The sequence below is a fragment of the Emydura macquarii genome, unplaced genomic scaffold (genome assembly GCF_026122565.2).
Source record: "Emydura macquarii macquarii isolate MOO-44397 ecotype Brisbane River unplaced genomic scaffold, CSIRO-AGI_Emac_v2 contig_3603, whole genome shotgun sequence".
NCBI classification, from domain to species: Eukaryota; Metazoa; Chordata; order Testudines; family Chelidae; genus Emydura; species Emydura macquarii.
The window spans coordinates 10,140,453-10,212,541 of record NW_027133740.1 but is presented as its reverse complement, the minus strand read 5'-3'; the positions used below and the strand labels follow the sequence as shown (position 1 = coordinate 10,212,541).

Sequence of the window (72,089 nt, the reverse complement as noted above, 5' to 3'; positions counted from 1 at the left end):
TAGTAGTCCAGAAGGAGATCTGGGAATTTACATGAGACTTTTTGCCTTATTGTGAGTTGCCTCTGGAGGATGGTTGTCCTGCATGCCTGCGATTGATTCTCTGGAGCCCATGGATGCTATTTGTTGCCTCTCTAATGGCTTTTATCTTGTAGGCTAAGGTGTTTATGTAGTCCTGGATTTTGCTCACGGAAGTCAAGCAGGTGAAGCTCCTCATGGAGGAAGATAGCTGACACAGAACCCAGAGAAGCAAAGCTCTACTTTGAGAGAGAGAGCTATCAGAGAACCCACACAAAAGGCACTGTGCGTGGAAAGAGGGCTGCTAGAGAAGTATTGGCTGAGAGAATGTTGATGCTCTTAATAGTATATCAGGTGATTAGGAACTGGTTTATATTTATTGTGCTTATATCTATTTCTTCAAAGGCTGTTTATTATTATTTATTTATTTGTTTGTTTGTTTGCTTGCTTTACTGTTGGATTTACAGGCCCCAACAGAGATCAGGGCCCCATTGTTCAAGGCACTGTGCACACATATAGTAAGAGACAGTCCCTAACCTTAAGAGCTTTCAGTCTAAATAGACAAGACGCTTAAAGGAGAAACAAAGGCACAGAAAAGTGAAGTGACTTGCTCAAGGTTGTATCACATTTTTTTGTAAAATCCTCTTTTTCCTACTGAAGATATTATAGTTCTGTTTTTGTTTTAAGCACTATGTTGAGCAAAAGTTATTATGGGAATTTGGGTTGAAAAGCTGCAGAAGGCACCAGCAATACCTGCCCATCCCACCATAGAACTTAAGCCCATGCCTATAGTTAAACATTTGCTTAAAATTATTTCCTGAATCCGGGTACATGTGGGAAATTTCCCGAGCATCTGGTTCTAGCAGAAGTATTAGTTCCTCAAATTCACGAAAGTTACATTCACAGTAAAATGTTATAATTTAAAATAAGTCAATGAAAAGGAACCATTTTAAAGAAACACTTTGTACCTATTTTTTCCATTTTCCTCAGAGAATCTTTATTGGATCATCATTTTTAAAACTGACTTGGCAATATAAGAGCCTTTGGAGCAAATTTTCAGAGTCAGGAAAGACTGAATCCATCTCACTTCCACAGTGATTGGGTTTTTGTCTCAGTCTATGTTTCAAGATAAGTATTTTTACAAAGGGATTTTTCAGTCATTTACAATCTGAAAAGAAGGAGTAAATTGCCATTGCTCCAGTCCAAAAAAGCAGCCAGACACAAAGAGACACCTGAAGGAAGGAAACAGTAATAGAATAACTAAGATGTTCTGCATGTTAAGTAATATTATAAATTATATACTTTTTTTTCTGTACTCATCGCTTGAAATACATTTTGTCTTTGATGTTTTATTACAGATGTTTGTCTGTTATCATTGGCAATCTCTAATTAAACCTTTCTGTGTTTGTATATTTGGGCCCTGGTGTGACATTACCAGTTTAGGGTCATTTGCTGCCTTCGAATCACACAGCAGTTACATACGCAGATGAAGGGAGGCCCCAACACAGAAAGCTGGCAGAACTAAAAACAGCAGGTTTTTTCTTACTAGACCTGTCTGACCTACTGAAAATTATAAAGGGAGTTCTCAAGGAATTCACATTGCAATAGTGTACTTAAAGAATACATATTCAAATATTCCAACTATAAATAGATCTATGACTTTAAGTGATCTGTCATAATTTATTTATTTTATCTTTTATATTCTGATCCTCCATTCCTGAGCACCTAAAGCACCTAAAGCTACTGGATGTTAACAGGGTACAAAGAATGCAGCATCCAACCTTCCAGTTTTTATTTACTAATTTTCTACCTTGATATTAAAATGGGAATTTAGGCCCAATCTAGACCCACCTCCCCAAGTCTGCAGAACTGTGCACTGAAGCAACTCCTGTCCCGCAGTTAAAATAGTCTCTGTGGACCTTTACACACCTGCTCCTTGAGGACAGAGGAGGAACATGGAAGAATCCATGCTGAAGCAGTTCCTCCCCACAGTCCATCGATACGCTGCCCATTCCACTTTCTGTTCAGTGTTGAACAGGAAGTCTACATTGTGTGGAGATTGTACACATGCCGAGTCACACAAATGTATGTGACCTAAGCAAAGTAGGATGAATATGTTATTGGTGAGTAACAACAGGGCATATAAAAGACCTGGATGAACCATGGATTAACCATGAATTAATACATGGATTAACCACATAGCTACAAAAATGTATGAAAGATAACAAGCATAACAACCTTTTGACAGTATACGAAAGACATTTCAACAGCTGATTTTCCTTCACCACTACCTCACATCCAACTTCTAAATTATTCAAGGCTTCTTTTATTCCACTTTATTACTGCCTTCTCATGCGCATTAGTAAATATGATCATTCTTGGTAGCAGTATTTATTTGTATGATAACAAGAGTGTGCTAAGTGCTAACAAAGGTAAATGTGTCCTCTCTATGAATTAATCCCCAGGAGACATTTAGATTTACTTTTTGCCTTGATTTGAAGATAGAATTATTTTGCGTGAAGGCCTAGTAGCATCCAAAACATGCTGTTAATCTACTAACTACAGGGCCTTAATCTAGTCATTTAATGTAGTTCATATTTGAACGTTTTTGTATGATATCTTTTTAATTCATTTTTAATCTTGTTATACATTTTTAATTATGTTATTAGAGTGCTTGTGTCAAAATTCACCTAAAGTGCTGAACAGAGATAATTAGTAAATGTATGACTAGAAATCCTATTGTATTGGGCACTACTGAGGATTACTGGAATTCAAAACCATCTGGATTTTTAACTTTTAAGATCATATGCACTATACTGTCCAAATATAAAATTCCATACAAAATATTAATCTGGCAAGTATGAATGGGAACGAACAAAAGGCAAGCATTTTTCCTATTTGTTGTATAGTGCTCAATATTTGACCTGAACCAACAATGACACTATAACTGAATCTTGATTCAAAAACCTAATTGCTGGGTGAGTATGAAAAAAATGAATAAAGCAAATGTGAAATGGCTTTCATAGAGAAGGAATTAACTGAGGTACAATTAATTCATAAATCCTGCAGTGTAGCACAGATTAATAAACTCTCAAATAGTGCTGGAAATCCAGAATGTTGTGTAATAATCTCCAAATGAAGCTCTGCTGACTACAGCAAAACCAGGGATATTCCTAATTTAAACATTAGGGGCTAAATTCTGCTGTGATTTATACCCATGCAATAAAACAATGAAGTTTCACAAGGATAACTGATGGTAGAATTCATTTTTTACACTATTTTTTAGTATTTCCAGGTGTAGACGTTTTGTTTGAACACAACTATGGATAAAGAATATTGTTCTGAGAACCTCTGATAATTATTATTATTTATCTGTTATTGGCATTACGGTAGCTCCTTGAAGCTTCAGTAGAGATCAGAGTTCCATTGTGCTGGGTATTGTACAAACACAACTAATGGGGAGTCCCTGCCCTGAATAATTTACAATTTAAATAGACAAGAAAGACAAAGAGTGGGAGGGGAAACAGGCACAGAAATAAAGTGACTTTTCCAAGGTCACACAATGGGTCAACGGCCATCCTGGGAATAAAACCCTAATCTCTTGACTCCAAGTCCCTATCCACAAGACAAAGCTATGACATCTATTAAAACAAATGTTTAGTCTAATTAGGATCTTTTGGAATCTCTTTGTGAAATATTGCCCTTGTGAGTATGAGGATCCGATTTACTTCATTGTGCTCCAGTGGATATACCTCTCTTACTTTGGTTACCTCACAGTGAATTGTGCTCACTGTGAATTAAAGCATGGAAGGTATATACACGGCTTAGAAGCTCACTTGCTTTCAGTACAAAAAATTTTAGTTCTAGTGTTCAGTTCCAGCATGCAGAAGACCTCAAAATGCTTGCAGCAGGGACAGAACCCTCCTTTGGGAACAAAGCAGCAATTTCTGAGAAAGTGGGGATGAAATTTTACAATCCTGTGGGGCTTGTTACTTACTGACAACAGTCAGCTTCAATAAAATATAAGGAAAATAGAAAACATCCAGAAAAGAGCTCATCAAAAAATGGAACTTTTTTTTGCCATAAAATAAAAAAAAACCCTGAAACATTTTGATTCAGAAATGCTGTGATGCTTCTATGGAGTTATAGTTCTGGTGCCTCATACTCCCCTATAGACTGATTGGACTACATCTCCTATGATGCACCAGCGTCTTTTCCCTTTGTTTAGTGGAAGTGATGCATCATAGGAGATGAAATATGGCTGAAAAGCCTGGCTTGTAGAGAAGAATGGGGACATGAAGCAACTAAATTACATCTCCCTGGAGACACCATGGCAGCATATCCAAATCAAAATATTTCAGGTTTGGTTCATTCATTTTTTAAATTAAAAATATCAACTTTTTCCAAAGACAGGCTGCCCATGTTGGATATTTTATATTAGTGCCCACTGCTGTATGTCTAGCTCACAGTCCACACCAACGTGGAAACCCAGGTTTCAATATTCCTGAGGTATCATAGATATTGATAATGTGACACATGTAATCTCTTCTGCACAGTATACAAAATATACATTCGTGCCTTGTAGCTGGAAAGTGATTATGAAAAATGTTTCCCCCTTCTCTACAGGGCCATCTTCATCTTTCACAAAACACCTGGCCCATGAGCTAAGTGGTAAAAGCAGTCAGGACCACGCTTCCAAATGTAGGGAAGCCACACTAAGCCACGTGCTGCCCCTTGAACTGAGGATGATCCCCATGAAGGGTAATGACACCTGAGGAAGCATTACCACATTTGGGTTTCATTGTGTCAGGGCTGGAACTCCTCATTCAAAATCCATGTGTCCCCAACTCCCATTGACTTCAGAGAAAGCCGAGGGATCTCACCTTATAGGGTAGGTTTCTAGATAGTCTCCACCATTAAGACTTAGAGGGCAGATGAGGGCTGGCAACCAGTGTCAGCAAGACTACTGGTCTTACTATATTGAAGTGATCTGTGGGGAGAAACACTGAAATGCAGAAAGGGAGATCCTCCATGTAGCTGGCCAGGATTTAGCTTCAGTTGACTTCAATGGAGCTATGCTGATTTATACCAGCTCAGGATCTGGCTGGAATACTTATTGTATATGCTTGTATACTGGTAAGTATGGGATACTAAGTGTATCTTCGTCTTACTGTCTCTCAGCCAGGTTCATCCCTGGGGTAGTTCAGATCAATTCATTCACATTACATTGCATTGAGCTATCATGAGTAGAAATAGTAGTGTAGATACAGTAGCACAGGTAATGGTACTGGCCACTTTTCAGGAGGGTTTGTACTCAGCATGGTTCAGCCGTGCCTCCACTGCTTTTACTCGCGCTACTGCGGCTACATTGCCCTTTATACTCACTCTAACTCAATGAGAGCTAGCTCGAGTCTGAATACGAGCAGGGGAATCACACCCCTTGCTTGTAGTACAGATGTAGCCTGTCTGTCCTTGAGCAGAGTGGGAAAAATAAATAGCTTGTTTCAGTTGTATAGTAAAATGTCCTTTACAAGGATTTTACACGCTTACAGCAAGGACAGAATTCTCCTTTGGGGACAAAAGGATATTTCTGAAAGCTCCAGTGGGTGGGGCTTATTGGTTCTAACAGTCTAACCTTTTTTTGGAGGCAACGTCCTGTGGATGGGCTTACTGGCTATACGGTTGCTCTTCAAGTAGTTGTGAAATTTCAGAGAGAATTTTCAGTCTATGCATGGAAATAAATTTGACTCAAGCTCTACTTTTGGTCTGCTGACATGAGCCTGATTCAAAGCCCAGTTAAGTCAATGGAAGGATGAATTCTGTATCTGGTTGAAAAACGGGATGGAATTTTTGCACAAATCTGTTGTAAATAATTCTTCTAATTTTTTCATTGACAAATTCAGAAAATGTCTGCCAGATACAGTTCACAGGTTGCTTAAAACTAGAGCAGGGCATGAAACATTTTCCCTTCCCACAAACATTTTTGAGATTTTAAGAAAAGTTACTATGTTGAATTGGGACAAAGATAAAATATCAAAAATTTTCATTAACTGAAAATCTGGAAGAAAAAACTAAGAGTTTTGATTTGGGTCAATCAAAGTGTTTTGTTTAGATATTTTCAAATCTTTCCAGTCTGATTTTGAGTATTTATTTATTTACTATTGTTGGCTTAAATTTTAAAACAAAAAGTTCAAACCAAAAACTTTTGTTCTGAAAATTTTGAAATGAAACATTTCAACAATTTCAAAGTGTCTTCTGTTTAAACTTTTCTGGGGGGAGGTTGCAAAATTCATCAGAACTGACCATTGCCTGTGAAAAGTTTTAGTTTAGATAAAATGATATTTTCTGAAGAAAAAATGTTTTATCAGAAAATTCCTGACCAGGTCTACTTATTACCAACTTGAACACCCTCTACTGATAGCATACACTATTCATGCCTGTAATGTACTGAAAAACATCTATTAATCATTTATTAACCCTTTATAAAATATTTATGACTGTACCCTTACTATAATTTGTGGTCCAAGATGTTGATCTTGATGGCAATGTTAGAATATGGTCAAAGTTGAAACCCTATCTCTCCTTTCCCTTAAAAGATTCTCATAACTAAACGCACCTCTGAAATGACACTTCTACAAAATCAGTCAATTGCTTTTATTCTTTGAATTGGCCGTGCTTCCATGTATTCACTGAGAATTTTAGACCATTCTCTCACTGCTGTTTTAGCACTGGTGAGAGCAATGCTAGCCTAAACCATCTGCCAGTGTATTTACCACCACGTGGCCTAGACCTGCTCTTGGAGCTCTTAGCAAGAGGCTTCCTAGTTAACCAGTTTCCTATGGGTTTTAGAGCGCAAGGGGACAATATAACACAATGGCTCTGATTCTGATTTTAGTTACACTCACTGATAACCTGTGTAACTCCAATAGGTGTGGATCATAATCAGGTCTGTAGTCCTAGCAAAAAGAATTACTAGAGAGAACAAGGGAAACAGGCAGCATGATGGTAACAGAGGAGAAAAAAACATTAGGGCCCAATCTTGATTTCTTTGAAGTTAATGGCAAAACTCCTTCCACAAGCTCAGAAGTTTAGGATACAATTGTTCAGATGTTTATCCAAATCACGTGGGTTTATGAGACTGGGCTAGAAACTTTCATGTGAAATTTCTAGTGCTCCTTGCTTTTGATTAGGTCAAATATACCATAAAAAAGGTTTAAGAATGGAAGCTGGGGAGGCCAAGATATGCATAAATTAGAATAATAAAACATAATGAAAAACTAACTTTCCCAAACGTCTAAAAGCTCAGACTCAGTATATGTTCTGTGGTCAGAGGGATTTTGTTTTACCCATATTTTACCTATCTCTTAAAAAATTGGAACTACTAATAATTTTACTATATTTCAGTGATCACTCAGAGCAGAAGTCAAGCTGAGTCTTTTCAGCTGTGCTGCAATTCAGTCATTAGTGTAACAGCATAGACTAAAAGGCAGAACCAAAACTTGTTTCCTAAGCGTAAATTAGATTGAAACTGTAGCCTAGATGTGACAATCTTATTTTATCCAGCAAGTCACCTGACTCTCAGTTTTTTCTAGAGCTTACAGCAGGGAAAGGACTATACAAGCAATTTGATGATTCTGGAAAATCCAAATAAAAAAAGTCCTCTAAAAAGTAATAGTGGTTTAACTAATCTACTTCACCAGTCATGTGAGACCTTAAAGCATGCCACTCTATAATCTCCAAGAAAGTAAAACATCAGTATTTATCTGTCAACTCTGCTTAATATATAGTCAGCAAAATGAGAAAAAGGCCTACGTAAAATAAAATCTTGCCAAACCACAGGGACTGCTTCCTATCCAGCACTTTCCAAAATGTCAATGAATGACATATTATCATATTTTTCAGCAGAAACCACTGCCATCCAAGTACGCTGAGATATAAACAGATATATATGAGGTATCTCTGATCAAATCCATCAGCTAATTAAAACGTCTCTTTTTAGAAATATGTTACAAAACTTTGGAAAATTTTGATTAATTTGCCTTGGTCTCTTTATCCTTGGAATATGCTATGGAAAATATAAATAAACCTTTTGGCTAAACAAAATTTCTGGCGAAGCATAAAAGCAATGAAAAAATAACACAGGCTTTTGAACTGCCAATCCTCTTCATTTAATGAGATTATGCATGAAGCACAGAAATTATTTGAAAACCAAACATTGTCTCCGTGTGTAATAGATGCAGAGTCATAGCCTTTTAGCAGATATAACAACCATCAATACCCCTGCTTTAGATTATAAACCTTCAAGGAAAATTCTGAGAAACTTAATTACTAATCCCCTCCTCCCCCAACCTTTATACAACATATGCATCCCAGGGAATCAAATAAGAACCTCTGAGGGGCTGATCTGGTAAATCTCTCTCTCAACCTAATTACCAAAGGCTAAACTGCTAAAACAAACCCCATCCATGGGTTTATTTACTATTAATGCAACTTCCTAGGATATACAATCAAGCTATGTGGATCTGGTGAGAAAGTTCCAAATCCCAAATTAATCTCTGTGAATTGATTAGGTCCAAAAGGATAATATTTGTTGATGATTTTTATTTTTGGAGATTTGCCCTTCTTTACCTCCCTTGCAAAGCACAGAGCTGATGTAGAAAAGAAATAGTGATAAGTAGTGATGCTGTCTGGCTGCAGATTGACCTTTTGCCACCCCATAGGAGACTCTTCTGGAGTCTATGTAGCTGATCAAAGGCACATGCTAATTTCATTGTGATGTTTCAACATTGCTTAGTGATGGTTTCATTGTGATATTGCATAAATATGTGGTAATGGTAAATCATCACTATGTAATATTACAGAGCACCCTACACATATAGTGCTGGGGGGGGGAATATCACAATGTTCTACTTGTAATAGAAAATAAAAAGAATAAACCTACAAGATCACCTCCATCCATCATAACAGTTGAGACTGGCTTGATGCTTCTGACTAAGAGTCCCTAGATTTGAACATCTAGAGGCTGGTGAGAAAGTACTCTCAGTACAGGGAAATTTGGGACCTCATTTTCACTGCTCTAACTGATCCTGAGTCAGCTGACACATTCAGGGTATGGAGAGACCTATTTGTTTTCCCATGCCTTTGTCTGGTGGAGGTGATCGCTAGACTGTATTTGTTTATGGTTTAATTTATATTGATAGCAGCATAAGTATTGTAATAGTTTATGTTCGCCATGACTCTTGAGACAACTTATGAGGGGTGCGTTGTTACAATTAAAAAAAATGAGGGCAAAGGGGAGAATAAAAGTAACCTTGGCTTACACTGAAGCTGAGGTGTAGGTTATTATCTGTGAAAGGATCCAGAAACGCTATCCAACTGAAAACAATTACAAATGTATTTTCTGGTTTTTGTCAAAAATAAAAGCCAGCAGTTAGCACAGATAATTTTTCATGGACTGGTGGATAAGTAACCTGATAAAAGCCTGTGAACTGATTAAATGCATTTACCACTGGTTAAAAAAACACAACCCCAAAACTGCAGAATCTAGCTCATCTATTTTTAGCACAGCAGAGCTGTATAAAAAACAGCTACAAAAATCTACGCTGCCCACATTGCTTCATAAACAGACAGCCTACACTTACAACAAACCAATGAAACCAGACACCATAAATGCAAAAAAAAAAAACCCCAAAACATACTCAACATGAAATGTTGGAATACAGCTATCTCTAGCATGGCACACAGTTGAACTATTAACATAACAGATTACTACTCAAGATAACATGTCCTGTTTTCCTGTCAGATTTTGAATCTGTCTGCCTAACTATGCATTAAAATACCAGACACAGATGCTTAATTTCATACCTCTTTGATTTGTCATGAGGGTGCTATATTGTAAAGTGAACTGATGAATATTAAAAACATTTGCTGTTTCACCTAAATATGAAAGCAGCGACACTTTAATAGAATATAATAATTGCATTGCTCTTTTTCTATATTTTTTTCTTGGTATCTAAAAAACCTCTGCTGATGATCACGACTTAATTCTGAAACTCTAACACTTACATTTAAGTTTTCCATTGAACTCCTTCAGCTGCCTGATGTTAATGTTTTTTATTATTAATTATTATTATTATTATTATTACTATTTGGTCTAATTTTAGTTGTTGGGTTTAGTGTGCGGGTGCTGGCTAGTGTTGGTGGCTTCTCATGCACAGGAGGTCGGACTAGATGATCTGGTAGTCCCTTCTGGCCTTAAACTCTATGACTCTGTTATTTACACATACAAGACCTTTATACCAACACATAGAGAGACAAAGATCCACCCCTAAAGAGCTAACAGCCTAGGGTCCAGATCCTGCAATGTACTGTGCAAACGTAGAGTTTGCATGGAGCCCCGCTGACTTCACTGAGCTGTATGTGGGCACAGCAGGCTGCCTGCAAGCTATACAATGCAGAATCAGGGCCTTGCTCAGACAAATGGTGTAAGACAGTTACTAGCGAAGGGGTAGGAAGATGCAGGAACATTTCCAGGAAGAAAATTAGAGTTGGAAAGCTTCACCAAAGCAGGGCTGCTCTCTCTGGTTCCATCTTCCTCTCCCTGTTGATTTAACGTAGTTTTTGAAGAGACACAACAAAACCCGACTTTTTAAGACTGTAAAGCTTTTTTTTATTATAATATCAGCAGAAAGGTGGTTTATGGCACTTTACCATTTTTTGTACAATCTTTCCTTCATCACTCCTACACAAATTCGTGCTGTCTATGGGGGAGTTCTGTAGATGAAGGGAAAGCAGAATAACCTCCAAAAACCCACTGTGTGTTCTGAGGAGGAGAAGTGAGCCCTTAGAGCTTAAATTGCTAAAAGTCAAGGGGGAGAGTACATTCAGCACTGAAGAACATGTTGCTAAGCAGGTACATTTTATCATTCAGACTAACTCCCCTGGCCTCCTCTGATGCAGCAAGGCTCAGAGCAACTACCTGCCAGGGAGTTTGCTTTCCACTAAGGATCAAAACAAGTAAAACAATATTAGCAAAGGGCTTGATGTTGGAGTCCTGGCACAAGGAAACATTGCCAATGTTACTTGAATATGGACTGCAGTAGTGTGTCCAAAGGCCGGTTCTTTCTCCAGCTTTTCTAGGAATCAGGAAAAGAAGGCCAAGGATCTGTTGCCATGCACCTTGTGAAATCACTTACACCAGTGCAAAAGCACGTGTAAACAGGGTGCAAAGAACTGCCATTGTGATTTGGTAGTGCTTTACACCCTCTCTGCACTCACTGGTATAAACAGCTCTGTGAAGGGTAGGCCCACAGAGAATGAGGAGTACAATCTTTCAATTTCAATTTGCACATGTACAACCAGACTGTGCATGGTTCCAGAGGAGATGCACTGGAGAGGTTGGCAGGGGGCATACACATCTTCCCTTTTAATACTTCCGGCTAAGGGCCAGACACAATAGCAATCTCTGTTCTCATGTCAACATGTGATTGTTCCCTCCTAGTATCTCGGGGGGTAAAAATTATACCAAAGAGGGTAAAGGAGGAAGCTCCTTTGGCATAGTCCCTCCTTGATCTCCACCTGGGGCAGTGCAGCTCCATGCCTCAGTTACCCTGGTTTCTAGGAAGCACTAATGAACCCACCCTGCAGAGTGATATCAATTCTCTCTCTAGATTGGGGGGTTGAATTTTAAAGCTAGAATTACTTGAAATATATTAGAATTTCTGCCCCATGAGCAGACATTTTCTAGTTTTGCTAGAGATTTATCATGTCACACTCTGCTGCATGAGCAGCACATTAGGTTCTGTTTGTTGCATGGGTTTGAAATATCTTTATAACAACATGCTGATCTATGAAATCTGAAAAACTGCAGTTTGCTAATGAACACAGCTAAAAACATGTCTCTTTTCTCCAAGTAAAACACTCTAAATAAATGTAAATTTACTATCTGGATTCCAGCCAGAATTTTGCAATTTGATTCTCTTCTCAAAAAGTATGGTTAATGGATATCTGAAAATTTCAAGGAGGACTTTTTTGTTAATTCTCACTTCCCTCAATGCTCATATCTGAATGTCTAGCAAAAAGTCAGGCACGTGGATGAATGTAATCACATTATTTTAAATGCTTATTATATTAAGAACCCGATCCAAAGCCCATGGTGTCAATAGGTGTATTTCCAAAGACTTCAGAGGGTTTTGGATCAAGGCCTATAAGAATACACCACTCTATTTTCAGATATATTTCTAGATGTGTTTTTGTAGGCCAAGCTCAGACTCTCTAATTCATAGGAATAAGGGGAATACTGGTTCCTATTACCATACAGGGAGATTCCTGGAAAAAGGGATGTCTTCACCACTGAGCCCATCGTTCCTGTCTGACAACTAGATACCATCCAATGCAATCTGCCTCCCCAGCTGTCACTGAGTTAGAGAAATTCCCTCTCCCCCTCCATTAGAATACCAAGGAGACAATTACTCTTCTAAAGTCACTACCAGGCCTCCAATGCTCAGCTGCTGTTGAAGGGGATCCCCCAGTTAGAATTCTATTGTCCTTGCAACCATAGATCCTGGACCTCAGGATTCAATTATTTCTCTGCAGTTGCAGAGCCGGGGTGGATCACAGTGATCCTGAGAGATTCCTGTTATGGAGAGAGTATGAATGAGGATTGGTGGCTTATGTTCAGTTTGCAAGTGGCTGACCTGATATTTAAAGTCAAACATGGTACTGTGGGATACCAGCCACTGAAATGGAATGCCCAGTTCATGTTTATTAGAGCTAGTGCCACAAACCTTTAAGCAGTGATGCGTGACCCTCAGCATTTCTGGAGGTTCCATTCTTATGACCATGGATATAAATTTGATTAGAATATTTATAAAATATTTCAAATTGGGCTGGAAATCTCATGACAGCAGATTTCCTTGTGGCACTTAGGAACTTCCATGTTTGGCCCAGGCTGGAACCCAGAAGTGAAGAATCATGAAAAAATAATGATATCAATGTAAGGAGAAAAGAACTGTTTGGAGTTCTGGATGATGCTGAGTAAGATGATGGTGGTGAGTGCACATGAAAATCTGAATCCAAACTGGTAATTTAATTTAATTTAAGATTGTTCCACTATCCCAATATGTTATAAAACATTGAGTGAACTATCCCCACCATTTTAAGTACAATTGAGGTGGTAATTTAAATAAAGGGTTAGGTGATTCCTTTTACTACCTAGCTCTACTTAATAGAAGAAATGAAGCACATCATATAATGTCCCTTTCAAATGGTCTTCATTCTCTCTCACCCTTTGTACCACACATGAAGAAAAAAAAAAAAGATGTGGCAATACTTTGCTTCAGTATAATGGCTAAAGTCCATATAATAAATTAATTCTAAAATGACAGGTTATTTGCAATTTTTGATTTTCTGCTCACTTACACAAGTTTTACATTGCTATAACTTCCTTGATTTCAGTAGAGCTACTCTTTATTTATGTGAGAGCACCAGGTGTTTGCAATAAATTCTGCTCCCTGCCTTAAGATGCTGCAGACAGAATTACATTTGAAGCAGGAGTAAGCAAAACTATCCTTTCATTGATTTGCAATTTTACCTCAGGTCCAAAATATTGTCTGCTAGCATTCAGCTTTAGGTCTTTAGTGAATTGCTGAATTTAAATCTTTGTTATTTCTCTCCACCGTCTAAACTGTCATTTTCATAGAAATTCACAATCTGCCTTGCTGAAAGGTAAAATTCTAAAGCTGGCAGGGGGTAAAATGTTTTCTAGACAGTTCACATATGCTGGATATTTGCTAGTCTCTCTGAATTGAGACACTGTGCTATTAGAAGTATTTGTATTGTTCCAATTGGATAGTTTTGCCTTAAACATTTGCCTTTTACAATGAGTATCAGTAATATATTTTAGAGCAAGTGGACCCAGCAGCTAGAAGACACAAAAGAGCTGTTCCTATGGACCACATCCTAGTTTTCTGAGAGATAAAAAATGAACCTAACACTTGCAGCCTTCTGGTTTTTATTTTATAGTGTCGGCCAAAACTGACAAAGGGAAATGCAAATTCTGCCAGACTGGAGCTTGATTTTATTGATGAACAAAGAGAACAAATGTCTTTGCTCTTTTCTTGATCTAAATAGCCTTACAATAACTTTTTTTCAGAACTGCACATTCCCCACATACATTCTGGAAATATAGGAAAATTAAAATATATAAGGGGCAGAAATGAAGAAAAAGGGCTAGATCGTCACATACAGAATTCTCATAGTCATGCCTAAATTACAAATAAAATGGATTTCAACCTTTCCTGACAGGCTTTATTAAAAGCTCAGTCTTCTCTTGGAGACAAAAGTCTCAAGTGCTTTTTGTTTTGCTTTCCCTGCTACTTCTTTCTCAGAGATATTTGCCATCTGAAAGTAGCTTGCACATACTATGCATTAAGGAAAGAAAGAACTTGAATAGTCTGCACCAGATTGTTTCTGAACCCAGGTAGGTGTGCAAGGGAGAGAGAGAAGAGATTGCAAGGAATTTGTCCCTCTCCACACAAGTGCCTGTCACAATACAGGCCTTTGCTCTTCTTTCCTGACCCTGGAGACTCTAGATCTATCACTTCTCTAGCTTCTAAGCACCAGTACACATCCAGCAGATGCTTCCTTTCCAATGATCAAAGTAAAGGGAGGGATGTGATAAATATTACTTCCTCTAATGGAAAAGCTCCATCGCTGAATGTTGCTAACTCAACCTTGCCAGAGATGACTGATTCCTTGGACTATGGATTTCACCAAACAGCATGCAATTAAAATAAAAATTCAGCAAAGGATACCCTTGTCTCTACATATGACATCTTCACCACCCATCTTCCTATTATAGAAATTGAACACAGGGTTACATCATCAATATTTTTCAGGAACAAAATGTTTCACACATAATATTTTTTAGCAGCTCTGTATATTTATGTCACCTGGTGAACCTGACATAAGTTTGATGAGCAGTAGTTGCCTCCTGTCTTAATTATTACTATAAGATAGCAGTTTTGCTCATAGAGGAAAATAATATCAACAGATTCCCCACTTTTCAGTCAGCACATGCAACCCTGGCATCTGGGGTTTATCCCAGGATAAGAAGGAACAATTCTGTGGGAGAACTTTATTAAAACATAGGCAGCAAATTTCTGTTCCCAAGCCAGTCAGCCAGGGCCAAGGCCATAGCATTGGTCAATGAAATGATCATTTGCAGTGATATTGATCCTGACATGGGATCTGAAGAGTGGATAAGTAAACACTGAAGAGGAACGCTAAGCCATGTGAACTAAGGTTTGTGGGAGAGAACTTGGTCTGAAGAAAAAGGTGAAAGAAAGAGAAGGTAAAAGAAAGTAAGCTGGTATGAAGGAGAGTGGGACCTTGTTCCATGTACAGTGAATGATGGGGCAGATAGTCAGAAAATGTAATTAATAGATCTTTATCAGGTATGCTGAGAGACCAGGGCTACATAGAAAGGTTCAGAAGTCTAAGAAATAGCAGCTTGGTTTCTGCTTGCATTCCTAAGTCCCTGGGTAGCCAGCCAAAGCAGGTTCCTCTTGAAACCTGACCCTCATTTTCCAATTCCTGCTCTCATGCTACAGACCTAGCATCAGACAGGTTGAGAAGAAAAAAATCAGAGGATCAGAGAGATAAACATTAATAACTGAGAGACAGTGACATGCAGGCTCACTGATGTTCAAAGGGAGAGGGATTTAGCATGAGAGAGAGAAAGCCGAGAAAAAGTTGGGGAGAACCAAGCAGTGAGACTCTGTATTGAATAGAGATGAACCATTGAGGAGTATCTTAGGTTTGGCACATTTCTTGCTTGGCCCTGATTGGCTGCCTACCCTATTCAAATCAAGTATGTTCTGAGGCTTCTCTAATATAGACTTTCTCAAAAAAATGTTTTTGCACTTCTTTTATTCTAAGATGCTTCAGAATTTGGAAGGCATAAAGACAACAACCTGGCTACTGAGAAGGACTTCCGTAAAGGCAGAAAAGCCTCATAGGTGACTGTCCAAACTTTTCCTAATCTAAAAATGGCGTCTGTGTCAGAGTGAGGTCTGGGTAAATATGACAGGGGATAAAGATACTGATCCTTCGAGAATCCAAAAAAGTACCTTCTGGTTCATGATAATCCCCTATGCCAGTTTCTCTGATTACCAGGGGCCAAAAACTGAGAAGCTAGGACACAGAGGAGTTCCTTCAGAAGGTAGGAGAGTGGCATTCAATTTCCAGGTGCACTTGGAGAGAGGATAGATCATTTTGCTAAATAGGGCTGTTGTTGCTATGGAGAGAACAACACTCAACTCCCTGTAAGGGTATTCAAGAAGATATATGCCTTTACTTTCTTGCTTTGTTGTGAACCTGCTTTTGAGTAAGCAGTTTAAGGCTATGAGTACCTGTTTAAGAACGTTTACTTTATGCTGACCGTGTTAAAATCAGGACTCTTTCTCTAAAGAGGATTTTGGTTTCTCCTCTTCTTCGCTGTTTTCTATTGTTTGTGAGAAGGAGCTTGGAGTTGGGCTCAGCCATAGCAGGGTTTGAGAATATTCAGTGTTTTATTCTCCAGTTTGCTTATCACAACATGTTTTAAAAAGGGAACCTCAAACAATCTAGTCAAAGGCCAAAACTTACAGTACCACAATGTTTTTCCTTTTAAAAAAAACAATGTTTTTCAAAGAGGTTCTAAACTGTTTAATAAATTCTTCATGTCTGGAGAGTGGTTACAAAGTATATAATATGCATCACAGTAAGAGTGTTTTAATAATTAAACTCTATTGTAATATACAGTATGGATCAATGGAAGAATTCTACAGAACTTAGATATAGGTTTCTGAATTTAATTCGCAGAATTCTTTCTTCATTTTCCCCCATAACATACAAGTTTCTGTGTAAATTTGTTTTCCACCGTCGCATTTTTGTTATTTCCTATGTTATTCTACATAATGCAGGTTTGTTATTTCTTATAGATATCTGTAATACAATTACGCTACTTTGCTTTCCAAATATACCTTTTAGCCTCAAAATGTAGTGAATCTCTTCAATAGTGATCCTTTCATGATGAAACAATATCTCAGTTATGGCATAGTACAAAACAAATTTCAACAAATAAATGCTAATGGAAATCCAGCTGTCAACATTTCTTGGGCACTGGGAAAGGGCTGCTGTTCTGAAAAGTACAAACAATTCCAAATCAGTAGTAAATGTGGATAAAATTTCAAGAATGACTAGGTGATTAGGAGCCCAAGCCCCATTTTCAAAAGGAACTTTGACTTTTAAGACCTTAAATCCCTTTTGAATATGGGACTTAAGTTTCCAGTTCAGTTACTTTGGAAAAATTCATCCTGTGGCTATAATACTTGAGTACTCATTATTACAAAACCATTCAGATGACAGAAAGAACATGTAGGTGATTAAGGTAATTCTGTGCCATACTGATGCATGGTTAGGTCTGTCAACAAACTTTTGCCAACCTGTCTGTTTCCAACTCCTGGAAGTGTTTTTTTGCTCCTTTCTAGTATTCTGAGCAGATTTTGGGAATGTCATTAAGAGAGGGAATGTTAAAACCAGATTTTAGAATATTTTATCTTTTATGATAAATTACTGAAAAATGGGAAATCAACTCAGGTTGGCCCAGTGATTAGATCAAGACACAGGAAGGGACTTTCCAAGATATCTATTTTAAAATATTAATTACAATTATTATTATGGAGGGCGGCATTCAGAAGTCATTTTGGAATTCTCAATTCATAGAGATTACAGAAGAGCATTGTGTCCTTATAGGAAGTTGCACAGCAAGACATAGGATGAGCACCATGTTCATGATTAGGTGTAGTAGACCATTCTGAGAGATGAAATTACAGAGGGAAGACATGAGGGGAAAGACAGCACAGAATTAAGGGATACATAATAATTTAGCCAAGTTAAAATACTGGTTCAGGCCATGATTCAGCAAAATCCTTAAGATTAAATCCATCTCTATTTTGCAAAACACTTAAGCACATGACTAAATCAGTCAATTGGGTTTAATGGGATTTAAGTCTATGTTTAAGAGCTTTGCTGAATAGGGATGGTTTGCTCAAGCCAGACCTCACTGCCCAAGGGATCTGCAGGATAATTTAGAATATGCCCTGACAGCTTTTCATGGAGCAAGGGGGAGAAATGGTCATATGACTAATTTCATGTACCCTCACACACACACTCTCAGGAAATTCATCAATGGAGATAATCTTTACTATTTAATTAGAAGGATTTCAAACCAAGATTTTACCCTCCCCAGTCTGTAATTTATGAATGAACTCTAAGCAACTGCTGTGACCCTTGAAGTCCAAGAAGTTGGTCCATATACATTTCTAGATCACAGTAATTCCTACTGAGTGTTACTTGCTACCCAAAAGAATACCTTGTTATTTTAATCCTATGTAGTTACATCTCTATAATTTGTAATCTTAAACCTTACAATAAGTAAAGAGTAAAGAAATTGTTAAAAAACAGAATATTTATAGGCTTTTCAGTTCATTTATAGGGTTGTATCTGGTGTCAAACAATGCTCTCTAGTAAATGGAAAAGTTAATAAAGGGTTAAAATACCCAGGAAAATACCCAGTGATTAGGATTACTATAGCGTCACTGTTTTCAGTACAGGCCTCACTTCAGATGATGCTGTTGAGAACTCTGTCTTGTTTGTGTTGTGTTGATGATGCCCTCATGTAACCATTAATCTTTCCTTAAAGGATATTAATGATATTTTCCTAATGGAGGAATTCATCATCTCTGATTATAAGAACCTGCTAGAAAACAAATGGAACCAATTAACAGTAAAAAGAGTACTCTGAAGAAATGTTTAACAAGGACTATCCTTGATGGATAGGAACCCTTCCTATGGAGGATAAATTAAATGTCTTTCAATCAATTAGGTAAGATATTATTAGCTGCTTAAACAGGTATGGACCTTTGGTTTAAAATACTTTGGCTGGGTCAGTAGCTATAGTATAACACTATTTACAACCCCTGAACCAGATTACTATGTGCTGACTAGTACCTTTCTCCAGAAGCAGTGCTAATGAAAATCAATGGGTCGAATCCTTGCCCCCTTGAATGAAATGGCAAATTTCCCATTGACTTCAATAAAACCAAGATTTCATGCAATGGGACTTGCATATTTAGGTACTGGCCTGCTGTATGTGCTTGTTTTGTCATACACAAAGAGCAACCAGGTATTTTCAATCAAAATTGGCTTTATTTCATATTAAGCAAGAAAGAACAAAATTAAGTTCTCTGTGTGAGAACAAGGAGGAATGAAATATGAAAAGGATTTATAAATTTTGGGGGTTTCAAGTTTTGGAAGCCTAATATTCTATGCCTAGGGACTGATTTTCAGAGGTGTTGGGTACCACAACTCCAGAATGGTGACAAGGATGCTGCCGGCATTTACCAGCTACAAAATTCAGTGATAATAAGTTGTTTGGAATTTGATTCATGAATTGGAGGGCCAAAATATCAGTTTAAATAATGTGGCAGGGCTAATGCAGTTCCCTTCGTTAATATAAAGTGGCTTGCTTAAATAATATGAGATCAGAACAGAAAGCAAGGGCATTCACATTGTTAAACAATTACCATCCAACCCATGAGCATTGGTAATAAAAGATGCAAAGCTAAATTTTACAGATAGTAATTTTACTTAATACTACACTGACATCTCAGTCTTTTTTTAAGTCTTCCTGGTATCAAGGATAAACATACAGTCAACAAGCATAGCTGTTCTTTGGCACATGCCACATGTGCTGTTACATGAGATGCCCACACAGTCTTCCTCGTCGTCATAAATAAATTCCTTAATTACTGCTATACAGCCAAAGAGGTGCCCAACTACACGGTTAGAGCTTGATCCAAAGCCCACAGAAGTCACATGAAAGGCTCTCATTGAATTGAAAAGCCTTTGGATTAGCCCCTAATGGAGAGAATTGAACTTGTTTGAAACAAATAATGCTAGGGAAAGGAAAGCAGAGACATGTGAAAGGAGAATCATATACTTTTCCTGGGACCTTAATGAACATCTTGGTATGTTAATTGTCAATGGGAGCAATGAGGTCAAAAACTAGACCTTGGGAAAGAAAGAGCGATTGGCAAGCTGTGCTAGCCTGTAGCTTTTATAGTTTTAAACAACTTGAAATGGTAGGAAAGGAAAACAACATTTTAAAAAGACAGCTGAAATCCTGTGTATGGAAATACATAGATTGGCAACCACTGTGGAAAATTACCTTGCCATTTTTTTGTTTGATAAGAAGTGATAGAGCAAAGGGATTTAAAGAAGCACATAATTTAGATGACATAATCACTGATTAACAGTGTAAGAAAGAGTGGAAAGGGAAAGCAAAGGAGAGCACAGTAAGAAAGAAAAAACTCCTATTCCAGTGCTTGGGGCGCACATAATAATAAGACAGCTGAATGAGAGATGCATGTTTTCAAAAATGACTATATTATCAGAATAACAGAGGTCTAGCTGAACCATGAAAATGAACAAGGGACTAAAAGACCAAATGCAATTTACTGGAGGGAGAGATAAGGAAAAGCACGAAGTGGGGTGGCTATTAGTGAGGGGTGGTATTAATCTCCAGAGAGAAATCATATAAATGTTTTGGTTGGGGCAATTTGGGTAGAAATGTAAAGAGAGTAAAAATATTACGATCCTTGGATGCTGCTATGGACTCGCCAGGGCAGTTGGAAATAGTAACTTTGGAAATGTGTTCACATTAAGAGAGCCAACACTTGTCACTTGGTGGATTTTAATTATTAAAGTATTGATTGGTATAACTATTGTGCAAAAAGTAAAGAAGGGAACATATTTCTGGAAGCAGTACAACTTCCTTCTACAACTTGTTGATTAGCCAGTATGGACAGATGCGTTTTTAGACCTCAGTTTAGGCAGCAAGCCAAGTAGGATCAAACTGAAGTTGAGGAGCATATATAATTTGGTGGTCACATTATCATTCACTTCAAAATACTTGCTGGCATTGAATGCTAGAAAAGGAAGCTACAATACAATCTAGGTATTTCCATACACAGGATTTCAGCTGCAATCCATAAAAAGTTTCCCCCTTTAGTCTAGCAGCTAATACCGAAGAACATCTACAGTCTCAGCAATTTTGATCATATTTCTGGTTTTGTTTGAAAAACCTCAGGTCTACAATAAATGTATTGAGCTGCTCTGATATCACTGAATTATAGTGTGTCTCAGAAGCTGCTAAAATATCTGGCTAGGGGACTATAAAGTGAAGTTGAGCAGACAAGCCCTGATTCCCAAACAGTGAATGAGAAATCCTATAATTCAAAAGGAAATACGCTTGGAGCAATGCATGTATTTATTGCAGACCACAATTCATTCCTTTACATTTTATTTTACAAATTCTCCATTACTTGCTTCAGTTACAGTGAAATGGCCTGCTATATTTCAGAGACTATTCTCTTTCCGGAGGACCTCTCTGTTCACTTTTACATGGCAAGGAATCTTCAGCCAATTGAACAACCCGATTACTGAACAACTGTAAGTACTTCACAGTGCAGGAAAACGTGAAATATTTAAGAACAAATGTGAAAGTCTGCAACTTAAATGCAGTCAAGTGAGTCTAAAAGGGGAAAGGCAAACATAGATCAGTACAATTAAATATGAATGTGCAAAGACTGTATTCAATAAACACAAGTTGTGTTTAAAATATTTTATGTAGTGAAAGAAAGGTAATTCATAAGGGATTTTTCATATTATTCTAGAGAACAGCATCTTTTTCACACAAGATGTTTTACCCTTTGCATTCTTCATAGTTCACATAAATAATCTAGTAATGGGGATTGGGAGACAGAGATAAATGAGAAGCCTGGTAAATTAGAGGAGCTCAAATGATTCCTGCGTGTTGAACATTACAAAGATTATTTCAACTAAACAAGGATGGTTTATTCAAATATCTTTGCCACAGAAAGGAGGTCAAAGATCAGAGTATTCTACAAACAATGGTAGCCATCTGACGGCTGTTCAGTGGGTTTTGGGAAACGAGTGGTTGTCTCAGTCTATATCTGAGTGGACACATCACAGATTTGGCTAGAAATCTTAACTGATGTACTGAATGGATATGTGAGCTGAGGTGTCATGTTATCCTAACAAAAATAGATCTTAACATTTATGCTATGTGGTGCTTTACGGGTGAGATTTACTAAAGTGCTCAGAGTGGGCCTTACTCTGCTCCCACTGAAGTAAAGAGTGAAACCAGAGATTTTGAAAATCCCATGCAAAAAGATGCACAAGAATCTTCACTTATCCTCATTAGACAGGGAAAGTGGGACTCAGTTAGATTAAATAGACAAGATTAGACCTCAAGGAGTTCCTAGATCCCACCTCATGCTTAAACCAATAGATCATGATCTGACATTCCTGAAAAGGGATTGCCTGTATGCTGTCTGGCCAATGCTGTTCCAAGACTGGTGTATAAATAAAATTAATTACACTTAGAAATTATCAAAAATCCTTATCACTAATCTTTCCTCTATTAGCAAGATGACCTGCTACCACTTGGCTGAGAGGTGGTTTCAGAAGAAGGGGCAACATTATTTTTTATTATAGATCTAAGACCCAGCTATTTGGTCCCCATAACTATAGAATCTGAGCATCTCACAGTCCCTAACGAATTTATAATTACAACATCCCTGTAAAACAGGGAAGTGCTACTATTTCCACGTACAGATTGGGAATAGAGACACAGAGAGGATAAATAATCTGCTGAAGTTCACACAGAAAGGCTGTGTCAAAGCAGGGAACTGAATGCTAGTCTTTCAAGTCTCAGCCTATCGCCCCAACCACCGAGCCCTCCTTTTTCTTCATAAACACAATTCCATCATTGCACTTAAACTTCTGTACTGCACAAGTGACAGAATTATTTTTAATTGCTCAAACTCTTCTACTTTAAAATATGCTTAGATTTCACTTAAACTATTCGACAATTTTTAGAAGGTGAAAGCTTCTACATGTAAAGTTTGGTTGTTCATGAGTTACACATGCACACACATATAAAAAAATCATAGAAAATGTTTTACATTAGGAAATATATTTTTTCCCCACATTACACAACTTAAAGCACTTTAATGCATTTTGCTCAGATTCTCCAAAATGAAACAAACCAATCATGGAAACCAAAACCCAGTAATGAACAATTGGGGAAGTTTCAGAAAGGTGGGGATTTTCAAAAGAATTTAAGAGAATTAGAAATCCATATTTAACTGAAATTAAGTGAGAGTCAGGTCCTAACTGCATGAGGCCTCTTTGGAAATCCCAGTCTAAGGGGTTATAAATGGAAGTTTGAGGGTAGCTTTCATTCTACAATTCACCACCGAAGAAGAGCTATAATGGCATATACACAGTATGGAAATATCATATGCATTTATATGATGTATGGTGATGTGGGTCAGAAGAAATGTACATTCTATAACATGTAGGGAGTTTGGGTAATATAATTAATTGATCAATTTGTATTCCAAGGAATCACAAAGAGGATCAAGGGTAAAAAGCTAATTAGCATATTAAAGAGTAAGAAGTCAAGTGTTGAAATAGGCAGATAAGGAGGACTTATTGACCACTAGTTGTACCACTTTAGGTAATATCTGTTTTGTTAAATCCATTAATTATCTTAACAAGGTCTTTAATACATTTTGCAAATCTAAACTTGTGTGTGTCTAGACTGCGACAAATTCCTTGCACAGCCATAGCCTAATGGTACACTATTTTTAGGACCTTTTGGATGAGTTGCAAGATAATATAGGCTTTGTTGCTGATTTTGCTGCGTGGGCAACTTTTCTTGGGAAAATATCTATAAAAGGGAGTGCAATATTCAATGGTTTGGCACAAAGCGTGCTTTTATATTAATATAAACTGCACAGTTTATCTGGGAGAGGAGGTGATGACATGATTTTAATAATTCTGTGCAAGCTTTCCTCCCAGCATTCTGACTGATTTCTGTAAATCTCTTTGTTACTCGAAAGAGTCTCCAAGATCTATCAGTGGTGGCTATTTATCATATATCTGAGGCTGGGGCACACCTGTCTCATCAGAGTAAAGGACTGGGTTTAATTGGAAAGCAAAACTTTCATTAATTCAATGGCAGAAGATCTGGGCCCCAGAATTTTTTATTAAGAAAACAGGCATCATGAGGTCATACCCAAAGACAATCATGAAGTGTGGACCATCAGGCTGACCATTTCTTTTATAAACTTGAATATGAGCTTGTTATTTCAGTTTCTAAGAACTCTTGCTGACTCCAAATTTGTGACTGCAGTGGGAGTTTTATCTGCATCAGAAGGAGAAGCTCTTTATTATGGCATTATCATAGAAATAGATGGGGAAAAATAAAACTATTAATCCATCAGCTACTTCAGCCTGCCAGGTCTGGATAGTTTCCTGAAGTATATTTTCACTTACATCTGTAGCACTGCAGATGAAATACAGAATGTAATGAATTCCTAGATAGCAATCTAACCTCTTGAAACAGAAAGAAAAGTATTTTCCAGACCACTAAATCCTGCATATCTAAATGTACTTAAAAATAAATAAATAAAAACAATCTTTCCGCTATGCCTCATTTCTTCTGATTTCAAACAAATATCTTAACAGTCATGCACATTAATATTATTGAGTGGCTCTGGGGTAAATCCAACTAGCTATACCTATAAAATGTGCAGCTCTGTAATTAGTGAGTGGGAGAAAGTTTTAATATTTCAGAAATATCATTTTGGATGTGTAATTCCAACTAGCTCCCACAGTCCTAAATAAAATCCACATGAAATACTTTCTAAACAATTCCTGATGAATGATCAGTCACATCTCTTGGGACTGGTTCTCAGTTAACCTGGATAATTCTTTCCTCACAGATGAGATAATAAAATAAGATCAGTCTAAAGAGCTTCATTGAAATATACATATCTATTTTGCAAGAAATGGTGCTCTATAGCCTGTAATAGAGAGAAGATGATGAGGTGCCCTGAAGTGATTAGACATGCAGCAAGAGTGAATTTAATTTGGAAGATTGAGAGGTGTGGAGATAACTGCTTTCTGCCTACACATTTTTACCACTGCTCAGTATAACTGAGACTTATAAATACTTTATAAATTAAAGAAATTAACCGCAGCACTCCAAACTGCAAGAACCACCTACACCATTTGTACATTATTCTATTAATAGGCTAAAGCATTAGCTGTTGAAGCTCTGGAATAAATTAAAATGGAAGCAGAATTAGAAGAGACAAGAGACTGTGTTCTCTTACTTGTATGTATACTAATTGGGAGGGTCCATACAAGAGATTGGTTGCTATTCATATCTGAAATTGACATAATATCAATTAAAGTATAGGACTCTATCCTGTCTTTCAGTATTGTTAAGGAAAAGATACAAGGATTTGACTGAAAAGCATGACTGACCCCCAAATTTATGTATTATTACAATGAAGCCACTGGGTTAATCATATATTTTGTGATGCTATTAGGGAGCAGAGCAGTATCAAACAACCTTTCTACCTGCATTGGCATGGGCATAGCAAACACTGTATCTCAATTAGATTTTATTTTGGATCCCACAAATCACATGAAGTGACATGCCCTTCTTCCCTGCCCTAATTTGCCCTCACCCATCATTTGTCCTTTTATAATGTTTGTGAGCCTTATTTATATTCACCTGCAACCCAATTAAAACCCTGTTAAAGTGCACACCTGCACTGACTTTAGCTTCACATCACTGCATTGTAGTCATTAAGCCTATTCATTAAAGTTTTTCTGAGTACTTCTAATCTAGTCTAACAAAAACATTTGTAGGTTTGCATACAAAGACAGGGGTAATCAATATTCATTCATCAAAATTTCAGCAGGGGTCAGGAAGGAATTATCTCTCCTTATGAAGCATTGCTAAATTTGTTAATTACTTTAGGGCATAAGATTTAGTCCTAAATCAACTGAAGTCTGTGTAAATGCTTTTGGACTTTTAACTGGTTGAATGAGTAATTTGGCTGTTTTGTGCATTATATCAAAAATTTCTGTGTGCATATTTAAACCAACAGGATTTGGCGTTATGAGTAACAAATAGATGGTATATATGTATTTTATGCATTAACATTTTAAAAGTAAGTCTTGATCAGACAAATCAATATCTCTTGCAAAGGTTAAAAATATATTTGTGGGATACAATGTGCAAAGTAGCAAATTCATGAGGATTGTGAATCTGAACAACATAGCAATTTAGGAACATTTGCCGTTGGCTAATCAAGCCCAATATTTTGTCTGTGGCAGTGGCCCTGAGGAAAAAGAAAAACCCTGTAATGTACCCTTCTAATTTTGTAGTGCTGAATATACTGAGAAATTCTCTATGGCTCTTGTAGTAATCAGCTTGTTTTTTGATTACTCCTATCTTATCATGCACAACTGCAAAATGTTTTGTTGCTCATAAAATTATCTGCTCTTTCAAAAAATGCAGCTATCCTATTGGATATTATGAGCTCCTATAAAGGAACACTCTCTACAGTGTCAAAGAGTAAACTGGATTGGACTGTGAATGATATGTTTTTAAACTGCATCAGCCTTAAAAAAAGAAATAGAAGAAATGATTAAATGGAAAAATAAAATGCACTGTACTAAAATGGAAAGAGATTGAGTGATAAAGTGAGTAGAATAGAAATATATATATATATAAAATGGAAAGCTCTAGGGAATAAACATGGTTGAATTTAAAAGCAACTAAAAGAAATGGCACAGAGCAACTGAAATAGGTACAGAGCAGAAATTGGGGTAATGTGAAAAATTAAGAACATTCAAACTGCATGAAGAACAAGTAAGGGGAGCTATGCATCTAGAACTTGACTAGAAAAGCATGTGAGGGCTTCTATCATTTGTTAGGGAAAGAATAATAGCACTAAAAGAAATTTAAAAAGAAAAAAGAGGGCATAGGGGGATAAGAAGAGATTAGTTTGGAGAACTAGTATTAAAAAAAGAAAATAAAAAAACCTTTCTAGAGAATAAATTTAGAATAAATACCTTTCTAGACAATTTTCATTATCGAAGTTCTTAAAAGGACTGATCTTATTGAAGATTCCATTGTTTAATGCACTGGTTTTGTATACGCATGAAATCTTGTCTTCCTCGAGAGACTGGAGGTAGGGACTACTGCAGCTTGCTACTTAATTTAACCCAAGTGATAGAGTGCTGTGGTTACAGGGCTGAACATCCTGGGTTTCTTCTGCATGGATGACTATGTTGCTTGGTATGTATGTGATCCCAGGTCATTAAAATAGCATTGTACTGCCAGATGCATCTCTCACTTGTATTTCTATGAAGCTATAGAAGGCTAAATAACTTAACATGAAAGGCTGAAAAACACTTAAAAGGTGTTGCATTAAAGGTATCCCATTTGGCACACTCTTACTTGTCACATTTCCTGGATGTCCTTTTGACAGGTGCCAAAGTCTAGATATAAATAAATTACATAAATTATAGATGAGTGCAGATTTAAATACTCACTATTATAAGGAATGTAAGAATAACCTGATTTCAGATAACTAACCCGTCATGTTAGCATTACAGAACTTGAAGGAAGTAAGTAAGATTGAAAAAGTAGTTGGTCTGTATATGTTCTCTATACTCCTCTATTGGATAGAATTGGAACCATTGAAGTTAACATCTGTTATCTCTACAGACTGAGTTACTGCAATGGCTTTCCTAGCTCCTCAGGTAGAAAGACTGTGTTATAAGGGTCAAAGGTTGTGATAAATTCTTTCCCACATGCCATGCTAGCTCTACATGCTAGCTGTTTTCAAATAGTGTCTGTGGATCATTGGGAGGTGTTATTCAAATGGTGAAAATCTCGCTGCCAAAGGTTAGATGAAATGTTTCCTGATCAGCATTTAGCAACAATCACATAGGACCAGAAAACCATCTAGAAACTTAAGTTACTGAGGAGAGAGAAAAATTAGTTATGAAAAAAGAAAAATGCTTGTTCATGATGCTAGGGACTTTCTCTAATGAATTCTTGCTCCCAATCCACCCAGAGTGAATCAACTGGCATGTACTACAGATGGATCAGCAGTGGTAAACATATACAGCTGCCCATATCTGTTACACAGGTGCTTGTTTTGTAATTGCTAGCTAGCCAAGAGCAGACAGATTTATTGGCAAATCCCCATAGCTGCACAAGAGTGAGAGAGAACCACAAGCGAGAAAGTAGTCAGCTGGCGCGGACACATCTCCTCAACAGGCTGCGAGGTTGGGCCAGAGCTGCTGCTCTCATTCTTCACCCATATACTGAATCACTGTCTGATTACTAGCCTATTTCTGCAACTCGTTGGGACAAAGTTATGGCTGAAATTAGCAGAGCAGAGATAGCATAATGTTTAGTGCAGCCACATATCCAAGCTCCTCCAAGTCCTTTAATTCTTGCTAACCCTGGAACATGTCTTGGTCTTTTAACAGTTAATTCAGTGAGGAAGCAGGAAGAGCTGGAGGGCTGTCTGAGGTTTTCAGTCTGGCGTATGGCGCTTATGACATATGCTGTTTTTTCATAGTTGGACATATTGCAGAGATAACAGCAGTACTATGGTGGTTATGATGTCCATCTGAATCAGCTATTGCTGATGCCAGAGAACCAACGTGGAGCCATTGGAAATGTGACCCATAACAATGGTTGAGGTGAAGGCAACTTTCTGATATATATATATTTCCATTTTTAATATTCTTTTTCAGACTAAGCTATATGTTGCCTGTCTATGGCAATGGGCTAGATTGCTTTGATATTATGACATGTTGTAGCATTCAGAAAGTTTGATAAATTAAAAATTACAACCTTATGATGTGGTTTAAAAGACAGTATCTCTACTACAGCCTATATAACAGGAATGGTAAAGAGACCTGATAGTAGGGGATTCATACTGAATCTGTATATTGTACAATGTAAAGGCAATTTTCTGGCTGTTCCATCAAATTTTCCATAGTTACAGTTAAATCTAATCTTCCAAATATGAACTGACACAATGCTGTTTTACTAAGTCTGTTGATGGCAGACCCAAATTCTATCTGCATATCTGTCCATCTGTGTGTTTATAGAGCAACAATCACTTTGGTAACTAGGCCTGTGACAAAACCATGATGAAGTTAACCCAGTTTCTCTAAGCTTGGTGTCAATCGACTCCATTCAAATCAGTGTGATAGTTAACTCTTAAGCCTAACAATGTCCCTTTAATGTCAACATTGTTAATTGTACTGCTAAACATGTTTTCAGAAACTAAAAACTGCTGAGGTATGATAGTCAGAATTTTGGATCCTGAGAAGGTGCATGAGTAGAGTACCAGCACATCTTCTCTGTCAATCTCTGGTTGCTAGCCCTTTTTGAGCCACCAGAAATATCATTAATCATAATACATATACTGTGAGATCTACAAGGTAGCTGTCCAATAGGGAATGATTCTCTTAAACAACTACTTTAAAGTATCCTCAGAGAATTATTAGTATAATTTTGTTCGACATTTAGCTATAAACCACCTACAGTGGGTGACTGATTTTTTGGTGTTCCCTTCATTAGTCATTTATGGCAGGTTTTATTGTATTTGCATAAATGTAGGCTAGAGACATATGACTAAATGAAATCAGCACAGCATAGGAATGATGTAGTGATGGTATTTTACAAAATCCTTTCCCAGAGCAAGAAAAACAAAAGCACACAATACATTCATACCAACAAAATCAGCAAGTCAACACTTCAAATGAATGGGTTTAAGTTTCATTTTATTCAGTTTTTCTTTCCCTCTCTTCCTCCAATCTCTCTTAGGGTTTCATATTGCCGTGTCCAGTGAAAAATTGTAAAAATAGTTTTATTCTTCAAATACACTCATGCGGCACAAATAGAAGAAGAAAAATACTACGTATCTTTTAAAATGCTTAATTAAAAAAAATCTGTATGTTTATTAGCCCTGAATTTTTTAAAAAAGTGATGTTGCTTGCCTCATTTTCAGAAATAAATTGAAATGGTTTAAAGGACACCAAGAATTTGAATGTGATTTTCAGAAGTGCTCAAGTTTGACCTAATTCTGTTTCCTTTGTGGTTCACATTGACACTTTTGACAGTGTTAAGCCCACACTGAGCCCTTTTGAAAATCACACCCTTTAAGTCAATAAAAAAAGATCGCCTTCTGAATCAAAAGAACCATCTGGGTTATGCACAGAGACTCATCTTTCTGTCAAATTTTCCAGTGGTTTGATAGCAGAGGATAGGCAGATAGCAGGTGGTAAACATTCAATACTCTGTAGATCACCATAGTCCTGCATGTTATTATTATTATCAATAACAATACTAAATGTATATAGTTCCATAAATGTGTATACTATAAATGTGATACACTACACACAGACTTTTTGCAAAATCTAGGGCTTGTATACAGCTGTGCCCCTGTAGCTTTTCAGGTTAGACAGTATCTACACTATTAGTTAAAATGGTCAAGGATGCAATTCCGACCTCTGACTACTAGAAGCTGTGACTGAATGACAGGCAATGGATCACTAGATAAATTGCCCTGTTCTGTTCACTTTTTCTGAAGCATCTGGCATTGGCCACTGTTGGAAGACAGGACACTGTGCTAGATATACCATTGGTCTGACCCAGTATGGCTATTCTTATGTTCTTACACCAACAGGAGGGGTTCTCCCATCGGTGTAGGTAATCCAACTTCCCGAGATGTGATAGCTAGGTTGACAGAAGAATTTTTCCATAGAAATAGCACTGTCTATCCCAGGGATTAGTTTAACTATGCCACTCAAGGGGGTGTATTTTTCATATCCTTGAGCTCCATAGCTGGGCTGACCTAACTTTTTTGTGTAGACCAGGTCTTAGTTAGATATTTTCATTCCTTACTCTGCATATGATAATTTAATTTACCTGCCCAAAAAACGGATGGGCTTTTGGTTGTGCAGGTTCTAATCCAGGAAAATGATCTTCTGAGAAACTGTGATAAAATTTCTAGTACTGACTTCCAAGAAGTTATGCAAGAAATAATTATATTCTCTAATTAAAGGATAAACATATTTTATCAGTTAAAGTGCTTGTTGCAAAGGAAGCTGTCAAACCTTTTTCTTGGAGTTTACATCTTTATTTTCATCTGCTTCTCCATCATTTTAGTGTTATCCAGATCTCTTCAGTCTGCCAAAATGGACTAGAAATTTCACCAGCGCCTGCAATCTCAGGAGAATTTGAATACTTCCTTCCAGATGGACCAAGGATAACATCTTACTATATTTTTGCTTCCTGTTCAAGCCAGAACCAGGAAGTACAGATTAAGGGGGAAATAGTTACCCAAACTTTTATTTTGAAGCCACAAAAAAGATTCAGCCTTGGTCTACACTTACCTGGAAATTTGGGGGCAGCGTTCCCATCGACGCAGCACTACGCTACTTGAGGGGGTGGTTTACCAGCGTTGACTTCCTGATCGATTGAGCGGGTCTACACTGACCACTCAATCAATCCAGAAAGATCGATCTGGTGGTGGCAGATTTGCCGCTGTCAGTATAGACATGGGCTGAATCTAGGATGGTTCCCTTAAGTGGTGAGGGACTGAATTATTCAAGGGTGGGGATGTTCAGTGGACATTTGCCTCCCCTATCTAGAACCCAGCTCCACAGGGAAGTCTTGCACAGGCTAAGGTTGGAGAGATGAGCAGGGAAAGGCTGGCCCTGGCTTTGGATCTGTTACTTTGAGTCTTTGCTCCTTTATGAATGGGATCACAGCAACAGAAGTGCTACACAGACTGGCTTCGCAGTGGTTCTATGGCATAGGGGAAGAATTCTTTTTCTCCTTGGCTCCTAGTAGAGAATATTAACATGTGACTACATGGATTGTGTGTTGATTCCCAGGAACTGGGCCTTAAAGAAGCAATTATTCAGAATTGAATCACTCCCTTAAAAAGTTCTTTGATTTAACAAGTAATTAACATTTGTTGTGTCCAGAAAAAAGTTATCATCTCTTTATGTTTATATCAACTAAATTACAACTGAAGCAAGGTTCATAATCCTGTGACATTGCAGCTAAAGATCTACATCGAAAATACTATAAAATACTGATATTTCTATTTTAAAAAATTTCTGTAATAGATTACAGTGTTTCTTTGAAGTGAGACTTTAAGCAGCTAGTGTTTATGATAATATGTACATCATTAATCTTCACACTTTAATCTCTATAATCCTATTTAACATACTCTGAATCTTCAAAGGGTATGAGTGCCTTATATTGTTTATTGAGATACAAGGTAGAATATAAACTGAAAGATCTGGGGAATCAATATTATATCCGTGGCATTTTGTTTAATTTACATAATATGCTTTATTGCTAAAGATATTAGATAGTTACCTGTATGTTTGGCTTGATCAATGGTAATATGGACATTCTAGAAAGGGTAAACCTATTAATTAGAGACCTGCACAGCTTTCCTTCTTGCTAGTGTACTCATTAAATTGATTTTTCCAGTCCATCATGTAATTGTTCCAGCGATGGAATCCTGCTTTCCACTCTCGTTCTGCTTCATCAATATTTCCTGTAAAACATGAAATGGGTTGTATTAATCTAAATTTGAATCTCTTTGTACATTCATTGAAAAATAATTTTGATTATCAATGCCATTTTCACTAAAGACGCTACACAACAGTCTCTCCTCTTTCCCTGTCGCCCACAACTATTAGAAACTCAGAAGCTAATATTTTAGCACTGCATCAGGAAGTAGTGACTTAAAATGAAGAACTATCATTCTGACACCATCTTAGGTATTACATATTTATTAAGTTGAATTTTCTCTTTTACATTGTATATATTATTACTATTATTATTATTAAAATGTCTTACATTTTATATCCAATAAAAGTGTAATTTTATCTCAGCTTTTAAAAGCAACCTCTATTTGTTTTAATCAAAATAGAATTATTTAATATGTAATTTACAGTACAGCCCAGAAGCCCCAATGAGGATCATATCTCCACTGTGCTATGTGCTTGTGATGGAATATATAAACACACAGTGGTGTGGGAGGGATTATGGAGCTTTGGATCGGAGTGGCACTGCCCCTCCTCACCTGTAAATCATTCCAGGACTGGAGGAGCTGTTAAAGGGAGCGAACTCCACTCAGATGGGGTAACCCTGGGAAGAAAACAGACTGTTGAATTTCTCCAGTCCTGGGAGAGGCGACAGCATGCAGAACCCCTGTCCTCACAGAAGGAAGGTGCAGATCCCCTGAGCTAAAAGGCAGGGAGGAAACTGAGACTTGCACTGGAGCCCAGTGAACTCTGAAGTGGACAGGGATGTTCTCAGAGTCCTCTGAAGTAACAAAAGCCCATGTCCTGGAGTGAGCTGCTGACAGGTTTTTCTTTTCCTTACTTTCTTTTAACCTCATTTGCCGTCTGTGGGCTGTTTTGTTGATTCACCTGTGACCCTGAGCGGGGGTGAAACTACCAAGAGGCCTCGGCCAGAGAGTTCAGCACTGGCCTGCTAGAAAGACACATCCTGCAGCACCCTATGGGGTGAGGGCAATTGAACTCATGTCTGCACTTCCCACAAAGCCCCTACCAGGGGCGTTCTACCACCGACAGATTCATGACAGTGCTGTACAAAAAACTTATAGAGATATGGGATGAAATCACATCTCCATTCAAATCAAGACTGTTGCAGAGAAGCTAAATGAAGTCTTTGCATCAATCTTAACTGCAGAGGATACGGGGGCTAACCCCACAACTGAGTCTTTCTTTTTAGGAAACAAATCTAAGGAACTGTCCCAGACTGAAGTGTCAATAGAGGAAGTTTTGGAACAAATTGATAAATTAAACAGTAATAATTCATTAGAACTGGATAATATTCATCCAAGAGTTCTGAAGGAACTCAAATATTAAACTGAAGAAGTACTAACTGGTATATTACCTATTGCTTAAATCAGACTCCGTACCAGATAGCTGGAGGATAGCTAATGTAACACCAATTTTTAAAAAAGGCTTCAAAGAGCCTTGCAATTTCAGGTCAGTAAGCCTTACTTCAGTACCAGGCAAATTGATTGAAGCTATAGTAAAGAACAGAATTATCAGACACATAGATGACCATGATATGTTGGGGAAGAGTCAGCATGGCTTTTGTAAAGGGAAATAATGCCTTACCAATCTCTTAGAATTACTTGAAGGTGTCAACGAGCATGTGGACAAAGATAAACCTTGCAAGTTGATATGGTGTATTTGAACTTTCAGAAAGCCTTTGTCATGGTCCCATACCAAAGGCTCTTAATCAAAGTAACCAGTCCTGGGAAAGGGGGATGGCCCTCTGAGGGATCTGTAACTGGTTAAAAGACAGGAACAAAGGCTAGGAATACTTGGTCAATTTTCACAGTGGAGAAGGGTAAATTATGGGGTTCCCCAAATACTTGTACTGGGACTGGTGCTATTCAACATATTCATAAATGATCTGGAAAAAGGGTAAATAGTGAGGTGGTAAAGTTTGCAGACAATAATAAATTACTCAAGATAGTTAAATCCAAAGCTGACTGTTAAAAGTTACAAAGGGATCTCACAAAACCGGGCAACTGGGCAAAAATAATGGCAGATGGAATTCAGTGTTCATAAGTGAAAAGAAATACCTATGGGAAAAGGTAATCCCGATTATAAATACAAAATGATGGGGTCTAAATTAGCTGTTACCACTCAACAAAGAGCTCTTGGAAACATTGTGGTTAGTTCTCTGAAAACATCTGCTTAATGTGCAGTGGCAATCAAAAAAGCCTAACAGAATGTTAAGAACCATTAAGAAAGAGATACATAATAAGACTGAAAATAATAATTTGCCACCATGTAAATCCATGCCCATGCCTTGAATATTGAGTGTAGTTCTGGTTGCCCCATCTCAAAATAAGATATATTAAAATGGAAAAGGTACAGTCAAGGACAACAAAACTGATTAGGAGTATAGAACAGCTTTCATACGATGAGAGATTAAAAAAACTGGGATTGTTCATTTTAGAAATGAGATGAGTAAATGGGGATATGACAGAGGTCTATAAAATCATGAATGGTGAAAGTGAATAGGGAAGAGTTATTTACCCCTTAACACAAGAACCAGAGGTCACTCAATGAAATTAACAGGCAGCAGGTTTAAGACAAACATAAGGAAGTACTTCTTCACAGTCAACCTGTGGAACTCTTTGCCAAAGGATGTTATGAAAGTCAAAAGCATAACTGGGTTGAAAAAAAGAATTAATAAATTCATGGATTATAGGCCCATCAATGGCTATTAGACAAAATGGTCAGGAACACAACCTTATGCTCCAGATGTCCTTAAACCTTTGACTGCTAGTAAGTGTGACTGCTTGACAGGGATGGATCATTCGATAATTGCCCTGGTGTGTTTATTCCCTGTGAAGTAGTTGGCACTGGCTACTGTCACAGTTACTGGGCTAGACAGACCAATGGTGTGACCATTGCTAGTATGCTGCTAGTATGACCATTCTTATGTCAAAAGGGATCAAATTTAGCATCAGGTCTGCTGAATTTTTCCAAACCTGTTTAGTCTGGAAATCAGGTTGGCAATTTAACAAGAGGAGACTTTTAAATAAGATTTTAATTCCTTCCTGGTTTCAGTAATATTAGGAGCAGTTCAGTACTTTTGCTTCTGGAGCACAGTGAAGGCAAGAAGAATGAAGATGTGCAAAAAATATAAAAAATAGATGAACCAAATGTTTTTTTTCCCTAACCCTCCAAAATAGTTAGGGCTTGACTAGATTTGAGTTTTGGGAAAAGTTCAGGTCATTTCTTATTTTCTCCTGACCAGTTTTCTCATTACTAAACCCCCCCAAAGCTTGTGCTTTTCCAAAATTAAAAACTTTTTTTGGTCAATAAAATATATAAACATGACTCATAAGACCTGTGGGGAGCGGATACTAAATGCTGTACTTTTAACGTCACTTTTCTGACCATAAGTACTGCTCTCTGCATAATTTTTTAATTTAAATAAGAAATCAGGCTCTTATGTAGGAATAAAATTGTAATTGTAACCCTGTAGCTTAATTCATAGCTTTTAATTGTAATTGTGACCCTGTAGATTAATTCATATCTTTTAATTCATACCCTTATTTGTGTCAACCTCTATATGGTTATTATTGATATCATGTAACATTTGAACTTCTCTCAGTCATAGTCCATATTGTGAATGTAAAACCCCATTTTGACCCTATGTACTCCATCTTGTGTCAAACCCTTTCTAAACCTTTAGATGAATAAGATAGTTATCTGAACAAGGTATGAATGGAGGGTGTATGTGTGTGTGAGTCAGACCCAAACTGCCAGCTTGTCTTGATGAAGTTGTCCTGATGAAGTGTGAAGTCCATCCTAGGCTGAAGAGTGTGAACATAGCCCCAAAAAGCAAAGAAGGATCCACCCCAGAAAAACTTAATCAAACTTAATCAAAGACATCAAAGAACAAGCTGAAAGTCACGTCTGCTATTGTACCAGCAATCAAGGGTCACAGAGAAGCGACGTGACACAGCAGAACTGAAAAACCTATAAAAGACTGGGTGAGATTTCAAGGCTTTGGGGGAAAAAACAGCATTCTACACATCATCTAAAGAAGAGCGTCGGTGCGCGCCCGACAAGGACCCTGCTCTCCTCGTGCCCAGCTTCCCTGGCCAGGTAGCTGCCATGAGCCACGAACTCCAGCAACGGACCCTAGCTACGATCTCAAGCCACAACCAGGACTGGTAGCTATATATAACTATAGAACGCTTTCTGGTATGTTTGGGCGCATGAATGTGTGTGTGTGTGTGTGTGTGTGTAGGTTTAAGTTAGTTATTACTTTAGTTTCTGTCAATAAATGCGGCATACTGCCTTTTCCCCTTGAAAAAGTCCCGAGTGCTTAATTTTGCACAACACTTAGATGAAGCCAAATTATTTGCAACTATGTCAAATGGATGGGTAATTTAGCATTTGGACCATTACTATATTGAGAAAAAACACCTGGATCTTATTGCTTTTCTTAGACTTGATTATGGGTATCCAGTCCCATTTATCCATGCAATGTTGTCCAATTAGCGATTTAGGCAACTGTTACATTTCTTCTTAAATAGTTCAGATAAAGAGAGTCAGATATCTTAATGATTGGAAAGTATTTATGCCCAAATGTTTTATAAACTTGAATACAACTCCAGTTTATAAATCTCTAATCAGAAATCATTGATCTGGATTATGAATTATGAGACATTTCGGTGCTACCAGATATTAAAAGGGAGTGAGTGAGCTGTAGAAAATGGACCATGAGAAATTCAAACTATCCACCACTATGAATCTAAAAGAAAAAGAGAGAAACTAAAGCACTGAAATAAGAACTCGGGTTCCCATTTGTTTGCTCTTTTTCAGAGATAAGATCAAAATTGAAGTCACAAGTCAATGCATCCCATTATCGTCAACATCATCAATCTCTTTGAAGCAACCACCTGTGACTTAGATGGGCTGACAGAAAGAAGACAAAAAGAGATTAGAGAATTCAGTTTGACCAATAATTACAAGTCAGAGCACTAGGTTACTTGAATCTACTATCATACTACAAAAGCCAACCATTGAAATAATGAATACATTTTAATAGATGCCACAGCTTAAATGCATTTTTATATGGCAAAATCTGCTTATCTTTGCAAATCTCGAAAGGTTTTGTAGTTGATTATCCAAAAATATTTGCAGGGCATGATTAAAAATAAAAATAATAAATAATAAAAGAATAACAGTAAATAATAATAATGAATAATAAAAACGTAATAATTAACCTGATACAGGGTCTTTGATTTCATTAGCCTGTGGATTAGGCCCTTAATGCTCATGAAAGGGGCCAGCCTGACAAAGAAAGAAAACAAAGTCTTCTGCATGCGCACAGATCAAGAACTTGGCAATACATCCCTTTGCCCAACACATTGCCTTGGTGAGATCACAGTACCCTAATTTCAGTGGAATTACATTAGAGATAAATTTGGCTCCATGCCCTTATTTGCCCCGCTACCAACTCTGCCAGAAGGGCACCAGTTGTGAATGTATTTTTGTGGTATGGACAATAGGAACTGGACAGAGGTCACATAACATTTATGATATAGTATAATTTACTAGAAAACATAAGTCAGGAGTAATGTTTCCATCCTATCCAACTGTTATTATTTAGTGTACCTGCAAATATCTTACTGACTCACAGCTCTGATAAATATTAAGGACTGATCCTGCACTGAGAACTATCCAAGTGCAGGGGTCTGCAGGATTAGGAGTATTTTGACATCTCTCTGGGATGTTCTTTAAACATCTGTACAAATTTAAGCAGTTCTGTGCAGCTTTAACCAACAAAGCAGGTTTCTTGTTTATTTGTTTGTTTTTAAAGAGTTCATTAGATTTTTATTTTCTTCTAACAGTCAGTAGAGATGTTCAGATGGTACAATATTGTAATAAGTTTTACCTCCCTTACTAGTGAGGTTGCAGGCCGGTGGGACTAGACAAATTAAATTAAGGTACAGAGGACGTTAGGGATCATATCCTGCCACCCTTACATTAAGTAGTGTCTTACCCTGAGACTAGACCCGCTGCTATTAATGGAGCTATTCAACATTAGTAATGGTTGCTGACTCTAACCCAAAATCATTTGGAAACTGATTCTGATACTGAACTTTCTGATTTGTTGCATTTTTAATAATCTGCATACAGCTGAGTATTTGTCTAATGAATAATGCTTTTGGATACTATTTTTTGTACAGGTAAGATTTTCAAGCTTAATCTTAGTTTTCTTCGGACGTTTTTCTTAGAACATTCACAAAATCCTTTGATAAGACTATTCTGAAGTTTTCTCTTTGTTTTGTTTCTTCATAGGTAGTATATAATGATATAATATGACTTTAATTAAAAAAAATCATTAAAAACAAAACAAAACAAAACAGAGGAACTAATGGAGTGGAAACTGAAAGTTGTTCTGCCTATAGCCAGCTCAAGGGGAGACAGGCACTGCTGTAGTTAGGGGTCTGAATGCATTACAGTTTGTTGGAGTGTTGGAGGAACATTCATTTGGACACATAATGCTTTAATCATTAATATCTGTTAGAACTAGAGGCTGTTCAAGAGTTACTAACTTCTTTTGAGTACATTAATCTATGATTCTAGTTCCTGTTCCTTACAATTAAGGACTAGTGTCTTCTAGCTCTTAAATCTGATAACCCTTTTAGAATCTGTCATCAGGAGGACTTCTGTGAATAGTGCCCACGCTAGTACCCTCCGACTAATCTTTTTGCCTTTTCATGATGAATATTTAAATCTTAAAGTTTGTGCATGGGATTTACTAGGTTAGTTTATTGTCAGAATAAAAATATATATATTTCAGTCAAAGTCCTCAAAACTGAATATTTAAATCTGTTCCTGCTTGAACAGTTGAGTGCCCAGAACTTTTCTTAACGCCAACTGTCTGTCTTACTTAATTTGTGGTAGAGCCAGCTTTGCTTATATGCTGAGCAGTGTTGGGCCTGGTCATTATGTCGATAGGAGCCCTCCGAGTAATAAATAGTATAGGAGAGGAAGATGACTTAGTAGGTGGCTCAGTACCAAACTGATTCCCCAGCACGGTGACAGAGGACACTGTATGGTTGGTGGTGCCATTTTTTCAGATAAGCTAAAACAGAGGCTCTGACCACTTGCAGTACTTAAAAAAAATCAACTGCACTTTTTGCAAAAGTAAACATGTCAGTAGGAGCATCCTTTTCAGATTCCAGGTGGAATCATTACACTCCTGTCTACCTAAATTCCACTGCACTTTTAACTGAATATCATATTTTTCTTCTCTTTGTGTCCTAAATTGTTGTGCAGTGTTGCTGTGCATTAAAGCAGTTGTGAACTTCCATCTAAGAGGTGGCTGTGTTTCAATGTTGGGTAAAGTGATTTCTGGTCACATCTCTGTCTATGGTATGTGAAGTGCTTTGGGTCCTCTGGGACTGAAAGGAGCTAATGAGATACAAAATAATATTTTTGAACTCAGTGTTTCATTGAAAAGAACCTTTGCAATAAAAGTGCCTCCTACAAAGTTTATCAGTGGAAACTAAAATGATTTCTTTCTCACAGCTGGAAGAGGTTGCATAGGAAACATAAATATACAAAGGTCTCATGTTTCTTCTCAAAAGAATGGCAGTGCCAAAATGACACCCAGGACTAACAACACGTAGTCCCCTTCCTTGATCAGAGCTTTACTTTTGTCAAGAGTATGTTTGAAACATACGTATGAAATTAGAGATTAAACTAAATGATTTATAGTATACGAAGAAACATACTTTCATGTCTCTAAGCAGATCAAGAGATGTGCCTTGTAATCTGTCCCAGCCCAAGGACATGAAAGGCAACTCTGTTGGCCTGCCAAGCGATGCTGAAGCATGTGTGTTGATATACATCGTGTCACAGAACATTTGGTATACACAGTGCATTTGTATATCAATAACATCATCCAAACAGATGGAGTATACAATTATCATTTTTATGAGTAATGCCTGATTATCAAAACGCAGATTAAACCAACTGTGTGTAGAGCTGAAATTCCCACTTCTCGCCTGAAAATGACCCAAATTCACCCCCCAAAAATATACTTGCTATTTTGTAAAATCTCCCACACAGCCACCAAATGGCAGGGTGTTATGATCAGAGACACAGCAAAGTGTCACCCAAACAGCAAATAATACGTTGAATTGGTTAAAAATACTGTTTCTCTTCTTTTTTTCATTTAATAAAATGAGGTCTGATGCTGAGAGCTACTGAGCATCTCCTACAACATACTGATGAGCCCAATCTGCTTCTATTGAAGTGAGCAGGAATGTTGTACTCAGATAATGTGGCATACTATAAGAACCTAAACAGAACAGAATAGATTAAAGCAAAAGGGTTTTATTGGACAATTTAAGATCATTCCCATGATCCGGTCCTATCCCCTTAGATTTTGTGATCTCAAGCTCAGTAAATTGCAGTGATATGATCTCAATCGAATATAAAGATATTAGACAGATCCTGCTCCCTTTGAAGTAAATGGGAAAAGTTATAATGACTTCAGCAGGAGCCCGATCAGAAATGTAATAGACAAAAGGGCACTAAATAGGAATTAATTCACCGTTTCAGAAAAACCCAAGGAAACTTGCCACCATGAACATTTACCCATTTCTAGGGCCAACCATAAACTGAACCTTATGGAAGGTTGTGAAATAATCACTTCAACTTTCCAAAAAAGTGATTTTCTTTTCACACTTCTTTCCTCCCAGGCTTAGATGAGGGTTGGAACTCAAAAACATTTGTAGGAAGAATGCCCCTAAGGAATAGCCAGGGGAACACAACCCTGATCTGTACCATTGGCTCACTAAAAAAGCAAGAGCTACCAGAACCCTGACAAAAAAATCAGTTTTCAAGAGATATCTAGCCAGCTATTGAAGTCTGAATGGATTTAGGTAGCATGACAATGTTTCAGGTTAAGTATCCCAAGTTTTCAGTCTCCATGACTGAACACAGAAGTCCAAACCGCACTGAAACCATAACTCCAAACCTTGTAACAATTATCCATCACTAATAAAAAGTTATGAAAAGTGATTTAGAAAAACATTGCAAAAGCACAATACAGACAATCTTACTTAAAATGCAGTGGAATTTTGTATTAGCCAATACTCCATTCTTTTTATGCTGTCTTTATATAACTACTGTCATCATGGTTGTCACCAGAGGTTGAGCCCTGGAACTCCAGATATAAAACACAAGCTTCTACAGCTTGGGCTAAAGAACCAAATCCCCCAGCTGGCAGATGCAGCAAACTCACATCTTCTATGGATTAGGTCTAAAGGGTAGAGAAAGCTTATCCTAAGCATCTGCAGCCATTGGCAGTTCTAACCACAGACAAGCTCCCATTTTTAGCCATCATGGTCATTACTGGGGACCAAACTTGGTACCTCCAGCATTAACAGCTTGCTCCACTACAGCTTCAACAAAAGCCCCTCAGCTGGAAGCTGTAGCAGTCGTATCAGGTCTCTGTGAATCAAACACATTTGGAGTTGCATAACACACTGAAGAGTAACAAGACAAACTCCTGCTGAAGTGAATGAGAGGCTGCCTGAGTAAAGACCTCAGGATTTGATTCCATTGAAATAACCTTTTCAAATGTAAGCTTTGAGATTCAAATTGAAATGCAGTGCTACTATCAGGAAGGTGAGCTTGTACTGAGCAGCATACTCTATGCATGAATATTTACCAAAAGTTTACCTGTCATCTCCAGGACTTTGGGAAAAAACACATTCCAGAATCGACACTGCTGAGCACGTAATTTTGTATATATCTTTGAAGCTTCAGTGTTTAATGTTAAGTATTTTTGTTCAGTGGTAGTGAAGATTGGCCATCTGGTTCCATTAATCTGAGTCCCATTTGGAGTTCTAAATGATTAAAGAGAAATATTTAATTTCTCATGGGAAATTACCTGTGCACATCAATAGAGTAAAATTATACTATTGACACGTTATTTTATATCCGACATGAATATGTTAGTTTGGAATTACTGCAGCGCCTTTTGTAAATTATGGATATAAAAACACCACCCAAAACACTAAAACTTTAAATTTTTCATACCACCAAGTTTAATTAACAAAAATAAAACTAAATATATTCAGATTAATTTTTGTTTTTTTCTTATCCTAAAGGAAAAAATGAAGTTAATAAAACCAACTTCCATAAATTGCATGTGTTGACCTCAGAAGGTCTGAGAAAAGATACAATCTATTACAGGTGACTAAAAAACAGTAAATTCATGAGTTTGTATTACCTATATTTTAATTTGGTTGCTAATGTCTAATTCTAATTGAGTGCATTGGCTTGTGTTGATCAGGTATATAGAGAGGTTCTACAAGTAAAGTTTTGCATCTATGTAAATGAGGTGACTGGAGTCTAAGCCTTGTTTAGAGCTAGGTCATAAGAGAAGATGAGGATGTCTTTTGTATTAGAAGAAAAGGCCCTTAATTACAATGTGCTAAATGAAAATGAAAGGTTACTCAGCATCTAGTAGGATGTGTTTAGTATCAAAGAGAACCAGAGCCATTAGTTGCAGTACTGGCAAATATTATGATGGGTCCCAATGGATAAACTGAGTTTAAGATGGAGATGTGGTTCTAGGGGCATGAAAATTGTTATCCAGTTTTTCCTCCAGAGGGGTGAGTTTTATTGTATAGAAATAGATAGCACTTGATGAAAAAGAAGTTGGTTTAAGTTGCAGAAGAGAGGAAGGCTTAAGATAATTTATTGTTGCAGGAGACCTTTGAGACTAATATAGTATGATTTACATAAAGACTGGATGATTTGTGACTATTCAAATGTAAAGCTGGGGAAGCTCAGACAGGGTGAAAAAGACAATTAAACATTCTACTTGAGTGCTTAAATTAGGAAAACACTTTGGTTTTTCTTGCTGGAAACTGCTGCCTAAGAGTCTGGAGTGTTATCATCTCAGGTAGTCAGTACAGTAGCGAAGCACTGGAGAATAGCCTTTCCTGCCCTGCTGATGCATTATGTACGCAGGACAGCCTCCTGTCTCTAAATCAGAAGTCTTTTTCATGGTATGAAGGAAACTCCATCCACAGGCAGCTTCCTGAATAGCTGTTGATGAGGAGGAGGGGAATTCAATGTTGAAAAGTAAGTGAGCAAAACAGGGTTCAAGCCATAAGAGGCCATTTTCAGAGGACAAAAATAAGAAAAGAATCCCAGTGGGTGTGGAATTCAGAGGCGTGCTACTTACCAATGATGGGCTGGGATAGGAGGATAAGTAATATTCATGTTCAGTTATCTAAATATTGCTAGAATATCAGAACCACTATATATTCTAAATGAGTCTAGTTATTGGTCCATCTTTAATGTTTTGCTTTATTCTAAAGCATTGGATACTGGCCACTGGTAGAGACAGGATATTACACTAAAAGATCTATTTATCTGATCTGGCATGGCAATTCCGATGTTTCTAACTTGCTCACTTCTTTACTAATTCTGCTCTGATTAACTTATGGAACACTTTTAACTGCATATTTATTTGTGGATTCCGAAAACAGTGACTTAAACAGAGCTGACTTGTACTTCAGTTCAAAATCGGAGCACTAATAGTGCTGTCAGTATTCATTTAACAGCCTTTATGCTATAAAATAAATCATGACATTCCAAATTGTAATTTACAGATAATAAGGAGGTTTGTACCTATGAATGCAGATATACTTTACTAAAAATGATTGAAAACACGATAAGATTAATACAGTATATTACCATACAAGAACATGTTGATTATAACATTCTTTCTACATTGCTAGAGTACTTACCATCTTAACAAGAAATGTACTATAACTCCCTTCTTACTGAAAATTTCCAGAGATTAAAAAACAGTTCCCAGATACAACAATGCAAAGAGACCACGTAATTATAATCTTTTAAACTTGTAACAACAATTGGTTAGATTTGTAATCTATCTGTTCCTATCATACTTATTTTTCATTCCTTCTTGTTAATAATGTTATCATGAGCATTGTAACTCCCAATATAATCTGGGAATTCCGTGGTTTATGGAGTAACTCCTCAACGTTCTATAATAATTCTATACAAAATAAATGTATTAAGATAATATTATGATTGAATGGGCAAGAACTCAAGTGTTAAGCGATGACAAAGATGAGGTTGTATGCACAGCCTTAACTCTGCCCCCTTGTGACAGAAGCGTGCCTTGTAACTAGTGCAGGGGTGGCCAACCAGTCAGAGACGAAGAGCCGCAAAGAGCCACATTTACCTTACCCTCCACTGAGAATTTGCGCTGCTCCGTCAATTTCGGCGGCAGCTTGTCAAAGAGCAAAGAGCCACAAAGAGCAAAGAGCCAAGAGCCGCATTTGTATCAGCAAAGAGCCGCATGCGGCTCGCGAGTGGCGGGTTGGCCACCCCTGAACTAGTGGGAGCCTGGTGCTGCTGAAAATTTTCTGTGCAGGGCTCATCGTTATCCTTGGAAACCAGACTCCAGTTTTAATGGCTGCCCATTCCTGAAATCTCCTCTCCACCATCTCCCCAAAACGCTCACTTCCCAGTCTACCCCAACTCTTGAGACAACCCAGTTGCCTCTGCCCCATGAAATTCCACAGTTGCCCGCATACTAAGGAGCACAGGAAAGGGGAAGCCACTCTTATGCTCTTTGCCAGGTTTACAGCTGAGGTAAGTGCTTGCCAGCAGAACTTGGATCTCCCCTGGAACATATCTTCTTAATAAGCTTTCATCTTTTGCAGTTGTTTCATCAGCACTTGGGCATTTCCATACACCCTTGTCCCCAGCCACCTCCTGCAACCTCTGGTTAGCCACAGCCTCCAATTTAATGTTGGATGGAGAAAAGAGGAGGTCTCCTATTGAACACCTTAAGAGGAGAGGGGATCCCCTTCTGCATGTCTCCTAATGTTCACAGGAGCTTCTTTTGTGGACATTAGGAAGTGCCATTCTTTTGCACTGTTTCCAGATGAAGAGCAATTTTTCTATGTCAAAACCAACCTCAAATTTTGGAAAGTAACCACACTTTGGTATAACATTTCATCTATGGGAACAAAAGGGGAACAAAGAGCACACAGTGAATTATAAAGACCAATCAACCTAATTTTGATACCTGGAAAGATCCTGGAACAAATTATTAAACAATAAATTTATGAGAACCTAGAGGATATAAGGGTTATAAGGAATAGCCAAGATTTGTCAAGAACAAATTATGCCAAACCAACCTAATTTATTTTTGACAGGGTTTCTGACCTTGTGGATAGGGGAGAAACTATAGATGTGATATATCTTGGTTTTAGTAAGGCTTTTGACATGACATTCTCATAAGAAAAATAGAGAAATTACTATAAGGTGAATGCAAAACTGGTTGAAAGACCATACTCAAAGAATAGTTATCAATGGTTTGTTGTCAATCTGGGGGGCCATATCTAGTGGGGCCTGCAGGGGTCAGTCTTGCAGTATTATACAATATTTTCATTAATAACTCGGATAATGGAACGGAGAGTATTCTTATAAAATTTATGGATGACACCAAGCTGGGAGGGGTTGACGGCACTTTGGAGGACAGTATTAGAATTCAAAATAACCTTGACAAATTGGAGAATTGGTCTGAATTCAACAAAATTAAGTTAAATAAAGACAAATGCAAAGTACTATGCTTAGGAATAAAAAAAATCAAAAGCACAGCTACAAAATGAGGAATAACTGACTAGTCATAAAAGATATAGGAGTATAGTGAGTCAGAAATTGAATATGAGTCAACAATGTGATGCAGTGGCAAAAAAAAGCTTAAGTTATTCTGGGGTGTATTAATAGGAATGTCGCATGTAAGACATGGGAGGTAATTGTTCCACTCTATTCAACACTGGCGAAGCCTCAGCTGGGGTACTGTGTCCAATTCTAGGCACCACACTTTAAGGAAGATGTGGGCAAACTGGAAAGAGTCTAGAGGATGGCAACAAAAATGATAAAAGGTTTAGAAAACCTGATCTATGAGGAAAGGTTAAAAAAACTGGGCATATATAGTCTTGAGAAAAAGAAGACCTAGGGGACCTCTGGTAACAGTCTTCAAATATGTGAATGGGTGTTATAAAGAGGAAGATGATCAATTGGTCTCCATGCCCACCTAAAATAGGACAAGAAGTAATGGGCTTACTCTGCAAAAAAGGAGGTTTAGAGGTTAGATATTAGAAAAAGCTTTCTAACTATAAGGATAGCTAAGCACTGGAATAGGTGTCCAAAGGAAGTTGTGGAATACCCATCATTGATGGTTTTTAAGAACAGGTTAGACAAACACCTGTCAGGGATGGTCTAGGTATATTTGGTCCTGCCTCAGCACAGAGGGCTGACTAGGCTGACTCCAGTCCTACAGTCCTACATTTCTAAGATTCTATTTTTCTTTAAATCTTTTTTTTTTTTTTTTTTTTTTTAAGAAAATGCTCTGAAACCCTAACCAAGAGCTTCTCCGAACTCTGATTGTGGCACAGCTTCCTGTCATTCATGGACACTCATATGTTTCATAATGATAAATCCTTATAAACATGAGGCAGCCAAACTTATTTCCTGATCTCCTCAACATTACATTGATGAAAGGGGAACTACTCCTTCGAGTTGATCTCAGTCTTGAGTTGCATGAGTGGAGCCAAGTAATTCAGGTGTCTCAGCCAATTTAGTAGGATCAGTTTCAGACAAAAATAAAGCCAAAAACCTCATCAACATGTTGTGCCAGCTTACATGATGTGTGCAAACAACAGGGCAAAGCTAGATTGTATTAAAGTCACATTCCCATATTTAATATATGGGGTACACATACAGGCCATATTCTGCCTTTGAACAGGTATGTGCTCCCCCTGAAGCCTGTGGGCTTGGTTTTAGTCTCAGGCTCTGTCTATGCTATGACTGCGCTGGTGTGGACTGCACTATGTCAGCGGGAGTAGACATAGCTACCACTGCTCATTGGGGATGAGTAGTGTATGTTCATCATTTTGCAACAACTCATTACATTTTTTACTAGCATTCAAAAAATGAATTCTTCAAGACCTGTAAATTAGTGAATAGAATTTCAGTGAAAGAGTTTCAGTTGGCTTTCTGCATTGTCCTTTTACCATTCCCCAACACAAATGTGCTGTTGCATGCTGAAATGCCCCAGGAAAAAAAAGTTTTCTATGCTCAGTTTTACAATTTTTTCAGAAGAAGATATCACTGAAAATGGCTTAGAAGTGTTTAGTCATCCTTCAACTTTGGGCTTCTTCTACTCAAATGCTTTCAGCACTGTTAATTATACATAGTAACTTAGATTTTCATAGCTTACACACACAGCTATTTGGTTGATCTGTTTGTTAGATAGTTGGATTTCTGCATATGTTTATGTGCGTTTGTAGTGAAATAGTAAGGAGAAACTTCTCCCTTCATATATTGAACACAGGCAGAATATACAAGTACTCCTCTTTAACAGGTTCATATGCTGAAATGTTTCCCAGTCCCTTCATCTCTTCATCAATGCCCAGAATCAGTCACTATCCGATTTCTTACCAGTCTATAAAACTGGGTGGGTAATTGTTCAAGGCTTCTATGGTGCTGTAATAATAATAACAGTGATCATGCTAATAGGTTCCAATTTGACTCCAGTCTTTAAACAGTTTAATTAAGGGAGGAGAAGGTGAGTTTGAATCTCTTTTTTATTTTTAGCTTTCATGATTTCCTCAATGGGTCACAATCTAGCCTATTGATTTCAGTGGGAATATTAATGAAATAGTGAACCACTCAGTGTGAGTACAGACAGCAGGCTCTGGCTTTAGAAAGAGCCAGACTTTAACACCCTGGTCTCTCTCTGGGGGAGTAGTTCCATTAATTTCAGTGTAGTAAGAGACTACTCAATGCAAATAGGAGTGGCAGAGTCCTGTAGTTTGAGGAAGGAATTAAGGATCATGGGATTGGGACCCCAGCAATATTTTTTAACACTCATTTGTGGGCTAGTGATTAAGTCACATTGCATATCTTTGTTAACCATGCTGAGAGTTGAGCAAACTAACCAAATAAAATATATTTAATATCTTGACTAGGCTTTTTGGGCAAGATGGATGACCAGTACTTTTTATAGTGTGAAAGAGATAGTTTTGCTGTTGTCTCTCTCTTCCAGTTGGACAGAAGGCCACTCTTAATTAGCTGGAGAGCTGAAGAGGAACACCAGCCATGTTTATGCTGTTCTAGTCCTTCAAAATGTAACTAGCTATGTGAGACACTAGATCATTTCAGAGAGTGGCAGGAAGTGTTTGTTGCATTAGTCAGGCAAACGTATCCAGATGTCTCACATAATTTCTAAAGGCCATGATGCATGATATTTATACCTATTTTCATTTTCTGCTAGGCTAATAACAATTCTGGGCAGTGGTGTGATTCCCAGAGGGACTACAAACCAGTGATAGCACACATTTGCCTCCTGTATATGGTATAACACTTCCAAAGGGAGTGAGGATGAGACTGGGAGTTTAACTGATATTTACCTGCCCAGTCTTATTGAAAGGAGTTACAGATTTGGTGTTAAACCTTGGTTAAATCTTCCCAAACTCTGAAACAATTTGGCCTATCTCCTGTTTTCCTCAAACACAGCTATCAGTTTCACACTACGGGTCAAGTAGGCACTGGGGAGTGCCACACATCCGATAGCTCAAAGCCCTCAAGCTGAGGAGCACTACTATTCAGTGTCAGAAAAAAAAAATAGTTCTGGAAACTCTGCTTCATGGCAGGGTAGAGAGATGCTGAAGAACACCTTCAACTACTTGGGAGAATAAACACAAAGATATCCCCAGAAGAGCCAATTATTGTGTAAACTTTTCAATCAAGGAGAGGGGTCGGAAGAAATGTGAAAGGCTTTTGCTGCATGAATACAGAGATTACATTTGATGCCAATATCACTACCAATTGGGGCCGCCTATGTGTGATTCAGTATAATGAGTTTACTCTCCAGATTTTGTAAATTCAGACAGCTATTCAGAACATTTTCCCAAGTCAACTGATCATTTACCATCTAATAAAATGATGTGATGGGTTCACTGGGCAAATTCTTTATACTGTGCCAAAATATTTTATACTAAAATACACTCCTCAGGCTCTCCCTTATTGCAGTAACTGAGAGAAAAAGATAAGATGACAGAAGCATTGTGCTACCTGGTCTATTATCCAAAGTTCGTGAATGTGCCATTTAGAATAACAAAACTGTGAGAAGTACTGCTCCTGAATGAATAAAATGGAATGGGACACACTATCCCTTCACAAATATATAATTACCTTTGATGTCAATATAATTACCAACTGGGGCTATCAATATGTGAGTCAGCATAATGAGTGTATTCTCCAGATTTTTAAAATTCACACATTTCTTCAGAACGTTTCCCCATCTTAGCCAATCAAATGATTGGATGGACTCCCTGTGCAAGTGCATCATGCCTAATATTTTATTCAAAAATGGTTTCTTTGGGGCTTTGATTCTTAGGAGGCTAAAATTAAAGACAAGATAACAGAAATATTTCACTATCCTCTCTCTTATCCAAAGATTATAGTAGGTACCAGTTTGCAAAGTGGTAGCTCCAATAGTGTCATTATCACCACTACCAGCATATGTGGAATATTCAGTGCTGATGGGAAAAGCTGCAGTAATATTATTCTTAAATATCCTGTTCCTTTGCACCCTTTCCCACCTTGGGCACCCTCCTCCAACCAACAATCCACAATCTGACCCCACATTCCTGTAGTACCAGGCAAACGTATAGAACTCAGTATAAATAATAATGCAGGCAGTTCTTTAAGATAGTGATCTATTTGTTTAATCTTATTTAATTTGATCTCTGTAAGAAGGGATTTCTGAAATTCCACAGTAAATATGCATTACAAATGCATTGTTCCTCAAGTGGAAGTTAACACAAAAACCCCGACCCTCTTAGGTTTCGATTCCACAGTCTTAACATTGAGTCCGAGGTGATTATTCACACTGAACTGAGTAGAAAAACCCATGTGAGTACTACTTACTTGAGTAAGGTTGCAGAACCAGACCCTCAGTTACTTTCTATATTAAAGAGGTATTTTTGGAAAGTTTGTTTTTTATTGTTGTACTCAGTTCCAGCCGCCCACATTCCTGAAAAATAGAATTTGTAATCTAATAACCAGGAAGTGGCCCCATAGCCCTATCATAGGGCAGTACAACTGAGAGAGGAATATTAAAAGCAAACATTATTTCTTCTGCTGATCCCTGGAGAAATCCGTATGATCCAGCTGACTCACATTTCAACTCCCAGAAACTGGAGAAGGACCTGCACAGCTAGGTTTTCTATCACTTATACATGCTAAATAAGGCTCAGGATATTCCTTCCAAATTCTTACTTGGTGACAACAGCGATGTGTATAAATGTCTGAAGCAATAAATTATTGTGGTATGCAGTATTTCAAATGACATCAATGGCAGGAAAAGAAGTACATTCTGCTGCTTCTGTTTTTGTCCGATTCTGTTCTACCCTACAACAAACTTATAAAGTGCAACAAGACACACACGTTGAGCTGGTTTTTGTGGGTGAATTGCTTGGGCCTCATTTGTCAAGTCTTCTCACACATAAAATGTCCTCAAGACTGGTTTTCAAAATATTGGGACTAAAACAAATAATGTATTGAGTCTTGGAAAGTTGGTGTGTTTTGCCAAGTGCAAAACCCCCTTTACAGACAACTAATCACTTAAACAGCTTAAACCTCAGGTGTTACTCTAAATTAAACCAAACTCTGCTCTTTTTTTGGTTTATACTGGTTTAAAAAAAGAACCTTTCTCCCAATATGCTCTAGGCCTTCATACTTCCCAGAAGGTAGAACCTGTCTCTTCATGACCTCCTAACATATTCCCATACCTCCCAATCCCTCTCTGCAACCACTTATCCCTCTCAGAGTCACTTTGGGTGGGAAAGGCCTAGAACTGTGGAGGAATAAGAAAAACCAAGATTGACATGAATGAATGAAAAAATAATAATAATAAAAAAACCAGATGGGACATTTGAGGACATCGAAGAAAGACAATTTCAGAGTAGGTACGATTCAAGTAAACATCTGAACTTTTGGATACTTATGCAAATTGAGTTTCCAATCATTTTGAGATTCACTCACTGCTCTTTTAACAGACACCATTTTTAAGCCCTAATTCACAATTATGTGGAGGGGCTTCATTGGGAAGGATAGTTAACACAGGCTGTCTAACACCTATAAAAATAGTCATATGTATCTCAGGCTGTATCTGTGAGTAAAGAAAAGCAGAGGATTTTTCATGCTGTCTCTTCTTCCACACTCTTAATCTAACTGCAGCTGATATTGTTGTTTGAGATACCATTTGAGGCCTGAGCCAATTCCTTCTAAAGTCAATGAGCCCTATGGGGCTGATACAAATCCCATTGAAGTCAATAACGACTCCCCTTGACTTCAGTGAGTTTTGGGTAAGGACTTTAATGTCGAAACTATCTTCTTCACTTGTAGATAGAATGTATAGTACTGGTATAACAACTTCTCTGTGGGTCTAATCTCCACTTGCTGTGTGCATAAACTCTATTTATGTTTATGAAACATGTGGCCATCAAGTTGCTTTTGTGTTCTGTAGACCTGAAAGCCCTTTCATGTTGTGCCAATTGTAGCTTTCAAGGACTACCTTTCAAATGGTTATTTTTTACACTCTTAGTTGCCATAAGAAATCAGATTAAACTATAATCATCAGGGTTACTTTGTGAAGGTCTTAAAGGTCTATATGGATATCCCTAGTGGGGCTTTGAAGCAATTGCACAAGGGGAAATCAGCTCCTCAGAAGAGAAGTAAAAGAAGAGGTACAGGGGATACCACTATTTACTTATCATTTCCCAATCTGGCTGAGCTGCCATGGTTACCTCACCTCTCCCTATCATGGTCTGGAAAAAAATATGAAACTTGTGCATTTTTCAACAAGTACTTATCCTTGGGACAAATATCAGCAGCAGTCAGCAAAGGGAGAGAAAAATGTTTTCTGAGAGTATCTTTTAAATCCACAGTGGCCTTGGTAAAATATATTGAAGCCATTGGTTGTGAGAGAAGATACACTACTCATATGCATATGATTACTGTGGCTGGCTATCTGCTGCTCCACCATTAGTGGAGTACATTCCCATTCACTCATAGGTTGTTAGATAAATTGTTTCAGTGCTTTCCTGATTTCCAAAGACCAAATTTTTATAAGCAGCTTCTGTGCAGTACATATGGCGGGATGTGATCTCTGATATTTGGTTTTATACTAATTGCCCTAATTATTATTCCTTTTTTGATTGGACACTCCATTCACAACTGAATAAAATGATGCAGATTGGTTGGGCCCCTGTGGCCTTGTCTACACCAGCAATTTCCTTGATGTTTCTCACTATTACCACTTTTAAAGTTCCACCAGGGATGGAAATAGTAGGAGTGCTAGTGTGGGCAACCAGTGTCTAACTGCTGTGTAATCTGAGTAAGGTTAGATATGCAGGGTGACCAGTGGCAGGTTTACTCTAGTGCTTTTATCTTTATCTCCACATTTGGAGTTGCACTAGTGCAACAGAGGGAAATTTCAAGAAAAAGCTGCTAATGTACACATAGCTTAGGGAAGCAGAGCTGAGTAAAATGCTGAAACAAGCCACTTCAATCCGAGTAAAGTGATATCTGGATCTTTCATGATGTCAAAGCTAAACCAATTGTGGAATAATAAGCTATGATAGCCACAAGAAGGGAGAATACAAACATTCCATCATCAATTTAAATTACATCTTAACACCATAAAATACATTAGATTTGAAAAGCTGACAGAAAATCTCACCAGAGATAGAAAGTGAGCAGGGACAAGTGTGTGAGGGTTAATAGAGGGAATTCCATGAGGTGATGGTTTCCACGTCCCAGAGTCCAGATGCTTTAAGAGCTTAGAGAAGAATGGGTTGTTGTCATCTGTTTACATCTTTAGCTTTCTTTGGTAAGGACAGCAGAAAAGATATGCCCTGAGTCTATTAATTTCTATCTAATCTATGTAATGTTCTAATGTTTTCTATCATGTTTTGGCCTTGTAGACAATATCATGTTATATCACAATAACCTTTGAGGTACTGTGATTCCAGGAAATTCATCCTCTGGCCGCCACCTTACCAAATCACATCAATTACAGACAGATTTATTAGGCTTCAGGAATCAAGACAAAGATCAGAGTATTTGAATAGCAGCCCCAGTCCCCAAAAGGATCTCTTTGTTGTAAACTGGACACAACAGTCCTCAGAAATTTAAACTGCTATGGTGTAACCACAGACAGTCTGTAAAGGGTTCAGGCTGTGTCGTAGGGGCAAATGCTGAACAGGCATGAGGGCTGAAGCATCTGAGAGAGAAGAGTGTAACAGCTTCTAATTTTATGCCTGCACTAAAATACAGTTTTGTGTGTGCAATCAACCATGAACATGAAATGACTGAATTTAGACATCAAACTTCCAGATTTGTGGGCGCAAAAAACAACGGCTCCCACAAATCATGCAGCTAGATTGATAACTGCTACCATTTTCACCCTTAATTGACTGCACCTGTGGCTGACGGGAACAAAACTGCAGGCACAGAATTAGACACCAGATTGAGGCCCTTTGACAATTTGGCCCTAGATTCATAGCTAGCTCTCTATCATTCCTCATTGCCACTTCCCTGAGACAGATCACTCTACATGGAAACCACTCTTTTGTGTTTGAATTGAAATGTGCAGGTTTCTGTTCCTCATGTTTCTTATCAGCATTTCTGTTCAAAATTCTAGCATTATCTGGAAAAATACTCAAGTTTGCACACATTTTGAACTCCAGCTTCAGTCTCTGATGAACTAAACACACATGGCATTGTCACAAAAATGGAAAGCAAAACATTTCTGAGCTTAAGCTGTGTCTATGACAGAAGAGCAGTGTCTGTAAAATGAAGATTTTTACCCTTGATTTACAGGTAGAAGTCACACTAAATAACAATGCAATTTGGCCCTTGTGTAAAAATGCTGCGGTAGAAAGTTATGGTCTAGTGAAACTAAGTGCTAATCTTGGATCCATATTTTCAGCTCCCTGCTACATCTCCAAAAGTATATGTGATAAACTTAAGAGTGCCCCATCTTAGACATGCACAGCTCTTAATGTGGTCACAATTTGCACCTGCACATAAATATGTATTTATGCAATTCCTATCTTCGATAAATGCAATCATATGGAAAAGTGTGTGCACACCTCCCATTCATGCCATTGTCCCTCTGCTCCAGGGGTGTCATTTATTTACTCTGGGGTAAGTGGGACATCTTGATTCCCCCTTCATCTTTTCATGGGTCTATATGACTTCCATGTAAGCAAGATTAGTTTTGATGAATCCAGAAGTCTTCCAAAGTAGCTCAGAGTATTTACTATTTTCTATCTATATGTAAGTTTTTATATAGCTCCCCTCATTTTGGTATCGGAACACCTGACAAACACTAATGAATTTAGCCTTTCAGCAACATGTAAATTAAGGATTTTTTTTTTATCTTAGAGATGGGGAACAAAGGAACAGAGAGACAAAGTGATTTGCCCAAGGTCACACAAAGAGCACATAGCAGAGCCAAGAATGGAACCTATCTCTCCCAAGTCTCAGCTTAATGAATTAATCACAAGAGCATCTTCATCCTGTCTTCATTAGGGAGAGATTTCTTTATCTACTGCAATGGGTTTTACAATTTGTTAGCTGGGAACATCATATATACAGCACTGAGTAGCACAATTCAAGACAAATCTTTAGTTTCTAGTCTGTTATTTCATTTGATTGTTCTCTATGATGTTTGCACAGTTTTCTAAGTGAAGCTCTGATTTGACATTTGGAAGTGCATGAACTTTATCAGCAATGATTTGACCCATCTCTTGTCAAGAACAAAAGTTTTATTATCTGAGTCTGATTTTCTGTACATATGGGAAATAATGTGCACCTTTTATTTGTGTTGGCAATGATATTAAGCCAATCTAAACAATTTGTAACCCTGCCCCATATGAAACAAAATGGCTAAACCAAATATTCTTGTTTTTGATTTTGAAATTCTATGACAGCTTGTCAGTTTGCAAGCCAGAACCTCAGATGACTGCCAAACATGTGTTTCCAGTTATTGGCTTCTTGCACAATGTACTAGATCCAAATATACCAAATAGCTAAACAGTGGTTTCCATTACTGTTTTTAATATAACAATATGTATGGACATCAATACTGATGTTGAATGATACTGAGTCACTTTAAAGACTCCTGAATAAAGGGGGTCAAATGTTTATAATAAACAATGTATTTGTTAGATGTCATCCATAGTTTTGAACATTCTGTGAAGAAAGCATGACCGGGAAACTAAAGAAGTGTGCTGCTTGCCTGGAGCTACAATTCAGGATGTGACAGAGAGACTGCCAAGACTCATCAAGTCCTCAGACCACTATCCCCTCCTACTTCTCCATGTGGGCACCAACGACACTGCCAAGAACGATCTTGAGCAGATCACTACGGACTATGTGGCTCTGAAAAGAAGGATAAAGGAGTTTGAAGCGCAAGTGGTGTTCTCATCCATCCTCCCTGTTGAAGGAAAAGGCCCAGGTAGGGACTGTCGCATTGCGGAAGTAAATGTGTGGTTACGCAGGTGATGTTGGAGAGAGGGCTTTGGATTCTTCGATCATGGGATGTTGTTCCAGGAAGAAGGATTACTACAAAGAGACGGGATTCACCTAACGAAGAGAGAGAAGAGTATCTTCGCAGACAGGCTGGCTAACCTAGTGAGGAAGGTTTTAAACTAGGTTTGATGGGGGATGGAGACCTAAGCCTGAAGGTAAGTGGGGAAGTGGGACATGACAAGGATGCAGGAGGAGGAAGGAGCAACAGGGGAGGCCTCCTGATTCATACTGAGAAAGTAGGGCAATCGGCTAGTTATCTCAAGGGCCTATACACAAATGCAAGAAGCCTTGGAAACAAGCAGGATGAATTGGATGTACTGGCACAGTCAAGAAACTATGACATGATTGGAATAACTGAGACTTGGTGGAGTAACTCACACGACTGGAGCACTGTTCAGGAAGGACAGACAGGGGTGAAAGTGTGGAGGAATTGCACTGTATGTAAGAGAGCACTATGATTGATCTGAGTTCCAGTATAAAACTGGAGAGACTAGTTGAGAGTCTCTGGGTTAAGCTTAGAAGCAAGAACAATAAGGGTGATGTCGTGGTGGGTGTCTGTTATAGACCACCAGACCAGGAGGACGAGGTAGATGAGGCTTTCTTCAGTCAACTAGGGAAAGTTTCCAGTTCACAGCACCTGATTCTCATGGGAGACTTCAATCACCATGACATCTGCTGGAAGAGCAATACAGCAGAGCACAAACAATCCAGGAAGTTTTTGGATAGTGTTGCAGACAACTTCCTGGTGCAAGTGCTGGAGCAACCAACTAGGGGTTGTGCTTCTCTTGACCGGTTGCTCACAAACAGGGAAGATTTGGTAGGGGAAGTAGAAGTGGGTGGCAACCTAGGCAGCAGTGACCATGAGATGGTTGAGTTCAGGATCCTGACAAAAGGAAGAAAGGAGAACAGCAGGATACGGACCATGGACTTCAGAAAAGCAGACTTTGACTCCCTCAGGGAGCTGATGGGCAGGATCCCCTGGGAGGCTAACATGAGGGGGAAAGGAATCCAAGAGAGCTGGCTGTATATTAAAGAAACCTTATTGAGGGCACAGGAACAAACCATCCCGATGTGCAGAAAGAATAGCAAATATGGTAGGCGTCCAGCTTGGCTTAACAAAGAAGTCTTTGGTGAACTTAAACATAAAAAAGAAGTTTACAGGAAGTGGAAGCTTGGTCAGATGACTAGGTAGGAGTATAAAAATACCGCTCGAACATGCAGGAATGAAATCAGGAAGGCCAAAGCACAATTGGAGTTGCAGCTAGCAAGGGACATGAAGAGGAACAAGAAGGGTTTTTACAGGTATGTTACCAACAAGAGGAAGATTAGGGAAAGTGTTGGCCCCTTACAAAATGCGGGAGGCAATCTAATGACAGAGGATGTGGAGAAAGCTGAGGTACTCAATGCCTTTTTTGCCTGTCTTCACAGACAAGATCAGCTCCCAGACTTCTGCACTGGGCGGCACAGAATGGGAAGGAGGTGAACATCCCACAGTGCTGAAGGAACAGGTCCAAGACTATTTAGAAAGATTGGACATACGCAAATCTATGGGGCCAGATGCAATGCACCCGAGGGTGCTGAGGGAGTTGAGGATGGTGAAGAACTGGAATGGGTTACCTAGAGAGGTGGTGGAGTCTCCATCTTTAGAGGTTTTTAAGATGCGGCTTGACAAAACCCTCGCTGGGATTATTTAGCTGAGATTAGTACTGCTTTGAGCAGGGGGTTGGACTAGATGACCTCCTGAGGTCCCTTCCAACTCTATGATTCTATGATTCGATTCCATGTAATCTGAGTACATTTCTAAATTATCTCACATGATAATGAAAAACATTTGTCACAACTCCTTATGTCTCTCTATGGTCATTCAAACAGAAGCCACCATTCTTTACCAAAAAGAGTGAAGGTCAAAGTCTATTTTACAACAAAATGGTCTCTTTCTCTTGTGTTGGTAGCTTAGATATCATTCTATATTCTCTTTTTCCTATTATGCAGCCACATCAATGGTGATTGTATGAATGGATGGAGAACAGGATACAATTTGATATTAACCCTCTCATACTAGTGTGATACTGACTTTTACTGATGAAAAGAATATTTTGACATCTGAATTGTTCTTTTATAGAACAATAACCCTCTGCTAACTAGGTCATTTGATGCAAATGTTGTTCTGTTGCTGTGACCATTTCCCTAGAAATCTTTCCTAAGTGCTTTGCATGAAAACTAAGGGCAAAATTCTGACTGCTCCTATACAGAATGCTAGGAGTAGGATGAGGGGTTAGAAGGTCTTTTTCTCCAACTGAAGGATCCAGGTAGTATACAACCTGAGCAATAAGATCATGGAGCTGGCTAATACTCAGCATAGAGACCCCACCATCTTGGGATTCAGCCAGTTGCATTGGCAATATGGACAAGATACAATGAAATGCACACCTATTAACATCAGAGGTCTGAGGTGAAACTATACGATACTTATGTCAAGAAAAAAACAGGGATAAGGAATGCTATTTGGTACAATCCATTCCCTCAGTACGCTGAATTATTCTACCTGCTTCTGGTCTGAGCAAGCACATGACCTCAGAGCACCTTTGTCTAGCTGCTATGGCTCTCCAACCCCTTGAACACTCCAAATCAAGGAGATCAGAAACTTACCCTAAGAAATCTCCTTGACAAACACTGATGGGGGAATGGAAGTGGGTGAGGATGCAGCACAAGGAAAAATTGGTGCTGAATAAAGATAATATGATCCGACATGCACTTTGTCTACAGGAGCTTCATTCTAATATTCAGCATTTTTGTTTCCTTGGAGAACCCAGACAGTTATTGGCCTTTATGATGTGGCTGGAGTGTTTTTGTCTTCCAATAACTATGTAGCTTTTATTGTATCTCTGATGTTCCTTCATCTGAAGTTTATTGACAGGTGAACAGTTGTATTTTCCAACAACCTTTTTGCTTTCAGATTGAATTCTTTTTATTGAAGCAGAAAGTGCAGATACTTAGGAGTGGCCTCTGTTGAACAATATGTCATCAGCACCAGGCTCACAACTAATGCTTTTTAAAGGGCAGAGGAAGGTAAATATTACTAAACTGTCAATAAGATTCCAGTGAGTGGATGTCAAAGCCTTACCTATTTTCTACTTACCTTCCCTGTTACCTGCAGCCTTTTGCAGTTGCATTAGTCCCTTCAGTTTTTAATAGGCTGAACTGGAGATGGAACTTTTTAGCATTGAGTCAGATTCTTCATGTTTTTCAAATGCTGTAGTTCACTCAGAGCATTTCTAGTTTCATCAGTTTATACCTGCTCTCCACAACTTTGAGAAAGGAGGGGATAACATAGTTTTCGATTTTCCCTAAAAAAAAATGTCTCCTGACTAGGGAAGAGAAAGAGGCTTTGTTTTTTTTTGTAAAGAAATAAAGCATAAGAAGAGAACTGAAGAGGGTGGTTCCAGAACAAAATCATAATTAAGTTATTTTTGTTTTAAAACAGTCTTTCACTTATCCTGACTCACGTTTTTTCAGTTGCTATTGTCAGATGGGACCATTTGCATCTGGACGTATGTTAGAGCAGCCCTAAGACCAGGGTTTCAACCAGGCCTCAGCCAGCCTGAGACCTGAGTGGTTATCCATTTCAGACCTGCTCCTAGCAGAGCTCAGCAGAATGGATTCAGTCAAGTTGTGTTCGATGAAGGACTCAGTCAAGTAGCCAATGGAATAAGACTGGCTGAAAAAGGTGGGAGCTGAACATCAGTCTCAGTATAGCAATCTATTTTCAGATATGAAGACATAGTCAATGTGGATTGAGATTTTGGTGGGCTTTATCTGGAAGTTTTCCCTCTATGCTTTATTTTAATTCAGGTCCATGATGATAGACACACTTATTACTCTCATTTTTCTTCTCCACTTTTGCTGATCTTCAGAAAGCTTTTGGAAGTAAATGAGTGACACTAACTAGTACTATCAATCATAGTCAGCAGAATGCTCTGCTACCTCCTAGTAAGATAAGGCTTTATTTATCATGGAAAAAAATATATGGCATCCCAAATCAGTTGTTGCTAGGTTATGCCTTTTGCATTCCTTTATTCATTATGTTTATTCAGTGCATTTTTCTAGACATGAATGAAGGAAAATTGACAAGGAGACAGACTAATCGGATGAGACGGAAGTTCAAGTAAGAAAGTAGCGGAACATATAAAGATAATATTTTTAAGGCTTTGTGAAAAATGTCTCCTATAAAAAGAAACTTGCAAAATTTGTCTCACTGCCAGTTTCACAACTGATGAAGCAAATCTTTTTCAGTTTTTTAAAAAAACTAACAAACAAAAAAGCAAACAAGCCTTTGAAATATTTCCCCATATGTTTTAGGGGAACCTGTGTGGCTTTGACTGTTTGCTTAAGCGCTGAAGCATTTTACCTATTTATTATGGTCTTCTCCTGATGTCCTGGTGGACATAAGACAAATATCAGTGCTTTTCTTACCAACTTAACACACTACATTTAAAGGGAGTAGTTTCAGAACAGTGAGAACAAAAACAGAAGCCTCATCTAGAGTTTAGACAGCAGACTGAACTAAAGACCCAAGACATAATTGTGTAGAGAGGAACATGTCTGTTGGAAAACAAGAACATTTAGAAACTCAGTTTTTACTTTCCCAACACACTGGACACAGAGTAGGAAACTACCTTGTGGAAAGAAACTAAATCTGGTCCATAGATACTACTGAGATGTGGGTCACATACATGCACAGAAAGATAGATGTATGGATGGGCTTAAGCCCCAAAACTCTGATTCAGATTTGGATTTGCACAAAATTTAGGGGTGCATGGATCCAGGATTCAAAGCATATTTCAAATCCCAGATATTATTGGACCACAGGCAATGGCTTCAGCCTTTCTCAAAAAGAAACCCCAAAAGAAAAAGAAATCTTGTCACAAAACCTTCCCGTTCTGATCTAGAGCCAAATGGTATGATCCCCATTGGTTCATCAAGTCCTCATCTAGCCCATTTCTGCCCCACAAATGACAGAAAAATGTAGGTGGGAACAAGGAATTTGAACCAAATTCAGTATGTGGTGGGAAGACAATGGAGTAATTCACATGTGTTTAGGAATGTATGGGGAGATAGGACATATTGTTGGAGCCATGGAAGAGAAAGGTACCTTTAGCAGGAGAGTGGGGCAGCTTCTTCTAGTGAATGGTTTCTGATGGCACAAACAATGAACTGGATATTCAGGAAGTGATGTAGCCATTCCATCACAGCAGCATCACCTAGAGACATGAATCCCATCCATCCACCAACAAAATGATAAAGAGAGCCCAGCCAAATGGCATACTGTTTGTTCATGAGATCCACAGGAGCAGAAAGGAAGATGAAGAAGGCCCAGTGGTAAAGATGTTCGTTAAAACACCTGTGACCAGAACGGATCCTGTTTGAAAGAAGAAGGATCTTTTGGTTCATAGAGATGCTCTGAAGCAGTTCCAATTGGCATGCCAAAAGTTCCATCTCTTGTATTTATTTACTTTGGCCACTGCAATCTTTAGCCCTGCTATCACTGTTAAAAGGGAACATTGCTGAGAGTGCGGGAGATTTACATATGTATGCTGAGAGATGGAAAACGGGTGTCTATAGAGGTGAAAAAAAGACCTGGAGATAACTCAGAACCCCAATGGGATGAGTGACAGTATGAGACTGCTTAGGGGTCATAAATGCAGAATAGATCGGCAGCATATGTCCATTCAAGATGAATTTTGCCATCAGGAAAGTCGATGGCATGGCCAGCGTTCCTCTGAGGGGGATTGAACTCTCCTCACACTACTGCAGAAATGGAAGCAAGGAGGCTGGAAAAGGCAAGGTCACAGTAATTAAGACAAAAGCTGACTAAGGTATGGGCAAAGCTTTAGCAATGGGCAGAGCTGATCAAAAGTAAGACATTTTCCTTTCCTCAAGAAATTCTGACATTTCAAAATTCCAAATTGGAAAGAAAACAAAAAAACAAAAACAAAAAAAATCAAAATTGTCCATGAAATGAAATTTCCAGACTAATTTTGCTCCAGGTCAGTAGAAATGTTCTGATTTTGACTATTTTATATTACTAATTATAATATAAAATAATTTGTGAAATTGAAATGACATGTTTCAATTTTTTTATTTCAAAATGACAATGCTAGGTATTCAACTCTGAATATTTTGGCCAAAATGATCTAACTTGTTTGTTTCTGGCACTTAATGATTTACCACATTGTAGTCTTTTCTGTATTCTGATTAAAAACCAGAAAATCCTAATCCTTAACAGTCCCCTGGCAAAGTAATCATTCGTGATTGACACCTTTATTTTTAGTAAGGTTGACAGATAAAAATGCCTACAGACATGGAAAACTGAATCAACTGCCTTGTGTAAAATGTTCTTGGTCTTCATTGTATTGGAAAAATTCAGGCCAGTTGACAGCCCTATTTTATTTAGCAAGAAACAAGGATGTATATATCACTAGGGTACATTTTGAAGGAATCATTAGTCTTTTCTATGATAACTCTCTTTTCTGGTTTTACATGACATCAGGTATTTCTTGAGAATGGAAGACTGCTCCTTTAGGGTCATTGAACCTGCATATTTCAATCTGAACATCCTTAATCCCAGCATTCCTGTCTGGATGAAAAATATAGGCCATTAAGGTCAGAGTGCAAGCTCAAAGAGAACCCATGAGGAACGTGCAGTAACAGACCACAGCACTGAAAGCTAAATGAAGCCTACTGTCCTTTCTGAGGTAAGTTGAGCCATCTCAAAATTACTTCCAAGTGTAAAGTCATTGAAACAAAAACTATTTCTTTCAGCTTTTACTGAGTTTTTCATATTTCTTTTCATATGCAGGCTTCTGTTTCCTCCCTCATGCTTTGGTATTAGTGCACATTAGAATATTAGGTCAACGCCTTCAGTAATAACTGTGCTGTATAATCTTTTTGATTTTCATCTTTTTGCTCAGTTTTCTCCTTTAGTACGGCAGACATCAATGGCAAAAGATACTCCATTCCTGATAGTTTTTAGAATCAATTTGATCCACTTATTCTAAACTATAGGCAGTGTACATTGGTTAGATCAATGTCCTTGTTCTCGAAGAGAGTGGCATCTAATGGGTTAACTTGGTAGAAAACATACCATTGTGATCATTTTGCTGGCAATTAGAACTGCACAGATGTATTATCTACCATAAATAGTCATGTTTTCATTACTTTTGGTAGAAGCCGATAGTGAGTATTTGCTGTTTGCTGTGGAAACCACTTGAAATACTATCTGCCCCCTAATCTAATTATAGTCCAAATGATGATCAGACTAGATAACCGGACTATTGGCTGACAGTCTTTCCCAAATCTAAACTTGCATGCACACACTCACACACACACACACACACACACACCCCTTATGTTGTCTAATTTTAGCTTGCACTGTGCCCTTATCTTTGTAACTTCATTTTACGAGACAGGTATTGAGAAACAGGAAACTACGTATTATGCCTCGGAAACTATGCTATTACCCAAAAGCACACATCTAAATATTGCTCTGCAAAATATCTATGAAAAAAGAAGCTAATTTTTTAAAAATAAATATATGTTTCAATTTAAATGGAAACATCTACACATTTAAATATAGTTGTAGTGGCTACTACATTGTCATTACCTGCAACTTCCTGCAGGATAGGTTTGTAAAGCCTCCAGAATCTAGTGCAGATCCCTAATTCAGTGTATTGTACTAATTCTTGCTGAAAGGCTGATCCCTACTGGTTTTAGTACTATGGATATTGGATCCATCCATAACCTGGCAGAAATAGTTGCCAAGTTTTAGCTGACCTCACTGTATAGCAGGAATTTATTGCAAAAAAATACATTTGATGCATAAATGACAGTAATGCAAACAATTATAGCTCTGAAAGTGAAAACCTGTTAAAGGAATTATGCATTGAAACAGATTGTTAGTTCGACTCCGTATGTAACATAAAATGAATGCAAAAGTAAGTCTATTGAATACATCTCACCAAATCATTTTTTACTATTCTTATAGTTCATAAAATAATACTGCCTTCTTAAATACTTTTTAAAGGCATAATCAATTTAGAAGAATAATTTGGGTGAAAATTGTGGGGCAACAGTTTATGAACTTGAATATGTTTCTAATTAAGCAATATGGCCAAAGAGGGAAGGGCCTAACAGTTTTCAGAGGATACAGATTGGGGGAGTGGTAAATAATGAAGAAGACACGTCCCTGGTACAAAGTAAAGTCATACATCTAGGAACAAAGAATGTAGGCCATACTTGGAGGAACCTATCTTGGGAAGCAGTTACTCTAAAAAGGACATGGGAATCACGGTGAATAATCAGCTAAACATAAGCTCCCAGTATGATGCTGTGGCCAAAAGGGCTAATGTGATTCTTGAATATATAAACAGTGGAATATCAAGTAGGAGCAAGGAGGTTATATTACTTTTAGGGAGGTGTTTGGCAGAGGTGCCAGGTATTTGGCAATATTGCATCCAGTTCTGGACTCCACAGTTCAAGAAGGATGTTGCTAAGTAGAAGAGAATTCAGAGAAGAGCCATGAGAACAATTAAAGGATTGAAATATATGCTGTATATTGAAAGACTCCAGGAGCTCAGTCTGTTTAGTTTAACAAAGAGAAAGTTAAGGGGTTATAAGTATATAACTATAAGTATAGTAGTTATATACTTATAAGTACTATAATTATAGTCAATAAGTGTCCAAATGGATAACAGAAAATAGATAGTAAAAGACTCTTCAATCTAGGAGACAAATGTAAAACAAGACCCAATGTTTGGAAATTGAAGCTAGACAAAATTCAGAATAGGCACATATTTTTAGAAGTGAGGGAAATTAACCAATGGAACAACTTACCAAGAGTTGTGATGGATTCTCCATCACCAGCAATTTTAAATCAAGACTGGATATTTTTTTTTAAATGATATGCTATATTTCAAAGTGAAATTAATTCAGGGAAGTCCTATGGCATGTGTATATATAGGCAATCAGACTAGCTGATCACAGTGGTCCACTTTGGTTTTGTAAACTATGAATCTATGAATGGAGAACAGTTAGAATATGATCCAAAGTTAAAGTCAGTGGGAATCTTTTCATTGATCTCAGTGTGTTTTGTATCAGGGCATAAATGAGTTCATGAAAATATCCATCTCAGAAGCCAATTATTGTGAGGATACAAAAATATAGATAAAGTGATATTTTTTTAATGTGAGGATACGTTAAATACTGAAGTGCACATTCTCATGGATACAGTTTTCTATTTAAAATATGGATTTTTTCCCCTAGGAGAGATAGGCAGAGTAACCAGAAGGCAGAGCTTCAATTCTCAACATACCACTAGAGTTATAACATTAAGACTAACTCTGCATGGCTCTGCTAATGGCCATTGTTAGTGTAAATGTCTTCAGACCCAAAGGATATTTTAGGATGACTATAGATGTCTTAAACAGATCCAGTAATACAGAAACCTCCCCCCACCATATGTGGACAATAAGGGCTATCTCCTCTATTCCAGCCCATATGCTGGAACAGAAGCTGGGTAGACTAGTTTAGGGAGTTGGATTCCATCCACCAAGTCCCACTTCGTGCCCCACAAAAAATTTGGTTCTTTGGGGTTTGGGGTGAATTTCAACCTTAGGATGAGTCACACTGAAGTCAACCAGAGTTTTGCCGTTGATTTCAATGGGATCAGGATTTCACCCATTGTGTGTGTGAGTTGTATATATTATGTTTTTGCAGCTTGAAATGCTTGCCTTCATTTGCAACAGCTTCTATCATGGCAAAAATGCTTTGTGGTTACTTTCATAAGTGGGCAACAGATGACTAACAACTTTGAAGAGCACACAGTATTTTCTTAAACTCATATGATATTGTCAGCTGCATTTCAACAGTGTATTTTACTGAGATGCTGTTTTTAATAAATAATAAAAGAAAAATACCACAATAAATCCTTCCTCGCAGTCCTCACTGGGCTCCAGAACACCATCAATAGAATCATTATTTCTAGTTTGTGCATATGAAATAAAAATCAACGAACAAAACATAAACTTACCCAGTTTTCGCAAAACTTGCCCAGTATCTCAAAATGGATCTACTCATGATTTCTTCAGCTTTGGTGTAATTAACTCTTCTCTCTAGAGGTAATCCAAATACAAACTCAATCTCATAACCATGCATCACTCCCATCCACTCTGGCCAAGCAAGTTTTGAAGATCGATGTTCAAAGAGGTAGAAGAATACATTGTTTCCTACTTGAGCAAAAAATTTTGTGAACTCCATAACAGGACATATGATATTGTAATCCCCAATAATGTCATCCATAGCATCACGATAAATATCAGGGTTCTCCTCATCTTCCCAGTCTGTGTAGTGAAAAATGATTGATTCCACCCCAAGTTCACTTGCTTCTGGAAAGGACAGACTTAAACCTACTTGAAATTCTGTCTTATTGATCAAGCTATCATTATCTTTGCTGAAACCAGGTGCACCATACACTAGAAAAGCTGTCCCTTCATCTTTGTTAACTCCCACTAAGAGCTGTGTTTGTTTAAAGAGCCCATGTTGGATCAATGTTTGTGGCATTTCAGTGAGAAAATCACCATCAACTATGGGACAGAAATATGTTTTGAAAAGAGAGTTGTGTGTTAAAACAGAAACTTCGCTTTCAAGGATATCCTGGGGATCCTTGTTTTGAAGGCAGAGAATTATGTCTGTCTCATTGTTACCCAAACAGCTAAGTAATTTAGCTAAAGTCAGAGTTCTCTTCCTTGCTTCAGAATGTGTTAGTGCAGCCCAGGGGGCATTAGCAGAGCCACTTTGCATGATGGCTCTTGTGAAAAGAGGATGACTTTTAGAAGAAAGGATATGGTAGCTAACAGAAGCAGCCCCAGCACTCTCTCCAAATAAAGTCACACTTCTATAATTGCCACCAAAGACTGCTATGTTCTCTTGGACCCACTGAAGTGCTAACCTTTGATCAAATAAACCTGCATTTCCTGGAGCTTCCTGGTTTCCTGGTAAAGCCAAGAATCCTAGTGCCCCTGTTCTGTAGTTCATTGAAACTACAATGACTCTTTCAACACGAGCCAGAAATTTGCCATCATAGACAGGTAAAGAGGATGTCCCTGACTGAAATCCACCCCCATAAATCCATACCATGACAGTTGCATTTTTGGGTTTTGGAGAAGGAACCCATACATTGAGGTATAAGCAGTCTTCACTAAGGTTAGTGTTTGGATTCCACATCTCTGATCCAGGGAATCCAGGGAAAGTTTTATCTATATTCTGATAACAAGAGTTTGCATGTTTTGTGGCATCCCAAATCTCTGTCCACTTGTTGCGGGGCTCGGGTTTTTTGAATCGTAGTCTACCAATTGGTGGCTCTCCATAAGGAATTCCTAGAAAGGCTGTCACAGTTCCCCCAAGTACTGGCAAGTGAATTCCTCTTACTTTTCCTTTCTTAGTAGTAACTATAATGTCGTCTTCAGGTAGCACTTTCCTGACACACATATACAGTAGAAGAAACCACATCAGAAATCTCATGTAGACACTTGTCCCATTGCTCCATGTCATTGTTTCTGAAATAAAATAAAGATGAAGTTTAAGAGCATGCATTTTAATTATCAGCAGAAGGGCCAAACATTGCTGAAAGCAGAAGGGATTTGGAAGGCCCCAAAGGCACTGAAACTGGGGTGGTTCTGCTGCACAAAATACCTTCAGACTCAGAGCAGGTTATAGCCATGGCTTGTCCTTGGCTGCAGTTGCTGCTAAATCATGTTCAAGAATAATCCCACTTCACCCTATTCTGACACTGGTTTCCAGCAATGGTAAATTTCATAGTCTAGACAGTGCTTTTGGATCATAATCCTGCTCTCTCTCCTCTTGTGGGCATAGATGTCCTTAAATACAGAGGGGAGAGGCATGGAGATGATCTACAGGGAGATTTTGCTGCCCCTAAGTCTCTGAGAGCAGTGTTCCACAAAAGCTCTGTCCATAGCAACATGGAAGGAGGGAAGAAGTTGAGGGCTAGGTAGGGGTGGGCTAAAGAGGGAAAAGGATATTGCTAGTAAGTCTGTGACTATGTGAACCATTAACCATATGCCCGATGCAGCAGGGGCCTTGTGTGGCATCACAGTTATAAACTCACCAGGCGTGGCCATACTCCTGCTAAGTGTTTTGCTAAGAAATATCATCTGTTTTCCTCCCGCACATACAATCAATCACTGAACAAATACTATTTCATCTAGTTTAGCACACAAAAATATGCCCTTCAGGCCTTTTCATAATATTTACTTTTGTTAATTGGTGCCCTGACCATTCATCATTGGAGGCTAATACATGAAAAGAACATCATGTAAAACATATTGTTTGATTAGAAATTATTCTGTGGGTAGTTACTTTTGTAATTCATGCTATCACATAAATAGAAGGAGGTAGTAACAATGTGCACAGTCTTAAGGATATCAAGGAAGCTTCTACTAGAACTATAGGACAGAATTAGATCCAGGCACCAATTTCTCCACAAATAAACAGTCACATTATTAACCCTGCAGCTCCTTTGTCATTTGAATTAGAGATCTGAATACCCCCAAACATGAAAAATTATATTTTTATTTCTGTGATCTCTTTAAGGGGATCACATGACACTGGAGACACTGAACCATATATTTATGATAAAGAACCCAAGTGGGTTGAAATACAACAGCAAAACATCAAAATAACTTCTATAAACCCAACAGTATTTCCTGGGAATTGAAGGTGCTTTTCATAAGTTTGTACTTCAATTGATATGTAGGTCTGTAATACTCTATAACTTCAGTTCTTTTATGTGATCACATACATAGTTATGCCGAAATCATGAATAAATAAATCTGTTTTATAGACATCATTTGCCATGACTACTAACACTATTGTTATTGTTTACATTGTACATTCATTTTGGGCAAGGACTTTATTTTTCTTTATTTGTGCAGTGCCTGGTACAATGGAACCCAGTCCTTGATTGGGGCCTCTAGGTGCTAGAATAATAAGTATGATGGCAATTCTAGGAATTTAGACTCTGATTGATGCAGTACTTAATCATCTGCTTAAGTTTAAGCATGTGAGTAGTTCCACTGATCTTAATCTTTTAAAGGTGGACGTATTAATTATGTTATAGAAACATTCTCTTCCTCTCAAAAGTTAAATGTCAAAAAAGAAGAAAACTCTCATTTGGCCCAATCCTAAAGTCTGTTCCAGTGAAAATATAGAGCAAAGTTTCTCTTCTCTTTTCTTGTCCCTCCTTCCCTCCTCCAGTTGTACATAATGTACTCAGCACTGCCACTTTAAATACTCCATTCTTTGGTAATGAGCAGCACTTCTCTCCTTAAAAGGAGTGAGGTTAATTTCTGTGGAAAGTGTAACTGTATGCCTAATCTAAGATCATTTAATATTTGTTTGTTTTTTGTTGAAAAGCTGAGGAAGAGTAGAAAAAATAGCAAAGTTTCTGGTTAAAGTGATTCCTAAATATGAGAGAGAATCAAAATAACTCAGAGAGATAAATTATCACAGACAATATTTCACACTTTTGATAAAAGCATGAGCAAATAAAAACGTATAGTACACAGATGAACTATTTGATGTAAAAGCTTCTCAGTGCAATTCATAAAGATAAAGGACTAAAGAGCTTTATCTAACAATAACCAAGCCTTAAAATGTACTTCCCTAGAATCCTGCAAACACACCCTGGCTAAACTTTACTGGTGTGAGCAGCCTCAGGTCAACAGAATTACTCCAAGAGTTTGCAGAATCAGGTATTTAGTGCACCAATCTGCAGTTCATAGGCAAAATGAAATCACTTATCTCTTTGTACATCAGTTTACCCACCCATTAAACGGATACAGTTATAGCTCCCTATCATTGTAAAGCACTTTAAAGAGCTATAAATGAAAAATGCTCCATAAGAGTTAAGGATTATGCAAGAGTCAAATCCTTGTTGCCTTACTTTGAAGTTAAAGTAAGTTGCCTTACTCATGAGTTAAGTGACCAGGAGAGGGCATCAATATTGGGCTAAGAATCTAGCGGCATAGGAAGTCAGCAGTTATCCAATATACAGTAATCTGATAAAGATAGTAATTTTTAAAACAATCCAATATATTACACTGAAAGCCATATTTAATGTATTTAAAAGTCCTATCTGAGACCGTAAAAGATTGAAATAATCAATGGTAATATTATAGGCATGAGGAAAATAAAAGTGAAATTGTAATAATAAATCATAAAGGTAAACAATGTGAACATCAGGAGTATGGGGTTCGTGTAGAATCTTTAGACTCCATACAGTTATGTTATTTAAAGTAAATATATATATATAGGCTAAAAAACTAAGAGAGCCAAAAGTAGAATTCAGCAAATATAAAACAGACCCTGAACTTTTGATCCACAACCCTAAATGTTTTAATTATTAATGTAATTAATAAAGAAAATGTAAGCAAAAAGTTTAACACAGTACATTTTATGATTAGCTCACCAATTAAATATCTGATCATTTTAATGAAAAATAACTAGGAAATAGGTCAGACTTTGGAAAAAAAAGTACAAAACTTCTACACTGCTGAATGAAAGCACAGTAGTTTCAAGTTATTTATTCTGCTAATAGTGACAAAACTAGCAATTGAAAGAAAGGTATACTACTGCACTTGGTGGTGAAATATTACATTGTGTAAGATTTTTAATGCTGCATTAAAACAAACTCAGCAACATAAAACACACTGAGCTAAATAAATATGACTTGATTATTGCTACAAGAATAAAAGAGGTCAGAAGATCGTTTTAACCCACCAACCTTAACCAAATTGAGATATGTAATTTACTATGTTTGCATATTTTAAAAAATTGCTTCTGTATTGCCCTTATCCAATAAAAATTAAACAGAATATACCTTTGTATTCTTATTCAGTGAGGGAATATAATTTATTTCAATGATTATTTTCTCTCTTTGCAAATCTTTACCCAACCAAGAGGCTATGTAATCTTTCTTTACATTGAAAAGATTTTTGAATTAATAAATGATTTATTGCTCAGTTCAATTTACTTAGTCCAGAATCCTTTGAATAATACCAGGGTCTGATACACATGCCTGCTTACATGTTCCATCAGTTCCATTTGCAGAGCAGAGTGAGTATCTCCAAGAGAGCAACAAATGGGCAGAGCATAACATTTTAAAAGATTGCAATCCTCATACAAATTGAGCTTAACTGTAACTTATATTGGCACAGAAACCATGTAAATAGAGAATTACTTACCCCAGTTTCTGTTACAAAGAGTACAAAGCTTTTAAAAGAGTGAAGATCTTTGTATACTTCAGTGAAAAGCAGTGTGCGGCTGCTACTTTAAGCCTGTAAATTGGACAGTACTGACATTATAATCAACTGTTTCTGTCACAAAGCTCGCGAGAGTTGGCAACAGCAACTTGATCTGTAGGCAGCCGTTCCTTAGTATCTGACATCTGTTCAAAGGGTAATGGTATAGTTGTAGAAAAGCTTCAGAATTACACCAGTTTTGATGGAATCAAGCATTAGATTTTATTGGAGAGGGAAAATACAATTATCCTTAATACAAGGCTACAACTTTATAACAAATCAGGCTACAAAACACAACAGAAGTATAATTCTTGCTTTTTTGGTTTTTCTTTATGGAGAACTATTCCTACTTGTATTTTCCTCTTTTGTAAAGTTCAACCTTCTGGCAAAATA

The 72,089-nt window shown here is 37.7% G+C and overlaps 1 protein-coding gene across 1 annotated transcript; it reads right to left on the bottom strand.

Moving 5' to 3' along the window:
- Positions 1-32,299: 32,299 nt before the first annotated feature.
- BCHE (butyrylcholinesterase) lies at positions 32,300-71,750 on the bottom strand. The gene is made up of 4 exons (XM_067536429.1): positions 71,640-71,750; positions 66,410-67,934; positions 42,340-42,506; positions 32,300-32,618 (listed from the first exon to the last, which is right to left on the bottom strand). The coding sequence occupies exons 2-4, from the start codon at positions 67,927-67,929 to the stop codon at positions 32,494-32,496; spliced, it is 1,812 nt and encodes a 603-aa protein (XP_067392530.1). The 5' UTR covers positions 67,930-67,934; positions 71,640-71,750; the 3' UTR covers positions 32,300-32,493.
- Positions 71,751-72,089: the final 339 nt, after the last annotated feature.

Excerpts from the sequence above, each read along its gene's own strand:
- BCHE (XM_067536429.1), bottom strand. The coding sequence starts at position 67,929 with ATGACATGGAGCAATGGGACAAGTGTCTACATGAGATTTCTGATGTGG. Across the intron at positions 42,507-66,409 it reads GCAAGTTTTGCGAAAACTGG|AACTCCAAATGGGACTCAGA; the intron begins GTAAGTTTATGT and ends TTAATCATTTAG. Across the intron at positions 32,619-42,339 it reads CAAAGTCCTGGAGATGACAG|GAAATATTGATGAAGCAGAA; the intron begins GTAAACTTTTGG and ends CATGTTTTACAG.